Here is a 72,089-nt window from a genome sequence, read left to right as displayed (position 1 = left end):
TAAAAGGTGCATTTTTGTCTACAAAAAATACAATATATGTATGTTATAATTAACTCCAAAGTGCAGAAATCTTGTAAACAAAATTAGTAAGTATATACGATTGAATTGAATATTATTTTTATAAGTTGCTTTATTACATAACCTCGAATCATACACTGCATATAATCATATGCAGTGTATAATTCTTTATTTTTATTGTTCAGTAAGTAATATTTGTTAGCAGTCTGCCAATAAATTGCGGCGATAAATTCGATCAGAATAATGTGTATAAATTCATATAGACATCTCCTGCAGTGTCTATATATTTTTGGCTTATGTTCTGTCGATTATTATCTCTATTGAAAATTTCCTATATTCTTTTATATTTCTATACATTTTTTATAATTATGTTACATAATTTATTCATATATATATATTTTTTATTGCAGATTTATCAAAATTAGCCAAGCTGCACGAAAATTAAAAAGCAACACACTAGAGAATAAATAAAATAAAAAAGTAAATTCTATATGTTTTAAATTATAATTTACACAATGAAACGTCGAGTAAAACCATTCAATGAATTATCGAGATGGCAACAAAATAGACGTTTACGTCTAAATATAGACGAATCAGTTATTTTTGAAAATTATGTTGAAGAGAAGTCAAATATAGATATAGCCATCCCAAGTAACAAACAAATTATTGAAAATTATGAAATGGAAAATCTGTGTATTCAATCACATTCTGAATGCACAGATATTAGTGATATCCTGCAATATTCCGATTCAAATCATTCTAATAATGTAGATGTACAAGAAGAAATTAAATTAATCGGAAATATAGTGAATAATAATTATGAGGCAATTAACACAACAAATTTTGTAGAGCATAATAAAACATTTGCATCAGAATTACAATTCTGGGCTATTACAAATAATATTTCTAATTATGCTTTATCATAATTATTAAAATTATATAAAAAATATCATGATAATGAAGAGATTCCAAATGATGCTCGAGCGTTTCTAAATACACCGAGAAAATGTATCATTAAAACATGCGGTGATGGAGAATTTATCTATTTAGGTCTTCAAAAAGTTCTGCTCAAACATTTGAAGCGAAACACGTCTCATTTAATCAATAATTTAATAATAATTGACATAAATATTGATGGACTACCAATTTCTAAAAGTACAAACAGGCAATTATGGCCAATTCAAGGTAGATTCATCAATGTAGATAAGCCTTTTATTATTGGAATCTACCATGGCATGTCAAAACCTTCTTCTGTTGAAGAATTTTTGAATGAATTCGTTGATGAATACTGTATTTTGCGAGATGAAGGTTTTGAATGGGATAGTAAGCGTTATTTTGTCCGAATTCGAGCAGTAATATGTGACTCTCCTGCTCGTTCATTTGTGAAATGCATTAAATATTCTACTGGTTATAATGGATGTGAACGTTGTATAGTAAGAGGGGAATATGAGGATAAAGTAATATTTCTAGATTGTAATTGTGAACGAAGAACTGACCACAGTTTTAAAAATAAACTTGATCCTTATCATCATACTGGAATTTCCCCATTTGAAAGACTTGGAATTGGAATGGTCAGTGCTTTTCCACTCGATTACATGCACTTAGTCTTGCTTGGAGTAACGAAAAGGTTAATGTTATTGTGGACAAAAGGCGTCAAAAAATGTCGCATTAGCAGCCGTAATTATAGTTCTTAACGAGTGATTATGTTTAAATCAAAACGTACCCTTCGAAATATCGAGAAAACCGAGATCAGACTTTAATGAATTTCACAGATGGAAAGCTACGGAATTTCGTTTTTTTCTTTTATATTTAGCTCCTTTTATTTTGCTCTTCATTGCGCTATTAGAATTTTATGCGATCCTTTAAACTGCGTACGTAATAAAGAGTATGCTTCTAAATTATTACTGTGCTTTGTACAGAATGTTAAAAGTTTGTATGGTACAAAAAGTTGCGTATATAATATACACAATTTGATACATCTTGCTGATGATGTAGATACATTTCAAATGCCACTGGATAATTTTAGTTGTTTTCCATTCGAGAATGAAATGAAGAAGATAAAAAAATATCTACGTAAACATGATAAACCATTATCACAAATTTTTAAACGCATATCAGAGGAAACCTCACTTTCAAATGAGACTGTAGAAAAAACAATGTATCCAATATTAAAATATAAAAGTAAGACCAAATTGACTATTCCGTTTTGTCATGATAGCTCTTATGAAGAGTTAGTATTTGAAAAGTTTACTTTACGTACAACAACACCAAATAATATATGCTATTTACAAGACGGCAGTATATATAATGTAAAATATATTGCAACATTTAATTCAAACATCTTCTGCGTAGGATACAAAGTAACAGTTTCTGATGTACCCTTTTATCCACTAGAGTCTAATAAATTAGATGTACATTTGATAAAAAATGAAAATAAAATATTAGAGAGATTTACAGTTGATCACATCAAAAGAAAAGGTATAAAAATAACGTTACAAAATTCCGCATTTATATTGCCATTTTTACATTTTTAAACTTTGATTTTTTATTTGAATTAAACAAGCATTATATGTTATGTTGAATTAAAAGAATCTCTAAACGTATATTATTACTTATAACAATTATTTCTTATTATTTACTATTCTATTGTGGAAAGTTGTGTTGTGTCTTATTTTACACAATGTTTTTATACTGATTGTGAGAAGAAAGAGAATATGAATTTATATGAATGCAGAGTAAATTAGAAATTACGTATATAATATATTGCGCTTTTATATAATAATATATTTATACAAATTATATATATATATATATATATATATATATATATATATAATATATATGTGATAATCAGAATTGGAAAAATTATTTTGTAAGAGTTATAAATTACTGTTACTGTTCTTTAAAAAAAATAACTTGTTACAGTTAATACTGATAATGAATAAAATTCATTATATTTCCGTTATTTATTCTTTAATACTAACAAGATTAAATCTTAATAAATATACGAGATATTCAGATGTTTTTACTTACATTAGATATTTTATTTATTGTTTCATGTTTTTTTATTACTTTATAAGTGAAACTAAACTTGTAACAAAATAATTATTAAAGTATTTAGTAATAATGATATAAATAAAAATGTGAAATTTTCTCTTATATTATCCTGTTCTTCTACATATTTATTTTATCTACATAATATAAGGATATTATAAAATGTGCAAATGGTTATAGATGTTTTATGTCGTTCATGTTGAAACTTGGTTTCAAACGATCCCCCCAGAAAACTGGTTGGATAAAGAAAAAAAAATTGCCCATTGGCCTAATGAAAAGAATTCCGTAATCACAATGTGGATAAAAAAACAAATACCGCGCAAATCTGATTGGAAAGTATATAGTTATGATTGTTTGTTTGGACCATTTGGTGAGTAATAATTTAAAAGTTTTTTAACTCGAAGGTTTTATAAAATCTGCATTCTTCTCCATAATTTGTCTTATAAATTTTTCTAAATTATTATTTTTTTTAATTTTTGGTAGAAGATTATAATAATTGCAAAAATTTCGAAAAGCAGTGCACAGGATATTCTTCCCAGGATGAAATATTGTATGAGCAATACACAAAAAATAATTGTCCCAAAAACGACATCAAAAAAAAAATCCGAAATACGAGGAAACTACAGATAGTGATGAGCAATCTTCGGAATCTGAAGGTAATGTTATACAGGAATATATATACATATATATATATATATATAATATGTGTGTGTGTATGTGTGTGTGTATGTGTGTGTGTGTGTGTGTGTGTGTGTGTGTGTGTGTGTGTGTGTGTGTGTGTGTGTTTTTGTGCGTATATATCGACATTAGTTTTTTTATAATGAACATTTTAATTTAACAAATAAGATTATAAAAATAATATATAACTGTGTAAAACATAATATTCACAATTATAATGCATTAAATGCATGTGTATTTATTTAATTATTTAATAGTTTTATATCTTTATTAAAGTCTATTTTTATATATTACTTTTTATTAAATATGTATTTATAATACTTTTTTATCTTAATATTAATTAAATATTTTTATCAAATTGATTGACAAGTATTTAAAGTACAATAATTTTTTATCTACATTTGTAGTATTAAAACAATTTGTAACTATTTAAATATTGCTTATAATATCTTTTGTATCACAATGATTTTTATGTACGCTTAATTCACAGATGATATACCAATAAAAAAGATTAAATACACTAATAATACATCAAAACTACAATCATTACCATCGGAATCAGATTTTGTATGCATTGGTGAGAGAAGTAAACTATATAATAATTAAACTATATAATAACTATATAATAATATATTCTCTGTTTTAATATTGCCTTTTTATCATTTTTGATATGAAAAAATTTAATAGTAATTTAATAATATAATTATTTAGGTATTATTTAATATAATTATTATTGGTCGTTTAAGAAATATGTACCTTGATTATAATTATTTAGGACTACTTTTTCATTATTATATAAATTTTCTTATTCTAATTAACGTATTTTGTAGATCCGATAACAGAAAAAACTTCAAATATGACTGCTGTAACAAGATCAAAACAACTTACATCAACATCTGATAATGTCATCGATAACAAAACTTCGAAATGTATTAATAGTGTCACAAAAAAAGCTTGTAACAAAAATAACACAATTGATAAAGGTGCACATGCAATAATATTAATTTAAGATATTGAAAAAAATGATTATGCTGTATTATGTTTGTACATGTTCCATCATGTTTAAATCTTTGTAGATGACGATTTCTATTTGGAAAAACAAACAGTAGTGTTGCCTACATCTGATGTGCACACTAATGATCAGCCGGCGATATTTATTTCACTTACTGACCGAGGTAACACTGAAATGTTATATTGTGTAATTCAGATATAGGAACATATTATTACTTATAAAATATATTGCAAAATAAATACTCTTGACTTTGAAAATAAAATACAATAAGAGTTAATATTAGTAATTAAAACATATATTCTGATCCAATTTACACTTTGAAACATAAACTTTCTCAAATGTAAGCTCTCCCTAGTAAGTAAAATTATTTTCAGAATTTCTCATAGCAATTTTGTAGATTTCTTTTTCTGAACATTTCTGAAAAATGTGTCAATTCGTATAAAAATTCTAAAACTTTCTTAGAAAATTTTAAGATTTTTTCTATATAAATTGACACATGTTTCAGAAATGTTCAGAAAAAGAAATCTAAAAAATTGTTATGAAAAATTCTGAAAATAATTTTCACCGAAGCTTTTATTTATTTCAATCTATAAAATATTTTAAGGCAATTATACAATACATATACAAGATGTATGATTTTCACCGAAGCTTTTATTTATTTCAATCTATAAAATATTTTTATGCAATTATACAATACATATACAAGATGTAAAATGTATTAATTGAGTAAAATTTATATTTTAACGCTAAATTGTAATAATGAAATACTTATATCTGAATAGTAATATAACAATCTAAAAAATATGCTTATTACATTGAGCAAGAAAAAAAACAAAATAGAGTGTAATAAGATATCAATATTTTTCTAATTTTAGATATCTTAGATACGGGGAACATTACATTTGACATGAATAATGATGACAATAACAGAAATAACATTCCCAACGTTTGTGAAGCAGGCCCAAGTAATGCCAAATTATTTTAAATAAAGTATCCGCACAATTATTTGTATAATTAAATTCTTCTAAATAATGTATGCATTTCTTTAAAATGTTAATAATTATTATGATAATATTAAGTTATATTTATTTAAGGTACATCACGAAGAGTTATGGAAACATCAAATACTACAAAAACTGTTAATAACAAATTTAACGTATTAGGATGCATGAATAATTGTTGTTCTTGCATAGGTATATTTGTAAACACTTACACACGCTTTTATATTAAAATATTTTAGTAATATAAATATTTGTATATAATTGTAAAGACTCGCGTTGAAAACAATAATTAAAAATAAATATGGCTATATAAGAGACTCTTATATAGTTATATTTATTTTTAATTATAAATATTTGTATTCATGTTGATTTTCAACAAAAGATTATATTAATTTTAAAAGATAATATATAATCAGTTTTGGCAATTTTTAGGTAAGATAAATAGAAAATTAGATATGATATTACATATCTTGAAATCAACAGATATTAATAAACAAAATAATGCAAGACAAGAAAATATTGAATTTCTACAACTACAAACAAAAGAAGAATTAGAGGCACTAGAAAAATCACTTGTGGATGATGCAGAAAAACAAGAACAATTAGTAAGTATAAACACATAATAACATATTAACGACGATTAGATAGAACGACATATACCTATACAATATTAATATTATACATGTCATTAATGTAGGATATTTCTATTCTCGAATTATTTAATATCTTAATATTCGAATTTACCCGTCGTTTTTTTTTGTATATTATAATTGTTTTTCGTTCTGACTCTGACTTTATTATTCCGAACGAGGATCTTTGTTGATCGCGCGCGCTGTTTTATGTATACATTTTTAGTTGCCGAACGACGTCCGTTGTCTTTGACCGGGTATGTTTTTCGTTTGCGTCTGCGAGGCGAGACCGAATTTAATACGAACAAAAGTCGTTGTCGTTAAAAAGCCGTCGTGCGAGTAAGACCGATTAGCGAAACATTGCGCGAGAGTATTAGAGAGCGATTTCGACTTCGATCCGAGACCCTTTTCTTTTTTGTAAATTTAACAAGATCTCTAATAAATTTATTTTCTATAAAATAATAAATTATTTTAAACATCCTAATAAAAAATCCTACATTAATAATAATGTTCATCAATTAAGTATCAATCTGTATAATTAATACAATCCCAGCAAACACATATTATAACAATTATATAACATTTTGGAGTAAAAAATAAATATAACGCGTTATATCTTTATTATATAGTTGTTATATACCATCTCTTTACTATTGCTATATAATATATAGCAAACACATTATAACAATTATATAACATTGGAATAAAAAATTAAAATAACAGCTGTTATATCTTGATTTTATTACAATTATGTTCTTAATGTAACAAAAATATTACGTTATATAATTGTTATAATATTAAATATATTAAATATATAACAATTTTTTATATAACATTACTCCTTCTTTGAGTGGGAAATTACAAGGAATGAGAGTATTACATGTTACAATTTTGTTATGTTTTGTTACACTGAGTTATGTAACCGTTATAATATGATTATAAAATGTGTTTGCTGGGATGTTATTGAAAAACTATATTTTACGTTTTTCTCATTTAATTGTTTATTTAGAAAAGCCTAAATAAATTTTTTAATTATATAGAAAATTGTTATAAAACAAGAAGGCGGAAAAAATGCTGGGGACCACATAAGACGAGTAATGAAGAGGATAATGACAGACAATTTAGCTTTGCAATATTCTTGGAGTGGACAAAAAAATACTATTCGATTTAAAGATTTACTTATTTCAAAACTTATTTTAAGTAAGTCATATAAAAACTATAATATATTCATACAATTTAAATATGATTATATGTATACATATATGTATATGCGTGTGTGTATATATATATATATATATATATATATATATATATATATATATATGTACACTTTTTTGTCAATTTTGTATGTACGTACATAACACATTTTCCAAAATTAATAATTACTAATTATAATAATTAAAAATTTGTTATAGTGTTATTACTTCAACGCTTTTTTTCACGTACATTTTTTCCCTGCAAAATGATTTATTCTATGTAAAATAATATTTAATCTGTTAACAGATTCTGTTGCTTCTCTACATACATCTACGAATATGAAGATGATGGAAGATGCCATACAGTCGTGGCTGAATCACGCATCAGATCGTAAAAAGAAAGCAGAAAAAAAAGAGAATCATCGTGAGTTATTTATTAGAATTTTAATTACTTGATCGCTTATACGATTTTACCTCTATAAGTATATAAGTGATTCCAATTATGACGTTTCGAACATTTCAGTGCTATAAAAGTTGATTCGTATATGCCGCATTTATTGTACATTTGAAATAATTTAAATGCTATGATAAATGTAAAAATATAAAGAGGACATACCCTGGTGAAAATTATTTACAGAATTTTTTATAACAATTTTTTAAATTTCTTTTTCTGAACATTTCTGAAAGATATATGTGTCAACTTGTATCAAAAATCCTAAATTTTCTGAGAAAGTTTTAGAATTTTTATACGAATTGACACATTTTCTAGAAATGTTCAGAAAAAGAAATCTAAAAAATTGTTATGAGAAATTCTGAAAATATATAATTTTTTTACCAGGATATCATTTTTGGTATATAACATTATATGGAATTTATTCCAGATGCACAACTTTGATAAGAATTATTGAACTGCACGTAATAATATACTTAACCGTAGCCACCTAAGTCTTTCTTTTTTTAAACATTATTACATGGTACTGTAAACTGTAATTTTTATTAGTTTCCGCAGTGTTAATTTATTTTAAATTACAGTGTTCATTACATATTTACAGTTATTATTACAATGAATAATATTGCATATGAGGCATATTTTTTATTTTATAAATTTTATAATTCTGTAATAATAAAATAATATATAAAAATATATACAACTAAATTGAAGTAATACACTTTTGTATTTATTTTTCCTTTACACAATATCTTTCCTGATAAGGTAAAATTATAAACGTATTTTATTTGAAAGACGACAGTATTATAACAGTATGTATAGCTATATGTAAACTTTATGAATTAAAAAAAATAGTGTTTAGAGCAGATAAAGAAAATTACAAAGGGTACTTTATTCCAGCAAGGAACATAGATCAGTGTGTCACACTGTGCCGTCTGTGTTCCTTGCTGGAATAAATAAAAGCACCCTTTGTAATTTTCTTTATCTGTTCTAAACACTATTCTTCTTGAATTCATAAAGTTTACATCTGTTGAAATGGAAAATAATACTATATGAATATTTTAAGAATACTATATGAATATTTTAAGAATACTATATGTATATTTTAAGAAATTTTCAAGAACTCCAATTATGGTGCATGTAACTTCCTCAATAATTCTTATCGTATTCTTCTATGAATTCCTAAATAATTACAATTCAGAAAAGAAGAAAATTTTAAGAATACTTTGTGAATTCACTGTGCTATCTGGGATATATATATATTTTTTTTATAATTTGTAGGAACTCGGACGAAGTCGACGTAGTCGTGTTTATAGTTACAACATTTATTTTAAAGAAATATTAGATTTGAACTTTAATCCACGCAAAATAAGTAATTAATAATAAAACAAATAATAATATTCTATTTATAGGCTTTAATATACCAACTATTATCTGCTTTAAAGCAGAGAATAATTGCTTTAAAGCAGAGAATAATTAATATATTGAACAGTATATATAAACAATAAATTTAAATTTATGTTTCAGCCTCCGAGACATTTGCTTTATTGGTAGAATAAGTCTTCGGTGGATACATCTCCGCAATCGTACAGAAAAAACTATTCAAATTTTCTTCATATTTATGAACGCGTTTGAAGAGAAATTCTGCTAAATATCCCACTAAGTGTGAAGAGCGAGTCCCATATCGTGGGATATTAGCTCTTACTTCTCTCCAAACACGTTCAATATGTTGAGTGTGAGCCTGCATATATAAAACAAATAAAAATATAATATTACATTTAATATTGTTTAATTTGTAAGATTATATATTTAAATGTGTGTGTGTGTGTTTGTTTGTATTTACCGCTATCTGGGTCAACAAAGTTCATGGAGTGATTTACTTTCAGATGTTGGAAGCCTTCATTGCTTAAACAGTCATATGACTTCCAACAATCTGACATTATTGTTGTCCCAGGTAAGATCCATTCTTTTATTAAACCGAGAAGAGTCTTTTCTGTACGATCTGGAACTGGAACAAGAAAAACTTTATGTATGTTGCGCTCATATCCACCGAAGATCCAATTTCCTTTAACTATTCGGCCACGATTATATTTTCTTTTGCCGATTTTTGCTTCATCTATCTCGACAATACTATTGGGTCCACCAAGTTTTGTTGTATTTTTTTCAACCCTGTGTAGGCAAACCTATAAAATTTTTTTATATTATGAATTTTACAAATATTTATATTTAACGTATCATTTTAATAATAATATTAATATAATAACAGATATTTAATATATTAAATTATATACTTACCTCTCGGCAAAAGGAAACCCAATCAACAACCGAATGACAAGAAATTTTCAATTCTGTACATAAGAATTCTTGTCGAGGAGGCCTTAACATAATAAAATATGCAGTCATTCTGCATATTGTTTCCAAACTTAATTTAGATCTGCTAAACCAAGTATCAAATTTTGCACTTGCTTTAAAGTTACGTTGTTTTTTCACATATTTTTATGCGCATTTTTTTCACAAAATACATTTTGGCAGCGAAACAAAAGATTATTTCTATTTATTTTTAATTTATTATTGCATTTTGGACAATGTATTTCACTGCTTATAAGATTATTTTCTATTAAATAATTAATTAATTTCTCTCTATCGTGAGTAATTGCTAAAAACTTATGCAGCTGCATTTTGACTTGTAATAATGTACAATAAAATGTACAGTGGCTTATGATAAAACAAAAGAAAATCATTTCAAATTGTTATATTTTTGACTTACTTATTAAACTGCTGTCACGTGACCCATTTAATTGCACTCTTACACTACATTTCTAATTTCGCGCACTTTTACGTCACTGCGCATGCTCATATGTGTCTACATCATGTCGGTATGACAGATATCCTAACCACGCAACTGTCAACTTTAACCATGGACGTAAGAATACCTGGACGGAACGTAAAGTACCCTTTTAGACGCGGGGAGTAGTTCCTGAGGGGTGAGAGGTCTACGGTTGCGTCCATTTTAAATGCCTCAGATTTAGCGTCTATTTTCACGTCGCACGACGTTAATCGAGACACACAGATTTGTATAGACATCTGTGTTGAGACATTATACACATTCACAACGATAACATTCCGTGAAATTATCCGCCGCCGCCATCTTAGTCTCATATCCGTGTCAATAGACATTTCATTCCCTTCACCCTTTGTGCTTCACCCCCGCAGTATTGCGTTCCGTCTAGGTATTCTTATGTCTATGACTTTAACACTTAATAACTTTTTTCCTAATTGAGAGCGACAATTTTAACTTGCAGATTTGTGTTTTACGCACCAAAAATATACAAACTTACAAAGTTTCAACAAAATCGGTGAGGAAGCCTCTCTCCTTCATAATTACCAAAATATTAATATACATTCTACTAAAACAAACAGTTGTAGTCATTTGTGTTGGGCACGCTTATTCTAAAAAGCTAACATTGGTTATGGGCCCAGTATTAGCCCATTCGCGAGTGATTTACTTTCGTGCGTGCAAAAAATAAAAAAAAATAAAAATGACCGACGCGAGCACGAGTACGTTTCTTCCTATTGCGAAGTTAAGAGGCAGGGAGAACTATTCCACATGGAAGATAGCCATGGAAAATTGATTAAGTCTGGATGGTTTGTGGAAATCAGTTCTTGGAACTGAGGAAAATGTAGAAAAGATCGTAAGGGCAAAGGCGAAAATAGTTCTGAGCGTAGACGAGTCACTCTACATTCACGTGGCGAAAGCAGTTACGGCACAAGAAGCTTGGAAGAATCTCGAGACGGCATTTGAAGATAAAGGTCTTACTCGCAAGGTGGGTTTACTTCGAAAAATCACGACGACAAGGTTGGAAAATTGCGAATCTATGGAAAGATATGTAAACGAAATCATGTCTACTGCGCATCAGTTAACAGCCATTGGTTTTGAAATTAATCAAGAGTGGCTCGGAACAGTTTTACTAGCGGGATTACCCGAACAGTACCAACCAATGATAATGGTACTAGAGAGTTCCGGCATGAATATAACTGGTGACTCAGTAAAGACAAAATTACTGCAAGAATCAATCTGCTACGTTAAGTCAAAATCAACAAAGGATATCGATGCGGCCTATCACGTGAAACGACAAGGAAGAGGAACAAAACCGAAAGTGCGATCGAAGAACATAACCTGTTGGACATGTGGCAAAGTAGGTCATGTATCTAGTGAGTGCAACGAGAAAAAGAAAGACGATAAAGACAAGAAACGAATTGACAAGAAAAAGAGTGACGCAAGTGTTAAAGTAGCGTTCTTAGCACATAACCTTCAAACTATTAAAGACTCAAATTGGATAATAGATTCGGCAGCATCGGCACATATGTCACCGAATAGGAAATTATTCACCTTTTTGGAAACACTTAGTGCATCAAACGTGATTGTTGCGGACAACAAACGGTTGTGTGTGAAAGGTAAAGGCACAATAACGATATCGGGACTAGTGAATAATCAAATTCGTGATATTAATATACAGGACGTGCTATATGTTTCCGAACTTGGTGTGAATATGTTATCAGTCCGAAAAATAACTGAAAGAGGTTATGTCGTAAAATTTGACGAACATACTTGTGATATATTAAACGCTGACGGTGAAATGTTGGCAGTGGCTAAGCCAATAGACAATATATACAAATTAGCGCAACCACTTAATACCGCGTATAGTTGTAAAAGTGACAATACTTTAATATGGCATAGAAGACTTGGCCATTTAAATAGAATCAGCATGAAGATTTTGCGATATAAATACGCGTTTGGCATGAAATTTGAAGATCCGGATGATCGTCCATGTGAAGTTTGTGCAAAAGGTAAACAAATACGGCAGCCATTCTCCACAACAAGGAAGAATGAAAGAAGAGCATCGAAGCCTTTGGAGTTAGTCCACACGGATGTATGCGGCTCGATGGAGGAAACGTCTATCGGCGGTTCAAGATATTTTATACTATTCATTGATGACTATTCAAGAAGACTGAGCATTTATTTTTTGAAAAATAAAAGTGAAGCTTTCGAGGCTTTTAAGACTTATAAAGCATACGTGGAAAAGCACACCGGTTATAAGATCTTAGCATTACGGTCTGACAATGGACGTGAGTAAATGAATCATTTAAACAATTTCTTTGTGAAAAGGGGATTCAACATCAGTTAACAATCCCGTATACACCCCAACAAAATGGCCTGGCGGAGCGGAGCAACCGTACTGTGGTAGAAAAGGCACGCTGCTTACTAGTGGATGCTGGTTTTCCGAAGAAATTTTGGGCCGAGGCTTGTTCAACGGCGGTATATTTAATCAATCGTTCACTGGCAAAGCGGCTAATGGGTCAAACTCCTTACGAGGTTTGGTCGGGAAAAAGACCTGATTTGTCCCACTTAAAGATTTTTGGTTGCAGGGCCATGGCGCACATTCCGAAAGAACTTCGTCGTAAATGGGATGAAAAGGCAAGATCCTGTTTATTTTTAGGCTACTTGGAGCATACGAAAGAATATCGGTTGTATGATGAAGAGACAAACAAAATCTTTAGAAGTAGAGATGTAATTTTTTATGAGGATGCAGCATCAAATACAGAGAACGAAAAAATTCCATATATAGCCTCAACCACAGTCGACTCTGAAGATGAAGCAGATTCAGTGGAGGACAGCTCCAGTGCTACAAAAGAAAGTTTCAAGACGCCTGAAGGAAGAGAATCAGAATTAAATCCTGAGATAGAAGAGCAACAGGATACGGATGATGAAATTATAGAGCTGACTGATGATGATGATAGTTCAGAAAATAATTCTCAATCACAGGAGAGAGAAGAGTCAACACCGCGTCGTAGTAGTCGTCCTCCGAAACCGAAAAATTGGTCAGATTATATAACCTATAAGGTGTCAATCGAGCCCACAGGATCGGAACCTAGAAATGTACAGGAAGCATTAGAAGGTTATTATAGTCAAGAATGGAACTCGGCAATGAAAGAAGAGTTTGATGCACTAATCCAAAATAAAACTTGGGAGTTGTGCTCACCACCAAAAGGAAAGAAAATTCTTAAAACACGATGGGTTTTCAAAATAAAGCAGAATCCTCAAGACGGATCTCAAAGATTCAAAGCACGATTAGTAGTTAAAGGCTACGAACAAATACCGGAGGTGAATTATCACGAGACTTTCTGTCCGGTAGTCAGATTTAGTACATTGCGATGTTTGCCATAGCGGCTAAACGAGATTACGACATCGATCACCTGGATGTGATAACAGCTTTCCTCAACGGCGATCTCGAAGAGGAAGTATACATGGAGCAGCCTGAAGAATTTAAGAAGAAAGGATGCGAGAAACAAGTTTGCAGGCTCAAAAAGGCGTTATATGGCCAAGCAGGGCCCCTATGCTTGGAATAAAAAATTGGATCTGACACTACAAGAGCTGAAGTTTAAACGTTCAGAAGTGGATCGCAGTTTATACATAAGAAAAGAAGATAATGGAAGCATAATGTATATAACAACATATGTGGATGATCTGCTATTGTTTTCAAACAATAAAAGTCTAAAGCAATCAGTTATAGGAAAACTTGAGAAAAAGTTTAAAATGAGAAACTTAGGTCCTGTCTCAAGAATCCTTGGAATCAACGTACAACGAAGCAGAAGTAATAAAGAAATCATTCTTGATCAAAAGGACTACGTGGAAAACATCTTGAGAAGATTCAACATGGAAGAATGTAATCCAGTAAAGACCCTGTTAGATACAAATCAAAAATTAACAAAGGACATGGGGCCAACGACGGAATCAGAAGAAATCTCAATAAAAAATATTCCTTATAAAGAAGCGCTAGGCAGTCTGATGTATGCCTATTTAGCAACCCGACCAGATTTAGGTTGCGCGATTTCAACTTTAGGTTCGTTTGCTGAAAATCCGGGAAAAGCTCATTGGAATGCATTGAAACGCATATTACGCTATTTAAAAGGTACGAAAGATTATTAGCTAAAATTCGGTAGTTGTGAAATCGAAAAACTTGTCGGTTACTTCGATGCTAATTGGGCCGGTGATTTAGATAGTCGTCGCTCAACGAGTGGATATGTATTTTTATTAGGTAATAACACGGTATCTTGGTGTTCAAAGAAACAACAAACAGTTTCACTCTCGACAACGGAGTCAGAATACGTAGCGATAGCATTAGCTAGCCAGGAACTGTTGTAGTTAAAAGGACTTTTAAAGGACATTGAAAATAAATGTGTTAATAACCCAATGAGACTTTACTCATAGCGATAACCAAAGCGCTATTAAGTTGATGCGTTCAAATAACTATCATGCTAGATCCAAGCATATAGATACAAAGTATAATTTTGTAAAAGAACTCGTAGCGAATAATGTCATTGACTTATTGTACATTTCTAACGAAGAAATGATTGCTGACGATTTAACAAAGCCTGTAACTAACGACAAAAACAAATATTGTAATAGTGGCATAGGTTTGAGCGAATAACTTGTTTTATGTTTTTTTTTATTTTAATTTCTAGTTCGAGTGGAGGAATATTGGTATGCGATCTAGAAATTTCATGTAGTCTATGGTCGTGGCGCTGAATAAAACAGTCTTCGTAAAAGAGTGTCGTCTGTCTGTCGGTCTGTTTAGTCTGTCGCATGTAACAATTAAAATATTAATATACATTCTACTAAAACAAACAGTTGTAGTCATTTGTGTTGGGCACGCTTATTCTAAAAAGCTAACATTTTTAAACATTACAAATTATATGCCAAAATTATATGATAATTATATGATAATTATATACTTAAATTATATAACAAGTTTGTAACAGTTATAAAAAATAAAATTATATAACAAGTTATAAAAAAATTTATCAAATTTTTAAGTTTTAAGTAATTCAAATTATAATAAAATAAAAACACAATTATACCAAAAAGCTTGTTAAAGATGTACAAAAATATTAAAACACTCGAGATCAAGAAAAGTTGAACGAAATGGGAATATTCTAAAGTTATGAACAAAATATTAATAATCAATCAGAAATTATAGCTGTAGCTATTTGTAATAGTAACAAGCTTAATAATTAACAAAAAATTTATCTTTTTTATTATATAAATATTGTTGACCGTCAATAACCAATATTTCGAATGTTCCAGCATCATTTTCAGGATAACAAATATTTGAAGACATTGCTGATCAATCAATAGAATATTGTTATTATTGTAAAATTTCTCATTAATTATTGCAAAAAAGAGAGAAACAGACGCCATGCAGCTTGATATAACAACAAAACATTGAACAATGGCTGCAATGACCGTCGGTGCCAATACAAAAGTCACTTTTCGCGCGCAAACAACCGTCTTCTCTACGAGCTCGGTCTTCGAATCCAGAGCAAATCGAGGAGCTCGATTCGCTCCGAAACTGCTAATACCGAACGCAGATAAGATGACACTGTGCAAACAGATATGCATTGCCGAACGATTTGCGAGGTAAAGGAGCACTCCGACGCATCAGATTTGCATTGCCGAACGCAGCTATTTTCATGGTGGGGAGAGTTACATGATCGCGCATAATCAGAGAGTTCACGTGAAACTTTTCATTTTTCACGTTTCCACGCTAGGAGAAAAGTTACATGATCGCTACTCAGGGGTTCGATCATGTAATTTCATGTGAAACTTTTTTACTTTTCATTTTTCACTTTTCACTTTTGATTATTCATTCAACCAGATTTTACGTGAAACTTTTCACGCATAGCGATTATGTATGTATATAGTTTGGATGCGCGGACAATGAAATCACTGAATATGACTTCTAAACTTTATTATAGCTATAGACTATAGAGAGATTATTATTATTAGTAATATTTTTTCTATTTTAATATATTATTTATTAATATTTATTAATTAATATTTAATATAATACATTTATTTATTTATATTAAATATTTTATTATTTATTTATGATTTATTTTATGATTTTATATATTTTATGATATTTATTATATTAAATATTTATATAATAAATTTATTTATTAATATAATAATATTAATAATAATATATTATTACTATTATAATTTTATTAAACAAAAGAATTATCCAGTAGAATAGATGGCAAAAATCATTTCGATATAAACCATATATACTTATAAAATAATATTTTATACATGAATAATAAAAGCAAACACAGTAACAAAACAAAAGATATATATATATACACACACTGGTCAAAATAATTATTGCAACACTTAATTAATATCAAAATTTTGCATAAATTAAAACCTCCGAAATAAATTTTTTTCGCAAATATCATCATAACTATCGTAAAATATGGACTTTTCTCTACAATTTAAAAAAAAAATTGAATACCGTACGATTTTTTTTCGCGAAGTTACAGCATATCAAAGTTACCTATGCATTTTTGCCTATGTATGCAATTACCGCCAACATTAGCATTATCCGATGGGCACTACGGGGAAGTTGCTGGTCGGATTTTGCCCATCGTGTGTGTGTGTGTGTGTGTGTGTGTGTGTGTGTGTGTGTGTGTGTGTGTGTGTGTGTTGGGGCAGGGATATATGTTCGTATTTAAAATTGTGTATTTCTGCCTCGTCTTCGGATGACCTTTTATGGGAAGATATGGCTGCATGATTTTGAAAGACTACCTACCAATTTCCAGCAATTGGAAGCAGCCCTACATCGAATATGTTTCGAAATTCTGCAAGCCACAATTAGAGCCTGCATTAAATGCGTGAGCGCCTGCAAGAGGTCATCCGAAGACGAGGCAGAAATATACAATTTTAAATACGAACACATATATCCCTGCCCCAACACACACACACACACGCGCGCGCGCGCACACACGATAGGCAAAATTCGACCAGCAACCTCCCCGCAGTGCCCATCGGGTAATGCTAATGTTGGCGGTAATTAAATATATAGGCAAAAATGCATAGGTAACTTTGATATGCTGTAACTTCGCGAAAAAAAATCGTACGGTATTCAATTTTTTTTTAAATTTGTAGAGAAAAGTCCATATTTTACGATAGTTATGATGATATTTGCGAAAAAAATTTAGTACACTCCGTAGAGTTCGTCAAACTATGCAATTTTTTGAAAAAAAAACACGTCCCTTCTTTTAAAGGGGTGGATAAAAGGAGAGAGAATAAAATCAAAATCGAACGAAAGTTCCTTAAAGTAGAGACTTTACCCTTTAAAACAAAAAAAAAATTTTTGAAATACGACAATTTTTCGCGGAGATACGCTTATTTGAATTTATGCTAAATTTTGATATTAATTACGTGTTGCGATAATTTTTTTGACGAGTGTATATATATATATATATATATATATATGTGTGTGTCAGCAAACACACATATAACTGATACTTCCTGTTATATAACCAGAAAGTATCTGGAAAGTATCATTGATATGTAACTAATTTATGTATATGACACATAAATGTGTTTCTGCTTAATACATTTCATATATGTAAAAATAGCATATAAAAGATACATAATTATACTACTATCTGATACGTATCATTATCTGTGAAACGATATATATTGTATTTGTAGCTGATATATATAAGTGATATCTAAATTGGACGTGATAGAACGAATTGTGCGTTTGCGCAGTCGCAGTGTGTGTCGCATGTGTGTTAAAAGTTATTCGCAAGTATCACGCACCTGATTGCAAAATATATCAGAGGAGATCTTTCACTAATAACAGTAATTAAAAGTAAGTACTTATACACTTGCTTCTTCAATCGATTTCAAATATATTTTATTTGTGTGAATGTTATTGTTTTTTTATTTGTACAAATATTTTCAGATGTAGTATTGTTGACACCTTACAATTTTCAAGAAATGCATTTTTAAAAGGCGGCGAGTGAATGGTTCCGTCTCAGTAAATGAAGGCTTTCAAGAGAACAAAAATATAGACATATGAAGCAGACGCAGGTGATAACAAAGAAAATTGAAATAAATCATGAAAATTGATTTTCTACTTTTCTTAATATAATTATATTATAATATTTAATAACAATGAGAATTAAAAGGCTGTAAAAAATGTGCAATGTAAAAAAAGTGCAAATACACATGCAACATGCTGTGCAAATTTGTACAAATGTAGTACAAAACAAATCAAATCTTACATATACACATACACATACACATTTTACACATTAAGTGTACACAGTAACTTGAGTAATTTTTGACATTGTCATAGAATATATAAAAACTATTACTTTATTTTATATATATATATATATATATATACATATATACACAGGGTGTCCCATTTTAATCTCCCCAGGCAAATATCTCGAAAAATATGGAAGATACGGAAAAATGTTTCAGACAAAAGTTGTAGGACTTGAAAGGGGACAGATGATGAAAATATGGACTTGACCTTGAATGACCTATTGAAGGTCAGGTCAAAGTCATCGATGTTTTCTTAAATGGAACCCCCTACTTTCTATTGCATATTCTTGTAGCCCTCGTCGAGACGTTTTCAAAATATTACCTATTGATGTCTCTTACTCAAGCCGTTCCCAAAATATGAAGCTTTAAAATTGACATGCCGCCGGCATTTGCATTGCCCGATGTACACCGCGGGGAGGTTGTTCAGTCGAATTTGTATATCAAATGGCTCTAAAAAGAACAGACTCTGTGTGTGTGCATGCGTGCGTGCGTGTGTGTGTGTGTGTGTGTGAATGTGTGTGTGTGTGTGTGTGTGCTTCTTTAGTAAAACTTTTATCTCTCTTTCTCTATTATTATCTTATCCTTTCTCTTACTTTAAAATAACCAGAAAAAAAATAATTGGAGAAAAGTTTTACTAAAGAAGCATACACATACACCCACACACACATACACACATACACACATATACACATACACACATACACACACAAAGTCTGTCCTTTTTAGGGCCACTTGATGTACAAATTTGACTGAACAACCTCCCCGCGGTGTACATTGGATAATGCGAATGCCGATGATATGTCAACTTTGAAGTATCTTGGGAACCGCTTGCGTAAGAGACATCAATAGGTAGTGTTTTGAAAACGTCTCGATGAGGGCTACAAGAATATGCAATAAAAAATAGGAGGTTCCATTTAAGAAAACATCGACGACCTTGACCTGACCTTCAATAGGTCATTCAAGGTCAAGTCCATATTTTCATCATCTGTCCCCTTTCAAGTCCTACAACTTTTGTCTGAAACATTTTTCCGTATCTTCCATATTTTTCGAGATATTTGCCTGGGGAGATTAAAATGGGACACCCTGTTTATATATATACAGGGTGTCCGGTAATTCGCGCCCCACCCGTCAGATACAGGTAGAGCAGGTTAAATCTAGTAGAAAAGTTCTCTACCATTTTGCAATATTCGCAATAATTATTGAGAAATTAATTAAAAAAGATCGGCCAATTCGCGCGCCTACAAGCACGTGGCGAGAAGAGACAGCCCACTCGGGGTTCCAGCATTATCCGCTGCTCATACATGCTATTGTCTTTTGAAGATCGTTCCTCTCCGCGCCTAGCAACCGCGTAACATTATACTGTTTCTTTTCGCCGCGTACTTAGTAACCATGTAAGACTGGGCTGTCTCTTCTCACCGCGCGCTTGTAGGGCGCGCGAATTGGCCGATCTTTTTAAATTAATTTCGTATAAATTATTGGGAAAATCGCAAAATTAGAGGACTTTTCTACTAGGTTTAACCTGCTCTATCTGTATCTGACGGGTGGGGCGCGAATTACCGGACACCCTGTATATATGCAAGAGTGCATATTTAAAAAAAATTTAATAGTACGTAAATAATAAATTTTGTTTTTTTAGCAAATAAGTGTTGCTGAAATATATATACAGGGTGACCCCGAACGTTCCAGCCAGACTTTGAGATCTTATAGGAAATTTAATTCTGAACAAAAAATTTCCTATAAACATGGGTCGAAAAATGCTTTCTTACGAAGTTATCGCTCAAAAACCTCTGAAATCGTGATTATTTTACACATTTTTCCATTTAGATTTTTACTTGTGGGGAAGAGTGAAAAATGAAGTTACTCAACGCCAATCGAGTCTCGTGAACATCTGATCCAACAAATAAATACGACTTTTGATCGATTGAGGTTGAATCAGGAGGAAATCCGTAAAGCGACTAGATCGGTCATTACTCGATGCCGAAAGTGTATTGGAGCTAGGGGGGGGACATTTTGAGAACAGTTAGTTTTTTCACGTCTTTATTCATTTTCTACTATTACGTGCTATTTTAGTTTAAAAAAAATTTATTTTATTTTCATAAAAGAAAAAGATTTTTATTTTCTATTTTTATCGTTTTTTTCAAGAAATTTATTAAGTTTTATTTTCTTTTCACCTTTTGCTCTTCCTTTTAAGTTTCATTTTCTTTTTATTTCATTTTCTTTTCACCTTTTGCTCTTCCTTTTAAGTTTCATTTTCTTTTTATTTCATTTTCTTTTCACCTTTTGCTCTTCCTTTTAAGTTTCATTTTCTTTTTATTTCATTTTCTTTTCACCTTTTGCTCTTCCTTTATCAGAGGTTTTTGAGCGATAACTTCTTAAGGAAGCATTTTTCGACCCATGTTTATAGGAAATTTTTTGTTCAGAATTAAATTTCCTATAAGATCTCAAAGTCTGGCTGGAACGTTCGGGGCCACCCTGTATATGGTCTAACAATAAGTTAAGTTTCATGACACTCCAGACTGTATTTTGTATTGTGTATTTTGATATTCAACATGACTGTATTATTATCATTTATATTTGAAATTTTATCCTTTTTTTTTTAAGTGTATGTTAAATAGCTATAAAGGAGAAATCTATACTAATTGTTATAACATTAATATAAAATTTTAATAAATCTTTTAAGTATTTATGTAATTTCTGTTATATTATATCTGACAAAAATAAAAATAAAAAATGACTGAAGAATTTAATAACATTAGAATAAGATTAATCCTCTAAACATTATACTTATTAATTTCTAATAAACACACAATATGGATATACATTAGGTAACATATATATTTTAAACGCATAACATACATTTTACTCATATGTAAGGCGCACAATAGAGAAAATATTAGGAATAAATATTAAATATTACAAGTAAAAAACTCGAAAAAACTCTGATATAAAAATACAAATTCGGATATAAAGAACTAATAAACTAATAAGGGCTAATAAACTAGTAAGAGCCTTTTATACTCGAATTTGTATTTGTATATCAGAGTTTTTTCGTGTTTTTTTACTTGTAATATTTAATATTTATTCCTAATATTTTCTCTCATATAAGTAAAATGTATGTTACACATTTTATACATTGTTATGCATTTAAAATGTATATGTTATATCTAATGTTCCGTATCTAAAATATATTTGTTATGTGATATAGTGGCATGATTATGTAACATAAATATAATATTTAAAATATATAGTAATATATATATCTTTGATATATCAGAGAAGTACTTATATTGTTGCTGACATTTAGCAGTACATGTAACATACATATGTACGTACATTACTTTTACTATGTAACTATGTTACTTGTGATACTTAATGTTATAACTCTGAGATATATATGTATATATTACATCTCTGTGTTTGCTGGGATGTATATCTATATTTATGTAATATTATTATTTTTCTTGTATATTTTTTTTGTTATTTATAGTAAATTCAGACTTATCTTTTTTCATTTTTATCAGGTTTTTCAATAGATGCTGATAATTCAACAAAATAGAAGATTTTGACATTGCTATTTTGGCTCCACCAACTGCGTAAAAATTTTTTATGTATATATGACACATTAAAATGTATATGATATATTAATACTCAATTAATTATTATAACATAATTGTAAGTATATCATCAGAATAATCTCCTAATATTTTAATTAATATACTAAAACTATATATATTATATATTGTGTAATTTTGTTGTATATTGCTAATAAGATATATATTTACTTTATTGTATCATAAAGTATTAATTTTAAAATTTTAATAATTGCCATATATAAATAAAATATAGCAAAATATTCTTAAATTTTATTTTTTTAAATTCAAATAATAAAATATCTGATGGTCACTGATATAAATTGCTTTCAAGATAAGCTTTATATAATTTATAGATTAAATTTATTTATATATCTTCTAAGTAAATGTTATTCGCCAGTGAGAATTTAAGAAAATAACAGGTAGACAATTATTTCGACCAAAAAACTGGCATCAGTATCTTTATTAATTAAATTAAAACACTACATTTCGACTATAAATTTTAGTCCTTTTCAAGTGCTATAAATAAAATAATAGAAAAATAAAAGAAAAAGAGAAATCGCCGAAATGTTTTTCATAAAAAAACAAAAATAAAATTAACCTACAAATAGACACAGATAACCTTAGCCCTATTTATGATAATGTTATCCTGTCATGTGTGACATTAATGTTAGGAGGCTACCATACACTAAAAAAACTAATAGAATTTCTAAAGTAAAAACTAATTGGAACAGCTACGTAGACATTTTAGAATAACAAGAAGAAAAAATATTTAATCAAGACTTTGAACACATGGATGAGCATGATAAATACGTAAGAATTACAACTACTATGAAAGAGGCAATACAAATAGCAACATATGGACATCCCATTAAGGAAGGACCTAATATAACAACATCTAGGAATAAACCGAAAAAAACGAGAAATCCGGTTGAATGGTGGGACAATGAATGCGATATAGCAATAGAAGATAGGAAAAAATCGCTAAAGGAATACATTAGGAATCAAGACCTCAACAGTTTCATAGAATATAAAAGGACAAGAGCACTTGCCAGAAAAGTGATCAAGCAGAAAAAAAGAGAAAATTTCCGAAATTTTACTAGCAGTTTAAATAAAAATATAAATATAAAATACGTATGGAACAAAATGAGAGTTATTAAAAACAGTATGAACACTATAGAATGGAATAAATGGCAAGTAAAAGATAGAGAGGAAGAAATTAAAAAAAATATAGACAAGATTTCCCCTCCGTGGGTGGAAATGGACAAGGAAAAAAATGAGATTCGAATCACAAACGAGACCAATCAAGATTTGAATAACCCATTTATTATAGAAGAATTAGAGAGAGCTATGAATAGTGTGAGGGAAAAATCATCGCCTGGAAGAGACCAAATTGATTACAAAATGATTAAGAATCTGACGCAGAAATATAAGGAAGAATTATTAACATTGTGTAACCATTGTTACTTAAACGAACAGCTATTTGAAAAATGGAAAGAGTATCAGATCATCTTTATCGACAAAGGTAATAAGGAGAAAGTTAGACCAATTGCATTGTCATCGTGTATGAGTAAAGTATTAGAAAGAATGGTAAATGATAGATTAGTTTGGTGGGCCGAGCATAATGACAAACTAGATAAAAATCAAAATGGATTTAGAAAAGGGAGATCATGCATAGACAATATAGTGAGACTCAACGTTCAAGCGGAGACAGGAATGTTACAAGATCATCACACACTAGCAGCTTTCCTGGACGTGACATCCGCATATGACAATGTGAGAAGAAATATATTAATAGAAAAATTAATAAAGGAAGGATGCCCAAACAAGATTGCTAATTATGTCAACGAATGGATGCTTGATAGAAAAACGAAATTCATAGTGAGTAAAGACGAAGAAGTGTATAGAACAGTGAATAAAGGTCTACCACAGGGAGGAGTAATAAGTCCAATCCTTTACGCCTTGTATACTAAAGACATCACAGAGGGTATTAAATATAACGTTAAAGTAATTCAATTTGCAGACGACATAGCGGTCTATGTGACAGGAAGCAAGGTAGTGGAGCTAGCAGAACAACTAAAAGAGGCGATAGCGACTATAAACGACAATTTAAATAACTTAGGTTTAGAACTTGAACCTGAAAAGACACAAATTATCGATTTTAACAGATCAGGCAAAATTGATAAAAGGATCCGAATCCAGATAAAAGATAGCTACATAAGTTGCGTTAAAAATGCTAAATTTCTAGGGATCTTATTTGATAACGAATTAAAATTTGATAAACAAGCAGATATGATTAAAGATAAAGCAAATAGAGCATGTAATATACTAAAATTCTTAAATGGAGTCTTTTGGGGTATGGAGACCAACACAGCTCTATTAATATACAAGAGTTATATTAGGTCGGTCATTGATTATGGTCTGTTCGTCTATTTTCCTAAAGACTGGAGAGGAAAAGAAAAAATTGAAAAACTGCAGTATAAAGGAGTAAGAATAGCATTAGGCTATAGAAACAGCACACCCACTAACATAATGCTTACAGAGGCTAAAGTAATGAGAATGGAAGAACGAGCGGGTGTACTAGCAAGGAACTTCTGGATAAAGTTATATCAATATGGTAATAAGGAGTTAGTTGGACAAATGAATAGGCTAGAAATAATGGAATGTAGACATAGGCTTACTAATCCAAGAGGAAAAATTAATGTATTTACAGATTCATGGCGGAACTTTAGAAAATACTTACCGGAGTTAGATAGAGTAGGTAAATTCGAAATATATAATGACAATTATTGGCCATTAACTGAACAAGTGACGGTAAATACGGATATTGGTAAAGAAAGAAAGAAAAGTAAATTTAGCGATGCAGAATTATTGGATAGATTCAAGGAAAGATATAATTTAAGCAAGGATCATATGACTATATTTACTGACGGGTCTAAACAAAAAAATAAAAAAAGTACTGGGATTGGTATAGCGATAGAAAATAGCGAAATAGCGTATAAAATTAGTATTAGTAATAGATGCTCTAACTATACTGCAGAAGTTTTAGCCTTAGAAAAAGCGGTAGGTTACTTACTGGATAATAATATTAAAAAAGACGTATTAATATTAACGGATTCTTTGAGTGCATGTAAGTCATTGCAGAATAACAAGTTAAACGTATATCAGAATAAATATGTATACAAAATGAAAGAAAAAATATATCTTTTAAAAAAAAATAACTTAAGTGAAGATGATAAGAAAATTAAAGTAGTAATAGGTTGGATTCCGAGCCATATAGGCATCTTAGGGAATGAGGTAGCAGATAAATTAGCTAAAGAAGCTACAGAGGAGGAAAGTGATAGCAGAATTAAAATACCAGTTAAAGATTGGATAGCAACGTTTAAAGAAGAAATGTTTAATAAAACCAAAAAAAGACTAGAACGAGAAGGCGAATTCAAAGGAATTAAGTTTTTCAATGAATATTATAATAAAGAAGCAAGTCAAGTTTGGTTTAGGAGTATAAATGAACCACGTGGCCTAATCACCATGATTAATCGGTTAAGGGCTAATCATTACAACTTAAAAGAATCTCTAGCCAGGAAAACATATATAGAAGATGCAATGTGTGAATGTGAAAGAGAACCGCAAGATATATATCACTTCGTATTTCGATGTGATACACTAGAAGAGGAAAGAAACACATTATATAGGACTTTAGAAAAACTAGAGGTTAAATATCCGTATAATATAGATGAATGGTTAAGGAACATTAATATAGAGCCATTAAAAGCCGTATGGATTTTCTTGAAAAAAAGCGGGAAAATAATCTAAGATGTTAAATAGGTGGGGGAAAAAAAAGGACTGGTTATAATTAATAAGACACTTACAAGAAATTAGAGATAACAGACAAGGAATAGAAAGAAACAAGTTTTGTGTCAATATAACCATAGACTGCTTCGGTTGAAGACACGTTAAACTCAACAAAAAAAAAAAAAAAAAAAAAAAATGATAATGTTATTAATATCGTTTAAAAATATCTGTTGTCGTCGTCCTCTCAACAGTAATTGACAGAATGTCATAATGACATGTAATGTACTCGTTCTCTTGATTTCTATTCGATTTATATTAACAAATATGTATCTTACATTTTTATTTTTTATTCTTGTGAAGTCATTATTGCGATGTTAATCAATGATGGTTGTATTATTATTTATAGCACTTGAAAAGGACTAAAATTTATAGTCGAAACATAGTGTTTTAATTTAATTAATAAAGATACTGATGCCAGTTTTTTGGTCGAAATAATTGTCTACCTGTTATTTATATATGTTTCTCTATATATAATTATATAGTATATAGCAAAGAAAGAGGTCTGCATAATTTTTAAGCTCTTTCACAAAAGTTGAAAAAGACTCTCTTTGTGAATTGATAGGGCATAAATATCAGTATCTATTTCTCTTTTATGTTTTTGTCTTCTTTAATATAAATAAGATTCCTATTTATTGAAAAATTAAACATGATAAAAAATAATGTTGTTCTAGGACACTAGAGATTTTTTTATACTCTGGTACTTAATTAACAATGTCTAAATCTATATTGTTTAAATGGATTTATAAACTAAAATATAAATATTTCTGATTATATATAATATATTTCTGATCTATTTCTTGTTATGGTTGCACGAAACAAAATAATTTCTATATTTATATTTCATATATTTTATTTGTATTCATTGTGCGTTACATTTAATCGCTATATCTATATATTTCTATATAAAAAAATCCTATTCCGAATAATTAACATTTATTCCTATTCTAAATATTTTCTTTATTGTGCTTTGAAATTGGGAGCTTCTCCCACGAGAAAAACAAAATAGACAACGCGATGCGATTGGCTATCGAATAGGGAATTTTTAAAGTCCCTAGAGATTGTTCTATCCAATAACCAATCGCGTGCAACATCGCGCTTTTTCTTTGGGCATGTTCCGATATACACTGCCAGGGACTTGATTCTTGAATTCATTCGCAAGAGAAACGTATACGCAAATTCGGCTCTTACAGAAAAGTTGCAAGTTGATTGGCTATCGCATGGCTTTTAGCCAATCAACTTGCAACTTTTCTGTAAGAGCCGAATTTGCGTATACGTTTCTCTTGCGAATGAATTCAAGAATCGAGTCCCAGTACTGAAAAGCTATAGTTTACGTTACGTATATTATATATTTTCAGTAATATCGGAACATGGGGTTTGTTGTTCACTCGTATACTCATATTGAAAGAAGATAGAATGATACTCTGTGTCGCACTGTGTCGTTGCTGGCAAGCTCCCTATATGCGTTTCCCATCTCGCCATATAAAATATCGCGGGGACGTCGATCGATATTTTTTCCACCTTACCGACCGAGCGGACGACAGGTGTGACGTCACGCCTCGGCCGTCGCGCGATGCATCTCGGGAAATACGCGATTCGCCATCTTGGATATGGTATGGCTCGGTACTGCTGCTATTCGGCTACATAGTGTTCGCGGCGAGCGAAGGAAGACATGCGAGTTTTCGAGCGGACAACGCATTATTACGCTGCGTTAAGCCCGGCGTGAGATACATCTCGACGACGACCAACAGCAGCGCGACGACTCTTCCTTCTCTCTCTCTCTCTCTCTCTCACCTCGCGAGATGGAGGCGGTGAAGGCGTTCAATGCGGAGGTAAGCGATACCCCTGGAGGAGCATCTCTCCACACTCGGAGGCGACCTTCGTAAGGGCAGTTCTCTCTTTCTTCGAGGAAGAGCTTCGTCCTCAACCCGAGTCTCCTTCCAGTTTCGCGCGAATAAGGACACGTCGTCTCCAAGCTCGCTCTCTTTCTCTCTCTCTCTCTCTCTCTCTCTCTCTCTCTCTCTCTCTCTCTCTCTCTCTCTCTCTCTCTCTCTCTCTCTCTCTCTCTCTCTCTCTCTCTCTCTCTCGCGCGCGCGCGCGCGCGCGTTTTTAGTTATATACTTACTATATTATAGTCGCTATACTATACTTGTGTTATATTCAAAATTCTCTTTTTTCTTGAACGCATTTAATGTAGTTTCAATATAGCACAAACGCGATGATACGATATATTTATTCTCTGTTGGAATATACATGTGCACTCTTTATATCACAGTTATTGTGAGAAAACAAATTATTGGATGCAAAATACTTAGCTAACTATAAGAGCGAAAAGATACAATGGATTGCTATGATCTAGATGTTGTCAAGGACTGTAATAGCACCATTCATTACTACTACTATGATAAAATTATGATTAATTGCAATTTGATTACAGCTGTCCGCTCTTTACGAAGTTAAACCACCTATTTCGAAAGCCAAGATGAATTCACTTACACGGGGAGCCATTAAAGCAATAAAATTCTATAAACATGTTGTACAAAGTGTGGAAAAATTTATTCAAAAGGTAAGTGTATTCATTTAAATTTTTTTTCTAATATTGTATCTGAATATCTCCTAATTTTGTTATATTTTTTCTTTTTTTAGTGCAAGGCGGAATACAAAGTACCAGGATTATATGTAATAGATTCAATCGTCAGACAATCTCGACATCAGTTTGGGATGGAAAAAGATGTGTTTGCCCCACGATTTGCAAAAAATATGCAGACCACTTTTCTCAATCTTTTAAAGTGTCCGCAAGAAGATAAAAGCAAAGTTATACGTGTATTGAATCTTTGGCAAAAGAATGCGGTTTTCCCACCAGAAGTTATTCAACCACTCTTTGATCTGGCTGATCCAAATCATCCGATACATAAGGAGCAGCCAGTAAATAGCAATGGTAAATAAAAAAATACATTTGTATAAAAAATATTCTTTATAATATAGATGCAAATGGAAAATGTATGTTTTAAAATCTTAGATAAATAACAGATGCATTTCTATACTTCTCTGTTTATTTAGCATCAATTTACTTCTCTTTATTGCATTTTTATTGAGTGTAATGTAACTTTTATATCTTAATTTTATTAATGCACTGATAAAAGTCCAAAAAAGGGACCAAAATTTATCTCTTTTTGATTAGTATTGTTAATTTATAATAAATTTATTTGTGCTCCATATACTGCACTTACTCCTATTACTTTTTCTTTAATGTTTTTATGAATTATTGGAGCCTTGTGTGAATTCAAAGTCTTAATTTATATTAATAAATCTAATTAATATCTTAATATTTGCTAGGTACATTAAACACATCATCTGGAAATAATATAAGTAACGTAAATGCAGTCACTAAGACTCCACCATCTGCTATTAAAAATGCTGTAAAGGATTCAAAACTATTTTTAACTGGAAAAACAATCGATCCGATATGGCTTGCACAAACAAAAGTAGAAGCAGCGAATATAGCCAATGCCAAACTACTGGTAATATTAATACTGTTCTGTTCACATTATAGGTTTGATCAACATTCATTGATTTAATTGTTTTTTTCTTTTTTTTTTTTTTATACAGAGTCAATCTAACTCCGGTCAAATGGACTCTTCTATTTTCGATCAGTTACAATGTTTACAACAGTTACTTTTGAAAAAGCAAGATGTTGTAAATGAACCAAAGAGTTCAGTCAAATTTGATAAGAAATTGCTAGATTTTGATTATGGTGAAGAGGAGGATGATGATGTCGTTATTGCTAATTCTCCAAACACAGCTGCATCGATTAACACTCAACACAATGCGGTTTCAGCAAACAGTAGTCTAGAGAGCCTGGGGCTGTTGCTTGCAAATCCAGAGGTACTTATCAAATATAAAAAAAATATGAAACTTTTTTTAATAACATATATTGCATATATTGTGTTATTTGAAGGTTCTGAGACAGTTGCAAACTTTACAACAATTACAAAACAACGCTTCTTCTTCGCAATACGAAATGGAAGAGAAGATGCGCAAGTTGCAACAAATGAAACAGCAGGAAGAAGAATTTGATAAACATTTAGCACAAACTGTTCCTGTAAGTTGTTCAAGTAATTTTATTTTCTTAAATCTTTCATCTAAGATATATATAGAAGGAAAATATGATTTATATTATCATTATATTTATATTATCATTATTTATTATAAATTATTTATTTATTAATTAATTTATTATTTATTTATTTATTATAAATATATTATAAATTGTATATTATAAATATTATATCATAAATTATATATTTATTATAAATAATTATTTATATCAAATCTTTTCTTCTTTTGTAGAATCTTCCATTTGCATCTGAATGTGAATTGAAGCCTTCTGATATTTTAAAACCAAATACCCAAAGTTACGCATCAAATGTTAACAGCAATGTGTTACAAGATATGAGTCAACCACCGCCTGGCTATCCGCCAGCTCTGCCATATACGTCGCAATCTTTACCAAACATTCGACAAATCAATCAATCTGCACATCAGAATCAAAAAAGCCCGTTGCTCGACGAACGTCCAGAAATGCAAGACTATTCTGGGTAAATAATCATATAATCAAATTCAAATAATTTCAGTTCTCTTTAAATGAGCATCTTACTTGCAGAAACAATGCCAGACGTGATAGTAGCAGTGTAGAAATTGTAAATTGCGAAAATACAAGCTCGCAAAGTAGATCGCCAGACCGGTATCGACATCACAGTCGGTCTCGGTCCCCACGTCATAGAGACAGAGATCGAGACAGAGATAGAAAATCTCGTTCTAGAAGTAGATCGCGACGAAGAAGGTAATTTAAAATAATTTAATATTAATTATTTAAAATTAGAATTAAGTCAAATTAATTGTATTTATAATTAAAACTTGAGAAATATTAAGTTGATAATATGAAAAAAGACAAATCTATATATTTATTGTTATATTATTATTATTATTATTATTATATATATATATATATATTGTATATATATACCTATATATTACATTATTTTATATTATTATTTATATTATTTTATATTATTTATTACATATATGTTATTTTATATTTATAAATTATATATATATATATATATATATATATTTATTTATTATATATTATATTTTATATTTATTTATATTTTATATACATAAATATATAATTTTTTTTATAGATCTCGTTCAAGAGACAGAGGACGCGATAGAAAACGCGATGATAGCCGAGAAAAGTTGACGGAAGAAGAGCGGGAGAAAGAAAGAGAGCGACGAAAACGCGGTTTACCACCGATAGTTAGGGATAAATTAAGTGGTATGTATTCTAAGATAATATTTCTAAGATTTTTATTTTTATACATCTCGTCTAAATAAAAAAAGACAATAACAAATGCGATTTTCAGTTTGCAGTACAACACTTTGGGTGGGACATTTATCAAAGCTTGTGCATCAAGAAGAATTATCTGACACTTTCGGGGAACTTGGCGATATTGTTAGTATTGACTTAATCTCACCGAGAGGTTGTGCTTTTATATGTATGAATCGAAGGCAGGATGCATATCGAGCACTTACAAAATTGAAGAATCACAAAATGCAAGGCAAAGCTATTACGGTAAATAATTGTTTGCAGCATAACTTGAATAGTATAAAAAAAATTCATATCACATATTTATTTATTTCAATTACAGTTAGCATGGGCGCCTGGTAAAGGCGTGAAAGGCAAGGAATGGAAAGACTATTGGGAAGTAGAACTGGGTGTCAGCTATATCCCCTGGAATAAATTGATCAACATTACTGATCAAGACCTGGAATTGTTGGAAGAAGGCGGGATGATAGACGAAGATACATTACCTCCTCATTTGAAAGGTGTGTCTTCTATTGAGTTGTCTGTATGTAGAAAGAGAAAAAGAGAGAGAAAAAGAAAGACGATTTATGTGACATATATTGCATATAAAATAAGCAACTCAGTTGAAAAAGTGGTCTGCGGGATAAAAAACACTCATGTTAGCAATTTAGATTTACTTCGTGTTTACAATTTACTATTACTATTTTTCTGTGAATCCATTATAAATGAGTTCTCTATAAAAAAAAAGTTGCAAGTTTTAATTTAGTTACATATATAATACAAAATAAAGTAATGTAATTTGAACCAACTTGCGAGATTAAAATCAGATCAAACCAATTAAAACTATGAAATCGTGTAATTTAGATTGGTCATAAGTCAAGTCTGAAACAAATTTTATTTTAATGAAAATATTGTCAATTTTATATATTTCTAAAATAAGAGTAGCTAAAATTTGGGAAAAAATAAAATACATTTTGTGTATTATACAGGCTGTCTCTAAAGTCTGACTCTTTATCTCGGAAACGGCTTTAGATATGGAAAAATGTTTTAGACAAAAGTTGTAGGACTTGAAGGGGGACAGATGATGAAAATATGGACTTGACCTTGAATGACCTATTGAAGGTCAGGTGAAGGTCATCGATGTTTTCTTAAATGGTACCCCCTATTTTTTATTGCATATTATAACCCTTGTCGAGGCATTTTCAAAACACTACATATGTGGGTCTTTTGCGCAAGCCGTTCCCAAGATGCGAAACTTCAAAGTTGACATATTATCGGCATTCGCATTATCCGATGTACACCGCGGGGAGGTTGTTCAGTCGAATTTGTACATCAAGTGGCTCTAAAAAAAGCAGACTGTGTGTGTGTGTGTGTGTGTGTGTGTGTGTGTGTGTGTGTGTGTGTGTGCGCGCGCGCGCGCTTTTTTAGTAAAATTTTTCTCCTACCATTTTCTACTCCTTTCCCTTATATTAAAATAACTAGAAGAAAAATAATTAGAGAAAAGTTTTACTAAAGAAGCACACACACACTCACACAAAGTCTACCCTTTTTAGAGCCACTTGATGTACAAATTTGACTGAACAACCTCTCCGCGGTGTACATCGGATAATGCGAATGCCGATGATATGTCAACTTTAAAGCTTCGTATTTTAGGAACGGCTTGCGCAAAGGACCCACATAGGTAGTGTTTTGAAAATGTCTCGACAAGGGTTACAAGAATATGCAATAAAAAATAGAGAGTTCCATTTAAGAAAACACCGATGACCTTCACCTAACTTTCAATAAATCACCGAAGGTCAAGTCCATATTTTCATCATCTGTCCCCCTTCAAGTCCTACAACTTTTGTCTGAAACATTTTTCCATATCTAAAGCCGTTTCCGAGATAAAGAGCCTGGGTCAGACTTTAGAGACACCCTGTATATTTATTACATTATTTTTTACACTCAATATATTGTAATATGTAATAGATCCTAAAACTGTATTCTCTTTCATAGGAAAACTAAAGCACGCTGGCACGAGCGCTGATATTCTACAACAACAGCTGCAACTGCAACACCAAGCACTTGCTGCTGCCACTGGTGCGCCTATTCCCACGTTAACAGACGGTATTGTAAACGTTATACAGTCGTCGGCTAATTCGCAGCAACAGCAATTGGTCGACACCAGCCAACCGCCACCAATCAGACCGCCAACATCGGCTGCGCTACTGCCACCTCCGAACACGCAGCTGCAGATGATGCCTCCGGCCTTTACGATGCCCGGAGTACCACGTAAGTTTACTATTATTTATTATTGCGACATTTCCCAAGCACCAGTCTTCTACTTATTTCTTTATAAATTATACACGCGCACGCCCACAATAAAAAAAATTAAGACTCCTGGCTCCTCGCCGACCATGTTGGAATTGTGACGTCAGAGGCGAGAAAACACACTAAAAATTCTTAGATGCCATTTTGAAATAAAAAGATATTTCGATGAGACAGCACTTCAGATAGCTTTAGCACACTTAAAATATTTCGAAAACTATCCTTTTCCCTTTATAATCAATCAACAGCTGCAAAATGACTGTAATATGAGGTCCAGTCCGTCTGGTCTTTGCACATGTGCAGTCAGTCCGCATGGCAAAGTCTGATATCACGATCATTTTACAGATATTGATTGACTGTCAAGGGAAAAAATAGTTTTCGAGGTATTTTAAAAGTGTGCTAAAGCTATCTGAAGTAGTGTTTCATCGAAATATCTTTTCATTTATAAATGTCATCTAATTCTAAGAATTTTCAGAGTATGCTTTCTCGCCTCTCACAATCTAACATGGCCGTAGCGAGGACCTAGGAGTCTTAATTAATGTACAAGATGTCCCATTTTAATTAATATGTATATATATATAGTCGAATATTGCTAAAATTATGTGAAACTATATACGAGAAAATACTTCAAAGTTAAAAGGTTTTAAGGGGGAAAAAAGTTAATAACTTTGAATTTTAATTAAATTCATTTTTCAAGATCTTTTGAAGGTCAACCTAGTTTTTTTAATGAAATCACTTAAATTTTTTTATATAAATAGATTTTTCGCAATATTCGACATAATTATAAGAGTAGAATAATTTAAAATTGAATAATTTGAGATATATTTTATAATTTAATTTAACAATTTTATATAAACTATAAAATGTTTTGTAAAATATTCATTTTTCGATAATCTTACCTCAATACTTTTATAAACACAAAATTAAGGTGAGAAAAATTAATTGGTGTAACGAAAGTACATGGTTATTTTCAAGAAAAAGTATATAATTTGCTATTGTACATATTTTTATTACAGGAATATGTACAATCTTTCTCTATCATTGACAACTTTTGACAAGCTTTTATTTATTATACAAACAGATTTGCAAGGAATTACATATAACAATATGTAATGAAAAAACATTGAGCAAACTTATAAGCACTTAAATAATATTTCAATATATGCGAATACAAACACAGAGTAAAATGGTAGGTAGAAGCCCCTTTCCTCACCCTCTATTACCTCTTATGATTTTTAGATTACGGGACAATATAATTCTTATGTGTCACGAATCTTACAGGAATGATTAGTCACATGGGCCTACAAATGACGCATGGATTAATGCCCAATGTCCCGATCGGAGTTCCGCCACCCAATATGCAGAGTTTGCTGGGACCACCAGGGATGATGCAGACCATGTTGACACCATCAGTTAATTCGCCATTTGGAGCAGGTGTTGGCGTAAGTTTATTGACGCAAATTCCGATGCCCGCACCTGCTGCAGCGCCTTCGGATAAGCCAAACTCCACCGGTATGTACACAATAAGCGTGATATTGTTGATAAAACGTCAATATTTATTCACGTTTTATCTTATGACTATTTAGTCACCACATTGCTTTACAATATATTATTTTCTACAATTATATATATATATATATATATATATATATATATATATGCAGGATGTTTATGAAATACTTACTTAGACAAACTTCTAGGGCGTATTATTTACGTCAAAATAAGGAAAAAAGCATATATATATATATACAATATGTACCCATAGACAAAAATTTGAGTGGTTGCAAAGTTATAGTAAAACAAATTTTATATTAATGTTATTATTAAATTACGGCACACGGTACGTGTTTTCCTGTTAAATCGCATGCGAGCGACCATGCTAGCTAACATGCTAGCTATGAAGCTAGAAATTTTGTACGCTGCGTGCTGTCATGCGTATTAGCATGCTAGATTTCAAAGATAGAACCGGTGCTATTTTTGATGCGTGATTTGTGAAATAAATTAAATATCATGGCATGTCAATTAGCAATGCACGACAGTAAACATATATTATTATTATTATTATTATATATATACACACAATATTATTATTATATATAATATTTCGAATATTAATTTAATAATCGTATGAAGCGAAAACTAACAACACTGCCATCTTAACAGCACGCAACGCAGCCCACAGAATAGCGCGCAACGAATCTATCAGCAAAACTAGCAAGAAAACACGCACCGTGTGCCGTAGGCTTAAATCAGAGCTGTCCACGTTTTGCACTTTTCGGCCGATTTCCGAGGCTCACCGCCTAGCGGCCCCCACTTACGCTCGAGACCTTAGCAACTACGGTTATCGGGCCACGCGTTGCTAAGGTCTCGAGCGTAAGTAGGGGCCGCTAGGCGGTGAGCCTCGGAAATCGGCCGAAAAGTGCAAAACGTGGACAGCTCTGGCTTAAATAATCATAAGTAAGTACTTAACTCATAAGAAATGCTCAAAATGACCGTCATTTAATTGAAGATAGCCATTGATATAGTGAACGATTGTCGAATTATTTCAAAGGTTCCTGGATGATTTTGTATAATGTCACAAGCATTAATAATGCATTGGAATAAGGTTTTTTTGTTATCAATAAGTTGCGAATACTAGATGTTTTAAATATCCTCATAGGTAAAAATCTGTAAAATTCAATTAAATGGCGACCATTTTAAACATTTCTTATATGTAAGTGCTTACTTATGATTATTTAATAATAACGTTGGCACAAATTTTGTTTTATAACTTCGTAACCACTCATATTTTATTATGGATATCAATTTTTTTCTTTATTTTGACATGAGAAATAAAGTTTGTCTAAGTATTTTGTAAACATTCTCTATATCTATATGAAGTATTTTACATTTGTTGCAAGATTGTATATCAATATTACAAGCTATTTTTATTAATTTTCTTTTTGTTAAATTTGAAACTATAATACCTATAAAAATTAAAACTATAATACAAATTTGAAACTAGTATAATATTAAATTATAAACTATAATACGTAATAATATATAAATAAATGTATAAGAGAAATGAAAGATTGCGCTAAAGTTTCGATTTCTTTTAACACAAAAATTATATAGATATTGTTACTATAAACTTTTAGTTTTGGTTCATATCTTTTGTTGTATTTTTTATGAAACAATTGTAAAATATAAAACAATGATAATATTTTCTTATCTTGGCCGAGATTTAAAAAATATACTAATATATAATACTAATATTAATATAAGATAACTAATACTAATATAAGATAAAAATTAAAAAAGAGAAGATCGATAATCAGAATTATCGATCTTCAGCACTAACTGTTAATGCAGTCATATTATTCTCAGGTTCAACTCTTAATTAAATCCACGATGAAAATAATTTAATTACACAGTCAAATAGGACACAAAAAATGCTTTCCAGCAATGGAACACAGTCGTACATGGTTATAGCTGGAATGCTTCTTAGCTTTTTTACTTTATTTATCGCCAGAGAGCAGGGCAATCATTTTACATAGCTTTTTCAAAGTTTCAAATTTTTTTAAAGGCTCCTGGTTTCTCACCAACCATGTTGGAATTGTGACGTCAGAGGCGAGAAAACACGCTAAAAATTCTTAGATGCCATTTCGAAATAAAAAGATATTTTGATGAAACAGCACTTCAGATCACTTTAGCACACTCTTAAAATATCTCAAAAACTATCCTTTTCCCTTTATAATCAATCAACAGTTGTAAAATGACTGTAATATGAGATCCAGTCCGTTTGGTCTTTGCACATGCGTAATCATTCCGCATGACAAAGTCTGATATCACGATTATTTTACAGTTGTTGATTGACTATCAAGAGAAAAGAATAGTTTTCGAGGTATTGTAAAAGTGTGCTAAAGCCATCTGAAATATAGTGTTTCATCGAAATATATTTTCATTTAAAAATGGCTTTTAAGAATTTTACGCATGTGCTTTCTCGCCTCTGACGTCACAATCTAACATGGCCGCGGCGAGGACTTAGGAGCCTTAAGTTTTTTAAAAGTTCATTGGAATACCACTCTGTATAGAAAAAAATGATACCAAATGTAAAAATGTTAGTATCCATGAAGTGACAGAAAACAGTATTTCAGCTGTGTATGGTTGTACACGCTTGTGTACGTTATTGAAAAGCACTCAAAGAGATCCTGAAATATTGCAGGTATGCCGCACAACGTTCCACCTATCGGAGTACCGCCACCCACCACAGAGACAAGTATGCCGAATTTGCCGATGCTTCGACAGCCGTACGGAGTCGGTCCTGCGCCGATGCAGATGCAACTGCCTCAACAGCAGCATCACTCGGATGACATGGACGTGGAGATGGAGGATGCGATGCCGCAGAGCCTGAGTAGCAACGTACTCAAGGATAAACAACCAAATCTCAGCGATCAGCTGATCGCGGCAATGAATATGGGCAGCAACGTGAACGACGGTCGTCTAGAGAGCGATCAGGTGCGCGAATACAAAGAACGGGAACGCGATCGGGAGAACAGGGAGAGGAGAGATCGGAGCGATCGGGATCGCGGGGATCGTATGGATGTGAACGAGTGCAGGATGGATCGTAGTAGGGACAGAGGACGAGGACGGGATCGCGGTCGTGATAGACGAAGAGATAATCGCGAGGGTCGTGACAGGGAGAGAGATGATAGACGCGACAGGGAGAATCGGGAGGCCCGAGAGAGTCGGGAGAGCGTCAGACATTCGGAGGGACTGAGCACACAGAATCAAAACGTCCAGGAGGGCGAGGGCATGGCGAAGAAGGAAGGCAAGCCTAGTCTGGCTGATCGATTGCGACAATTGGCGGATGGTACATTGCCGTTGGACGATCGAATGGATAGAAATTTACGTGGCAACCGAACAGTCGAGCGCAACAACGAGCGAAATGACAGGGGTTTCGAAGAAACTCCCGGAGGAGGAAGTGGTGGTGGTGCTACTGCTGCTGTTGCTGCTGTTGTTGCTGCTGCTGCTGCTGCTGCTGCTGCTGGTAGTGGTGGTGCTGGTGCTGGTGCTGGTGCTGGTGCTGGTGCTGGTGCTGGTGCTGGTGCTGGTACTGGTGCTGGTGCTGGTGCTGGTGCTGGTGCTAGTGCTGGTGCTGGTGCTGGCGCTGGTGCTGTTGCTGGTGCTGGTGCTGGTGCTGGTGGGCGGCGACCACTCAACGACATGCCGATCTCTTTGATGGATTTACCGAAATTCAGCGGAGTCCTGCCACCAGACCGGACAGATTTTCCGCGAGGACCGGACTTTCGAGGTGGACCGCAGGACGCGCGGGAGTTTCCGCAGCGCGGCCTAACCGACCGGTCTGACCGGCAAAATTTTCCACCTCGGGGTGGTCCAAGGAGCTCGCAGATGGACGACTTCCTGGATCCCAGAATGCAGCCTGGCCTGTTCCCGGAGGACTACGAGGGCAGATTGGGTCACAACGGGCCGCGGCCTGACGACTTTCCGCCGGCCAGGCTGGGCCCGGCTCGAGAGGAGTTCGAGCGACCGGAAGTGCGCGCTCGTAGACCACCTGTGGACGAATACGAGCGCGAGCGTTTCGAATATGAGATGAGGCGCGACGGATTCGATCCGCGGATGCAGGATAGCTTTGATCCTAGGAGTCACAACGAACGGCCGGATTTCGATCCCCGCAGAAGGGAGTTTTTCGGTGGTCCGATGGAGCCTGTGTTCGGAATGCCGCCACTGATGGGTCCAAAGGGGCCGAGGGGACCGGTCGGTCCCGATGGATTTGGACCGCGAGGATCCAGAGGACCAGGTAAGACAGAACTTTTTCTATTTGCGATTGCTTGGTATTTTTTTTCTATTAACAAGAATTGCGCATTGCTTATTACATATTACATATAAAAAAGTACATATAAGTTACATATTACATATATTACATAAAAATTTATACATATACGGATATACATATGCGATTTTAATATTATTGGCATGTGTGTAGGTAGAGGAACAAAATAATTATTTTTATCAAAATTATTCTTATTAGAACATTGAAATGTCTATATATCTTAACAGAATAATCAATTTTTATTATTACATTAGTTTCTATATACCATCTGAAAAATGGAAACATCAAAATACTTTTGATTTATAGATAAATGCTTACATATAATGATAGAAAAATATTTATATACAGAGGGATACATTTTAAATTTAACAGACAAATATCTGGAAATCACGGAATTTTAGAAAAGAAAATACAGGATTGGGAAAGTTACTTTTTAAAAGTAACTCGTTATTGTTATCGTTATTTTTTCTAAAAAATAACTCGTTACCGTTACTCATTAATAATTTTAAAAAGTAACTCGTTACTTAAAACGTAACGAGTCGTTACAATTTTCGTTACTTTTTTTTATAATTTGGATGAATATTAGATTGTTCCATATAAAATGTCCGATTTTGCAGTGTAACTTTTTGAAGCTTTTTTGTCAATAAAAATCTTTATATATTTGTACATTTTTTATATATTATTTTGAAATTCAAAGTTTGCCTTTTTATATCTAATTTTGTTCGATTTAATTGGTTTTGAATGTATTTTTTTCAACATTCTTTTTAATATAAATAAACGTGATTTTTTATTAATGCTGCATTCGGCGAGAACTGTCCATTAACGCACCAGTATAAAAAATTTAAATTTGAAGATAAAAGCCTTATAATTAACGATCGTGGACCTGAGACCTTCGTTGACAATGTTCTCATGCAGCATTAATATTTTGAGCGGCTGCTGTAACATGGCCTTTTCTACTCATATCAAAAAAGCACGCAAAAATCACGTTTATTCAAATTGAAATAAATGTTGAAAAAATACATTCGAAATCAATTTAAATAAAGGAATAAAATCAGATATAAAAAGGCAAATTTTGAACTTTAAAGTGATATATAAAACATGTATAAATATATATAAAGATTTTTATTGACAAAGAAAGCTTTAAAAAGACATTACAAAATTAGACATTTCATATGGAACAACCTAATACTATATGCGAATTAACATACATAATGCAATAAATGTAATAATAGTCAAATAGGACGCTTTCTACTTTTATCAATATGTTCCTTTATATGAAAATTATACCGAGTAAATCCGGAAAAAGTAACGACAAAAGTAACGGTTAAATTCGTTACTCATTACGAAAAATGTAACGAAGTTACTTTTTTCGTTAAAATAAAATTTGTAACGTTGTTACCGTTACAGTTCCCGAAAACAAGTAACTGTAACGGTAACGGCGTTACAAGTAACGCGTTATTTCCCAACCCTGAGAAAAAATATCAGACAAAGATTGTAAACGGTTGTAAAGTATATATTTCGAGGGAGACTTAATATATCGTGAGCTAAAATTGCTCTTGGGTGGCGTCTTGTAAAGTCATTTAAAAGTTCTAATTTTTTAAATAAAATCATCTTATTTATTTATTTTTTTTTTAGCTAAATAAATTTCTCGCAATATTTGGCATATAAAATTATAAAAATAGAATGACCAAAAATTGAATAATTTACGTGATATTTTAATTTAAAATTTTATACTTTAATTTGACAATTTTATACTTTCATTTAAAGCTTTTGGGTACTCACCGCGGCCATGTTGGATTGTGACGTCAGAGGCGAGGAAATACACGCTGAAAACTCTTGCGTGCATCTTTAGATAAAAATATATTTTGATGAAACACAATTTCAGATGGCTGTAGCACACTTTTAAAATAGTCCGAAAATTATTTTTGGCAATTAATCAACAATCGTAAAATGATCGTGATATTTGTCATGCGGAATGACTGCGCATGTGTAAAGACCAGACAGGCTGGGTCATATTACAGCTGTTATTGACTGTCAAAGGGAAAGAATAGTTTTCGGACTATTTTGAAAGTATGCTAAAGCCATCTGAAGTTGAGTTTCATCAAAATATCTTTGTATCTAAAAATGGCACGCAAGAATTTTCAGCGTGTATTTTTTGGCCTCCGACAATTTAACATAGCCACGGCGAGGATCCAGGAGCCTTAATTGTTATAAAAAAAAAACACAATTACTTTTAAGAAAAAATATGTAGCTGCTGCAAATTACATGCTTTATATTTTTAACATTTTTTACTTATTATATTTTTTTCTGAAACCTCAGTGATTTCTAGATATTTGCCCGTTAAGATTAAAATTAATCTTTCTATATAGTATCTTTATTAAAGTATTCAAATCGTATTTTGTAATAGTAATCACTTGAGTTACATATACAGAGTGTCCTAGAATTCGCGAACATGAAAGTCACCGCGTGATTGTCCGTGCCAGAAAAAGCAATTTTTTTCTCTGGTAAAATATTGTCTCTGAATAGTACTTTTTAAATGAGGCAACTTTAAATTAACGAACAATAAGAATTTAAGACTCATATTTAATATTTATTAAATTAACGATTAATTATTTAAATTAACGAATTACCAATTTTAAATTATGAATGAGCACTTTAGGTTACGCATAAATCAGGGGTGGCGTGCGCACGGTACGCATGCGTGACACGTGAGTGTGTGCCGCCCTTGATATACTCCGTTTAACAAGAGAACGTGCATCGGTCTCATATATAGTACTCCTATATTGCTTGCTTAATAAGAGGAGTCAGCGAAAACATTACGGTGCAGACAATACTTTCTCTCTCACTTAGTGTACTTTGGCATGTTTGCACATGCGTTGTTATGCCTGTATCACACTAGCGATTGCGATTCGTCAAATGGACCAATCAGGAAGCAGCCGGCCAGCGATTACTGTTTAGCGGAGTTTAGCCCTTCGGCTATTTGTCGAGTCGCAATCGCAGATGCAATCATCAATCGCTAGTGTGATACGGGCATTAGGTGGCAACGACGGCAATTGGACGGCAATTTCCAACACATGCGTAAACGTGCAAAAGTACACTAACATAAAGGTCTTTCTACAATGGACGTTTTAGCGCAATAGCAGTAGATCGTAAGAATAGATCGTAGCAGTAATTGTAGCGAAAATAAACCAAATCCATTTTCTACGGCTTACGGCGTACATTCTACGGTGAACGCGCATGCACAGTCACGAAAGAATGCGGCGTTTGTGAAAATGGATTTGGTTTATTTTCGCTACGACTATATTCTTACGACCTATTGCTACTGCGCTAAAATCTCCATTGTAGAAAGACCTTAAGTGTGCGAGAGAGAAGGTATTGTCTGCATCGTAATGTTTTCGTTCGCTCCTCTTACTATGCTAGCAATATAGGAGTACTATATATATATATATATATATATATATATATATATATGATCAGTCTGTGCATAGAGAGAGATGAGCAAAATAGGAAGAGATACCGGCGGTCCAATGCTTCGGGGGCCTGGTGCCATTCATTGCAAGCACTGACAAATTAAATAAGCAGTGAAGAGGGAGATAATGGGTAAAAACCTGTTTGAAACAGAACGAATTTTCGTCCTATCCGATTCACGTTCTCTCATTGAACGCTTATTCGTTCATTTAAAGTTGCTCCCATTTAAAAAGTACTGTTCAGATTCAACTTTGCCAGAGAGAAAAAAGTTGTTTCTTCTGCCATAATATTCATTTTCCGATGATCTTACCTCAATATTTTTATGCACAAAATAATGAGAGAAATCAATTGGTGCAAAGAAAACATATACCTGTTTTCAAGAAAAAGTAAATTGCAACTAGCAGCTACATTTTCTTAAGCTACTTTTTCTTAAAAACAACTGTGTCTTCTTTACAATTGATTTCTCATTTTGTGCATAATAAAAGTATTGAAGTAAGATTATCAGAAAATGAATATTATGAATATTATGAATTTTATGAATATATTGTGCAAGAAATTTTATAATTCATGTAAGATTACGTCAAACTAAAGTATAAAATATCTCGTAAATTAATTCACTTTTTGGCCATCCTACTCTTATAATTTTTATGTTGAATATTGCGAAGATGTAAAACAATAGGATGGTTCTATTTTTAAAAAACTGTGTTGACCTCTAAATAACTTTGAAAAACGCCACCCAAAGACAATTCTAGGTCACGATATTATGTCCTCCTCGAAACCCTACAACTTTTATAGGGAACATTTTTTTCGAAAATGTTTTTTTTTAAGATAATTGATCATATCACTTAAAATGGGACACTCTGTATAAAAAAACATGGTACATATAATAATTATTGTTTTTATTAAACAGTCTAGAGGTAGAGATTGAGGAAATAGAGAAAGAAATAAAAACTGAAAAATAATAAATTATTTCAGTACAGAAACTTCGTATTATACAAAATATACATAACATCTGTAAAAATATAAAATATTCTTTGCACGCTAAATATCCTGCGCAAACGCACATATAAACATACAACACATGCATACACATCGCGTATATTTCATAAATTTCTTATTGCGCATGTGCATCTACTCTTACATATACAGGGTGATTCACGTAACGGCCGCCACGATTTTTGGGACATTTCCGCCAGTTTAAAAAAAAGTTTATACAGTGAAAATCAATCTGCTTTACGCAAGCTTTAACATGCAATAAAAAATTTTATAAACAAATTGTCACCTTGAATTTTTTAAATGGAACCATCATATTTTTTTTATATAAATTGATTCCTCACAATATTCTGGATAAAAAATTATAAGGGTAGGATGGTCAAAAAGTGAATAATTTACGAGATATTTTATATTTTAATCTTATAAAGGTGGTTCTCGTAACGATCGCCACGATTTTTGGGGTACTTACAATAATCTGACAAAAAATGTCATTAATCAGGAATTTACCAATTTGTAACCGTCAACAAATTTAACAATAATTTAATGATTGCATACAATTTTACTTTATGTAACATTTTAATTCAAAATTAACGATTTTAAAGCTTCTACAGCGTAATTCTTTGCTATCGAGGAAGTTCACTATAAATAGTAAATAAAAAATAAATAGTAAATAAAATAAAAATAAATAGTAAATAGTAAATAAAAATAATAACAAACTAAAATTTCCTGATCAGATTTAATAGCTAAGCTACATGGTAACATAAGGTCAAAGTCAAGTCTGTTTACTATTTAAGTTTTTAGTGAACTTCCTCGATAGCAAAGAATTACGCTGTAGAAGCTTTAAAATCGTTAATTTTGAATTAAAATGTTACATAAAGTAAAATTGTATGCAATCATTAAATTATTGTTAAATTTGTTGACGGTTACAAATTGGTAAATTTCTGATTAATGACATTTTTTGTCAGATTATTGTAAGTATCCCAAAAATCGTGGCGATCGTTACGAGAACCACCTTTATAAGATTAAAATATAAAATATCTCGTAAACTATTCACTTTTTGACCATTCTACCCTTATAATTTTTTATCCAGAATATTGTGAGGAATCAATTTATATAAAAAGAATATGATGGTTCCATTTAAAAAATTCAAGGTGACATTAATTTGTTTATAAAAAAAAATTTTTTTTATAAAATTTTTTATTGCATGTTAAAGCTTGAGTAAAGCAGATTGATTTTCACTGTATAAACTTTTTTTTAAACTGGCGGAAATGTCCCAAAAATCGTGGCGACCGTTACGTGAATCACCCTGATCTTATATGAATTTTTGGATATTAGAATTTTTGTTCACTCAATCCCTTTGTTCCGCCTGTAATATAAAAACAAAAAACACGTCTATAATATTACAAATACATACGAAATATAAAGTATACATGGAGCATTCCATGTCAAGCCATCTTTAAACCGAGTGGCTCACTTGACATGGAATGCTCCACATATAAAATATGAGTATTTTGTGCTCTCCAGCAACGAAACAATCATACACTGCGTGACACATTGTTAACAGGTTGATTTGTAGCTGGAACGTTGTTTAATTTTCTTATTTCATCGTTAGATGGCAGTTACTTTATATGATGGTTTTTTTTAAGTTTACCTTCTACCGAAATATCACTCTGTAGACAAAAATGATATATAAATGTAAAAATGTACACTGCGTTAAATAGTGTTGTTGGCTGTTATCAGCTGTTGTTGGAAAGCATTAGGGATATACATAGCGCGTGCAAACGAAGACATATTTTATGAATTGAATGGGTGAGTGGAAAAAGAATAATATTCCAGATATTCGAGTTTTTGGGAAAATAAAAAAAAACAGTTTACTGATGAAATATACATATAAGTTTAATTGAAAAAATACTAATAGCTTAATTGTAGATCAATAAGTATTCAATTCCAAAATATCAAAGTAAAATACTCATTAGTTTATCATTATTAATTTATTATCATTATTAATAGTTATTGTTAATTAATATTATTATTATATTATTGATATTATTGATTATATTATTGATATTTATATTATTGATTATATTATTGATATTATTATTATTATTATTATTATTAATCTTAATTATTATTAACGATCGCTAGTCAGAAAAATAGGAGTAGTGGAAATGATCGACCAAAACTAGCAAATAATAAATTTATTTAAATTTCACGACGTTTCGACCATATGATTGTGGTCCTTTTCAAGTGAAACACTGAAACAAAATTTTTTACAATCGACATTGGTCTGAGCATAAACATGATTTCGATTGGAATAAATATAATGTTTTACATACTGAAAAACATGTAAGGAAGAGAGAGATAGCTGAAATGTTTTACATTAAAAAACTTGATAATAACATTAACTCACAGAAGGATACAGAGAGTTTAAATGATGTCTATAACAAAATAATTAAGGTCGTGTAAGTAAGCTTACTTGAATTCTATTATTCTGTGACGATCCTTCGGGAGGATATGTTGTCTGCTGTCTCGCACTTTCAATTTATTTGACTTTTTAATAAAAAATGCTGTACAATGACAATCGTGTATAATTGAGATGTAATTGTAACTAATTTTATCTGTAAGTATGGGTATCTCTTGTAAATTGGGCTTGGTTATACTAAAAGTGTTTTGTGTCACCGACGATATGTAAAAAATTTTGTTTCAGTGTTTCACTTGAAAAGGACCACAATCATATGGTCGAAACGTCGTGAAATTTAAATAAATTTATTATTTGCTAGTTTTGGTCGATCATTTCCACTACTCCTATTATTATTATTATTAATAAGAAACCGGAATGTTTTCCTTTTTTTCATTCAATGCTTTGACAGGATTTTTCTTATGACAAGTACAATTTGAATCAATTGTTTTAGCCTCTACTAATAAACTTTTATATGAAACAAACTATTTGCTCCTTTGTCTGACTAGTTTTTCCATTTAGAGTGTAACTGTTAGGGTGGAGTCTCATAGACTGATATTTTCCGCGTAATGCGTACTGCGTAACCAATCGGAGCCATTTCGCATTTTCTTTACGCGGAATTGAATGTTCTGATTGGTTACGCGATACGCGTTACGCGAAAAATTTGTGCCATGAGACTCCACCCTTAGAGTGTTTTTTAATAAATCTTACCTTTTTTCCGTCTAGACTCGTACTCTTCCTCCAAGGACGGATATTTTCACAGAATATAAAAAATATAGAAATCACAAAGTTCAATATTTCAAAGCACGAATGTAAAATCCCGAATAAAACATTAAAAGTCACTAAATTATTTCAATATTATTATTAGTACTATTATTATTATTATTTATATCGTTATTATTTAATGACAAAAGTTTACTAATGAGACTGCTGCTAAGACAGCTGCTGCGCAGTCTATGATCTAAAAAGTGTAAACATTTCCAAAATGTTATTCTTCCTTCACGAAAAGGACTTTGCAATCCTTATGGAAATTGGATTTCGGTGGAATTGGCTGGTTTTTTCATATGTAGCTTATGATCTACTAAACAAAAGATGTGTCAGGAGCAGATCATAAGCTACATGAAGACCAGCTGATTTTATCGGGATTCAATTTCATCTAGGATTACATATAAATTCAAAAACCCTGCACTAATCCTATATAAAATTGAATCTTGATTGTTGAAGTTATGTTGAAGCTTCTGCTAAACAAAAAAATGTAATAGGTTTAAAACTAAATAATAGATAGTTACTGATTTATAGCTAGTCAAACACGAAAAATTTGGGCTTTGTGAGTTGTTTGACTGGCTGTAACTCAGTAACTGTCCATTATTTAGTTTTGAAGCTGTTACATCTTTTGTTCAGCAGGTCACAAGCTACAATACATGAAAAAAACTAGCCAATTCCACCGAAATTCAGTTTCCATAAAGATTGTGCGGGCTTCTTTCAAGACCGATTCTTACAATGAAGCAAGGTTTACCCTTAATGGAAAGCTTATACTCTATAAAATTGCTCTATATACAGTTTATTTTTCATAATTTTGTTCATAATTGGAATGGTTATTCTTCTTTCACTCATGATCAATGATGACGATTACGAAAATGTCCGTAATTGCGCGCGTTTATTGGTGCCTCGTGCGTGTGTATCATCTTGCCGCGATCTTTTGCAGGTCCGCTAATGTTCCATCCGCGGGGAATGGGCCCGAGAGGTATGAGACCCGGGATGAGGCCGTTCGCGCCCCGAGGTCCTCCGTTTGATCCCAGAGAAGCGGAGTCCTTCTTCCGGCCGTTCGACGATATGCGCAGTCGTCCTGGGCCTCATATCCGGCCGCCATTCGGCCCGATGGGCCCACCAGCCATGCACGGCCCAGACGGACCGTGGAGAAGTCAGGAGGGGGGAAGCGGCGGCGGACCACCCACATCATGGTCTGGGCAGGAACCTGACGGACATGGACAGCGAGAGAATCATTTGCCGCGGGACAAGCAAAAGCTTATAGGGAAGCATCAGGACTATAAGAACATATCCGAGAATCGCAATCGGAACCGTAAGTCCAGATGGGGTAACGTCAGTCCACCACTGATGGACGATGAGATACCACCACCACCACCGCCGCCGCCGCCACCGCCGTCATCGGAGGAGGACGGTGATAAGAAGACGAAGAAAGCATCTGAAGACGGTGGAGGGCAGTTGATGGAGGCGAAGGATAACTTTGACACTTCGTCCTCCGTCGTCCTCTGCCAACACGATCTCCTGATGCAGAGGGAGCAAGAGTTGACAGCTCGTCGCGAACAAGACGTGATGTGCGGTGATGATGGTGAGAACGAGCTGGCGAGTATATCGAATGACGAGGACGGCAATCGCGAGACGAGCTACAGAAATGACGAGAGTCGGACAACCGGCAATCTCTACGAAATTGACGCGGACCATTTCCCTAACGATGATTTGGCGCTAAAGCAGCGGGAGGAGGAGCAGTGTCAATACGAAGCACCCATTCCAGCTGAGAATTCAGCGCAACAAAGTGCGGTACAACCGATCGAACAAATAGGCCACGTCAGTGAGAACCATAGTGATCAATCAGTGGAACAGCAAGTGGATTCCTTATAGACAGGAGGGGAAGTAGAATGTGAGAATGATAAGGAAATGCGAAAAGCGAAGGAAATATTGATATCGAAGAAAGATTACCAAAGTAAAGCATACAAGATCTTCAGGCAGATTCGTGTAAAATATCGTTTAAATCGATTCAATGTACATAGAGTGCAAAAGAGCGATTAAAAGAGAGCGAGAGAGAGAGAGAGAGAGAGAGAGAGAGAGAGAGAGAGAGAGAGAGAGAGAGAGAGAGAGAGCGCGAACGAGTGAACGAGCGAGAGAGAAAGAGTGAAACAATACGATATTATGGAAAATTATCGCACACTGGAGTGGTGGGGGAGCCGTTGGGTGCTAGTGAGTGGGTTTTTGAATCTTTCAATCATCAGAGTATTCTCAATTGTTGACCCTCGTGTAAGTCTCGATCAAGATTCTTTTTTCAATTGAAATTTGCTGCCTAGATTAATTGCTGTGATAGTGAACACAGGACCTATTTATTCATATGTAGAGGTGTATATATACATATATACGTATATATATATACACATATATATATATAAAATATATATGTATATACACAGATATTTTCTTAATTGAAATTCTTTCATCACGGTCTATCTACTTTTTTTTCTTTTGTCTTTTATCTCAAACGAACGCGGTTTCGCAGTGTAGAACTTTATATATATATATATATGCATATATGTATAGAAACAAAGAGAGAGAGAGAGAGAGAGAGAGAAAGACACATGTATGTATATATAAACAATTCTGAAAGAATTCCATCATTGCCATCTATATTGAGATGCCAGTTGATCTTTTTGTAATCTTATTAAGGACTATAGCTAATTTTTCGAAATCATCTATCGGGTATTGTACAGCGCGACGAATATACCTCCCTAGATGAAGATTAATTTATTGAATTGTACATACTTTTATATTTTCGTAGCTGAACAAATGAATATAATAATGTGCTAATTGCCGTTGCTCAATCAAAGAGAAAAAGAGAAGGAAAATAAAAATATTTTGTATATAATGTCTTTGATAACAAAAGAAATATGGCCTTGTTATTCCGATTTACGCGGGCGTTAACCCGTCATCAAATCATGAAAACAGAATGAAAAAACTGAGACTAAAAACTGAGAATCTACATGTGTAATAATATATTAATGATTATATTTCAATAAGCATCCACAGAGACATTCATACATATATATAACATAATTTAGAATATTTATTTATCTTTTTATTCTGCATTTTTCTGAATATTTCTGAATTTACACAACCGAATGATTCGAGCGATCTGGCATAGCTTCATTTTTCTTCCATTCATAAGGAAAGTTTAAGGCTCCTGGGTCCTCGCCGCGGCCATGTTAGATTGTGACGTCAAAGGCGAGAAAGAACACGCTGAAAATTCTTAGATTTTTAAATGAAAAGATATTTCGATAAAACACTTCCAGATGGCCTTAGCACATTTTTGAAGTACCTCGAAAACTATTCTTTTCCCTTGACAGTCAATCAACAATCATAGAATGATCGTGATATCAGACTTTGTCATACGGAACGATTGCGCATGTGCAAAGACCAGACAGACTGGGGTTCATATTACAGTCATTTTACAGCTGTTGATTGATTATAAAGGGAAAAGGATAGTTTTTAAAGTATTTTAAGTGTGCTAAAGCCATCTGAAACTGTTTCATCGAAATATCTTTTTATTTCGAAATGATATCTAAGAATTTTTAGCATGTGTTTTCTCGCCTCTGACGTCACAATTCCAACATGATCGGCGAAGAGCCTTAAAATAATCCGAATAGAAGAGTGAAAAAAAATACAGGCGTATTCTGTCGCGCTTCCATTAGCTTACACAGACACACATACACTCGGCACATGCGTACAATTTGACAACTTGGTTCCTGTGTTCACGTCCGCACGTATGCACGGCGCAGCGATGGAAGACACGTGCTTGCACTCAAACTGAGTGACAAGTGCAAGGTACTGTTCACAATTACTTTCACACAAATTATGTTAATATCGAGAGATGTAATGGGGAGATGATGATCTTGAAGAGAGTCATTGGCTCCGGCCCGCACCACTCCAGGATGAGACCCCCCTCTCCCCCGTCGATGCATATACTCATTCGATTAATTGTGTATCTTTAACGATTAGAATAATAATTGCTTAACAACTAAGAATGAAAGATTGTATTAACGAAACGACTTCCAAAGTCTTGAAAGAGACGTCAGATTGTGCTCCAATTCCCGTATAATTGGACTCTCGTCGATTGAATAGACTTTTTTTTTCTTTTTATTATTATTCTTAAACGTAATATTCAGACGTTCACTTTGCGCCTTTAATGATAAAAAAAATTTTTTTAAATTGGATGTTAAGAAAGATGATAATCGCGACGAATTTTCTATAACGAGTTAAAATGAGAGAGAAGGAGCATTCTTTTTTCTCGACGCGATGTTTCATATTATGTACGCGCCCTCCCTAATATTCTTTACTTTACGAACTTCGTCATAAGTTGCGTTTTATGATCGTATATAAATATACGAGTTCTATGAATAAAAAAAATTGTATTTAAGAGCGTATACTTAATGGACATAAATATAAGTTGAGACAAAACATTGTTTTTTTTTTTTAATTAATAGTTTGTACTTATTCTTCGTAACACGCATATATTGTTAAAACGCGTAGAGGTCACATCACATTTTTTTTGTAAAATTATTTTAGCAGAAAATTCTAATGTACTGGCATTTGATATTTATTTTCTCGATTAATTTCTTTATTCTAAATTCACAACAGTTGAAGTAAATTATGAAAAAAAGAACGATTCGAAATTGACAAGTAAAGAGGCATTTTTTTAAGAATAAATTAAAAATTGTTATTACTTATTCAATAGCTTACAATTTGCTTCCGATGCATATGAAACGTGCATTAATTATAATTTTCACAAAGATGTAAGGAACGAGTAAACCTGGAGTGGTGCGCGCACTACGTTCTAGGATTTTATACTGTATATTAGAATGGGATAATATTTTTTGTAAATCTGACGGTGATATGTAAGATTTATTTTTGTTTTTCAAAATTACATTTCCTCATTTGCGTTCGATATTTTTTTTTAGAATTCCAACAATTGCATAATATTTTAATACTTTAAGAAGAGAATGCTACATGTTTTTTCTGCCATTTCTTTCTTTCCTTTTTTGGTTTAGTTAGTATTTAGAGAATTTTTATTCTTTTTTTTCTTATATATATATACACTATATACAGGGTGTCATTCCGCATAAAGTGTTGCAAACTATTTTCTCCGCTATTGCTAGAGATATTAACTTCAATTTTTTTTAAATTAAAAGGAATAGAATGTCAATATTTGAGGGATACAAAAAATGTTGGGGGGGGGGGACTTTTAAGGGGCAAAATGGGAGGCACCTTTTTTTTAATGGAATCACTATTTTTTTTATATAAATCGATTCCTTGCAGTATTTGGCATAAAAAGTTATAAAAGGATAGGATGATAAATGAATAGTTTACGATATATTTTGTACTTAAATGTGACATCATTTTACATAAACTATAAAATATCTCGTAAAATATTCACTTTTTGATCATTCAATTCTTATACTTTTTATGCGAAATATTGCAAGAAATCTATTTATATAAAAAAAAAATTATAAGTGGTTCCAGTTTAAAAAATGGACCCAGTTTTTCCCAAAGACCTCCCAACATTTTTTTCATCCCTTAAATGTTCAGGCATCCTATCCCATTTAATTAAAAAAAAGTTGAAGTTAATATTTCTTGCAATAACGGAGAAAATAACTTGTAACTATGTGCAAGACACCTTGTATGTGTCTGTGTGTGTGTATGTGTACATATATATGTACACATATGTCTATATATGTCTATATTTAAAACAAGTTGACAAGGAATTATCATGTATATTGAGACAATGTGATTACTAACATTGTTATATATCCAGGGTTTTTAATATAATGACATATAGAAAGAGAGTATATATGTACAAAAAAATATTTGCAATAAGAAATTCCTTATTTACTTCAAAGGGAATATGGAACGAATATACGGGATGTGTTTCGTAACATGACGTACAAAATGAAGGTATAATGTTTATAGGACATTTTTACTTAAAATGATACTACCATAAACATGTTCCTTCAGTTTGTGTATATTACGTCATAAGATACCCTGTATATCAGAATGTTGAATTGTTAAATGCTTCAAAAATTTCACGAATGCAAATTCTTTAAAAATTTACCGTTGCATTACACACATACATATATAAGCATATTATATATAATACGGTTAAAAGATTGTGTATTCTATTCAGCTACATTTTCGTTCAATTTATATACATATGCGGAGAAAATCCCGTAAATTATAGAATTAATAAACAAAATTTAATATTTCCTTTGTTGTTTTCAAATCATACTTCGTGAAAAACTGAAAATAATCGATATTTTTCAATTTTTGTGGTTTGATAATTATTTTAATCCAATTTAAAGAAAATAATTTATTTGAACATTTTAAGAAAATTAAATTTGAAATACACACACATTAATTTGAATAAAATAATAGCTTGAATTAGATAAAAATTTACTAAAATAGACTAATTCACAATTCTCATTATGTTTTTTTATTTGATAAAGATATAAGAGGAACAGAGTTGAGATAAATATGAAGTGGAATAATATATTAATTAATTATAAAATTGTTTTACTGCATATATAGAGCTTCGCGATTTATTTAATATATACGTTATAAAATTATATGTTAACATTTACTGTAGATGCTTAAATATCTAGAAAATAATAAACCACTTGTTTAATTGAGTAAAATATGTGTGTGCATATAAAAGAAATATTTAAATAAGATAAGTGCAGAGTGAGTCAGAAAAACTTAAGAATAAAGTAATAATCTTTGATGAATTATCACAATTCTTTTTAGTTAAAATTTAGTAAGAGACCCGATATCGTACATTTATAATATTAAATGTATATTTTTGTTCTCTATTTTTTCTCTCCCTTTCCCTCTCTTTCCTCACTCTTCGTTTCTTTTTTTTATGCTCGCGCGAAATCATGATATACTTTATATATGTATATATATAAACGACATTATAGATATGGACTGGCAATACAGAAAGCAGACCTTGTCCGGAGGAGGTTAGAGAAAGAAACATAGGGAGCTTTCCAACAAGGACACAGTCTGATACAGTGTATCATTCTATCTTCTTTCAAATACCAGTAAACAACAAAGATAGAATGATACTCTGTGTCACACTGTCTTCTTGTTGGAAAGCTCCCATATCCTACTTTTCTTTTGCACCAATGGTATTTCCGGACACTCGGAGAGAGAGAAAGTACTATCTCTCTCTACAAGTGTCCGGAAATACCATTGGTGCAAAAGAGAAAGTAGTATGTTTCTCTGTCTCTCCTTCGGACGCTGCTGCTTACAGAAACTATATATACAGGGTGTCCGATAACTCGCGAACCACCTTTCGGGCAGGTAGAGCATGTTAAACTGAATAGAAAAGTCATCTATCATTTTGCGATTTTCGCAATAATTAATGAGAAATAAATTAAGGCTCCTGCATACTCACTGCAGCCATCTTGAATTGATGACGTCAGAAACGAGAAATATATCATGAAAATTCTTGCGACATACGCTAAAATAAAAATATTTTTCAATAAAATAGCGTTTTTGTAATCGATAGAACCGACTTGTAAAATATACCGAAAACTCATTTTGTTTGGGTAATCAATAAATAACATATATATGTCGAATTGAATTGAGCCTAACTAAGGACGAAAACCCACTGTTTGACAGGTATCGAAATGAAATAAATATTTGCTTTTACATATTAAATTATAACAAAATGAGAGTCTTTGGTATATTTTAACACTATAACAATTATTTTAAAAATAGAAACACTGCACTAAAATAATAAATGACGCTGTAAGTCGCAAGAATAATTTATGTCATTTTTATGCTTTATAGTTTATTGTTTTGCCAAATGTGGCGCTGTCGTACAAATTTTACGGACTTGGCAATTGAGTATGCAGGAGTCGTAAAGAAAATCAGCGATGATAAGAGCGTAGTGAGAAGAAACAGCCCACTCGGAGGTCTAGCATTAGCGCCACTCGTATGTAGTTTTGTCTTTTGTAAAGCGCTCCTCCCCGCTTCATTGCGTGCCTAGCAACCATGTAACATTATACTGTTTCTTTTCGCCGCATGCTTAGTAACGACAGAAAACTGGGCTGTCTTTTCTCGCCGCTTCCTTATCGTCGCGCGAATTGGCTGATCTTTAATTTATTTCTCATTAATTATTGCGAAAATCGCAAAATGGTAGAGGACTTTTCTATTCAGTTTAACAGGGTGTACTTCCGAAAAGCCCATACCTCCGATTGTTTTGAAATTTTGTATACTATTGTATTTTAACGCGCTGATTACAAATATGACAATGAAAATTGGCGACAAGGTCATCTTCAAGGTCAAAATGAAGGAAAAATGGCTTTTTTGTACATTTTATTTCATTACCTTAATAAATATTGATTCTAGTAGAAAAAGTTTCAAATAAAAGTTGTACTTCTATTAAAAACGCAACTCTTTAGCAATTAGCGCGTCAAAATACGATAGTATACGAAATTTCAAAACAATCGAAGGTATGGGCTTTTCGGAAGTTTATCCGAGACAGCCCAGTCTTACATGCGGTTACTAAAAGTACGTGTCGAAAAGAAACAGTCTAATGTTACGCGGTTGCTAAGCGCGGAGAGGAGCGATCTACAAAAGACAATAACATGTATGAGCAGCGGATAACGCTGGACCAGTGATGCCAATTTTAGGTCCCGGCATCGAGCCGTGGCGGTGTGGGGGGAGAGGCGTGGTGGGGTGGCTAGGGGGGTGCGCGCGCCGCGCGCCCACGTGACTCATGGTCACGTGGCTGGGGCGAGTAGGGGGGAGAGGTGCACGCGCCGCGCACCCACGTGGTCATGGCCACGTTGGGGGTGGAGAGGTGCGCACGCCAATGTGCCGCGGCTCCACGCGCGAGCTCCGCGAACTTTGACTTCTAAAAATTTTTTTTTTTTTTTTTTTTTTAAGAATCGAATATGATTGGTTAATTTCTTACCAATGACAAAATACATAATTATGTATGCATAGACTATAGACCATAGACTATATTGTATAATTATAAAACATGATATGTCATTGTAAAAACATAAATAAATTTATGCACACACACATACACATACAAACACAATAAAAGTACAATGAATTATTCAATCTTTAATAATAATCTGAACTGTCAGTTTCTGAGAATAAAAACTATCTGTCGAAAATAAAAGTCAAATAGAGAAAAATATATATATTCTTGTGATCAAATGCTTGACTCTTTCAAAAATAAGCTTCATAATAAAGAGTAGCTAGGTTATGGTCTAGACATATCATGTTTTATAATTGTACAATATAGTCTATGCATACATAATTATGTATTTAGTATTTCTGTTTCCTGTTATTAGCGATACAAATGTTAGATGAACAATTAACGTTGTAATGAGGCAACAAGTGATAACTACTGCAATAGTATTTTAAAGTTTTGTGCTCGCAATAGCTTAAAATGTATAGATCCTTTATTATTAGCTCTTACGGCATTCTTTTTGGCATCAAAAGTAGGAGAATTTGGAGTAATTTCTAATATTAGATTGATAACGACAATGGGAACTATAGGTAAGTTTTGTGAATATATCTTCTATTATAATTTATTGATGATTAATATGCTAATTAAATTTTATTGTTCCTTTTTTTCAGTTGAAAACAATTATGCATACACAAGAATTTCCATATCGTTTTAGAGTGTGAATAATTTTATCTTTTGGAACACTCAGATTATTGTTGTTTAATAGTATATCAACCATACCGTCCCTTATTAACATTAATATAGGATGTGGGACCAGATGATAAATTACTCTTGCATGGCGTATAATTAATGATAATTTAAGAACAGATGTATGTTTATTATATTCTTCTTATCAAATAGCTATTGGTAAGCAGTATTATTTTTACAATCTAGTGTGTATTAAAAAGAAATTTTATATTTAACAATGTCTTATTTTTTTTTTTACAGGTCTGCAAATAGCTTGTCTGCTAAATCGTGGTTCACAGAAATAGTCTTCAAAAACATTCGAGAAATAGCACGGTATATAATTAATCTATGTGAATTGTGGAAGAGATATGATGAAAAGAATGAGATTCAAGGTTTACTGGCTAAAATGCCAAAGCAAAAAGCAGCACCACAACATTAATATTAAGAAGCTTGTTTGCCAAATGTTTGGGATTTGCTACAGCGAATTAAAAATGTCTCTCATATATATCTATAAATATCGCTCAGAGACGCATAGAGTTGACAACAAATATTGTTCTGCATTTATATCTGTAGAAAACACATTTTTATTTTATTAAAATAATTAAACATACATTTACAGTACTAACATTCAATATTGTAGATAATGAAATTAGACATGCAATTAAGGCTGCTTTCCTTTTAGGGAACACAATCGACATTTTTGACACAAATCAACACACGTCGCTTTCCATTTAGAATTTCATTCAAACTCAATCAACACTCTTCGACTCTGCTCGGGAGGAAAGTTGGAGTGTGTTTTTTGACTAGTGATGTTAAAAATGAGTCCCGGTAGCATGCGCACACAAGCGTAAACAGTATATGTATACGTTTGAGAAGTTTTTTTGTTACGATAAATCTTACGATAAATCTGTTTGAGAAGTTTAGGATAAATCTAAGGTTAGGTATTAAAAGTTCGTTCACATACTGTGCATAGCGCGTTCCATTTATACTGTAACAACAGTGCTCGAGTGCGTTAACCTGTGTCGACGTGTGTCTCCTAAAAGGAAAGCAGCCTATTATTATAAAGTGCAAACTGATAATCCATTATATATATATATTAGATATTCAAGAAAATTTAATTAAATTCAATCATAATTAGTTAAAATGTAATGTTTCGTAACTTTTGACTATGTTATATTGAGCATTATTGAAAATAAAATATAAGAATATTAAGTAATGCAATATTATTTGTTACATAATTTAAAACAGTTTTATGTAAGAATAAAAATGTGTTTTCTACAGATATAAATGCAGAACAATATTTGTTGTCAACTCTATGCGTCTCTGAGCGATATACAGGGTGACTCAAAACAACCTGATGTCCTTGAAATGTCATTATCTTGAATGTATCCTGAGACGATTTTTCCTTTTGCAAAATTTTGTCCGAAGCTTAGTTTTTGAGTTATAATTGAAAAAAGTTAGCGAATTATGAGTCCGATCAACTGGCAGGCAGGGACGGCGCAACGCGTCGCGAGACTAATATAGCCCCACACTTTCCTAGACAGTCATTCAATATTATTGACACAATATTTGATATTAATTTTTTGAAGTTTATTGAATTATTATTATTGCAGTTTCTAAACAATATTTTACAATATTATTCATTATCTAGGAGAGCTATAACGTAACGCTTGAGACTAAAATATTCAAACGCGAGTTTTACATTAAGTAGCAAATAAATTAGAAATAGACGAATGAAAAACGAAGTAGTAATCGTAATTTGATTAAATATTCTTATCTTTAAAAAAAATGGACGCATTTGTATTACGTGATGAATGATCTCCATAAAGGAATAAAAATGTGTCGATTTTCTTAAAGATAAGAATATTTAATCAAATTACGATTACTACTTTGTTTTTCATTCGTCTATTTCTAGTTTATTTGCCACTTAATGTAAAACTCGCGTTTGAATATTTTAGTCTGAAGCGTTACGTTATAGCTCTCCTAGATGATAAATAATATTGTAAAATATCGTGAAATATTGTTTAGAAACTGCAATAATAATTCAATAAACTTCAATAAATCAATATCAAATATTGTGTCAATAATATTGACTGTCTAGGGAAGTGTGAGGCCATATTAGTCTCGCGACGCGTTGCGCCGTCCCTGCCTGTCCGTTATATCGGACTCGTAATTCGCTAACTTTTTTCAATTATAACTCAAAAACTAAGCTTCGGACAAAATTTTGCAAAGGAAAAATCGTCTCAGGATACGTTCAAGAATATGACATTTCAAGGACATCAGATTGTTTTGAATCACCCTGTATATAGTGTTACGTTCACGCGACAGTTTCGCGATAGCTCGAAGCGCACAACGCAACGTCACACTCTCACACACACTCGCGCCGGGAAATGAACCAGACGATATATAAAAGAACTCGATAACTTTAATGGAATTAGAATACAAGAGCACGTTAAATAAACGTAACAAGAGACCGCGCGACCGATCAGTTTGACAGCTGTCACTCAAGTCCAAATCATGGCGTCCAGAAACAATCTCGTGTCGGTTGTTAATAAATAATCTCCTTGACGATGTTATCTTGGAAACGCATAGGGGATGTAATCCAGGGACGTAACACTACCCCCCTTCTTCAAGATTGTCGTCCCGACAATCAACAATGGGGAGTCTCTTCTTCGCTGAATCTTTTCTTGTGCTCCAATGTCAACTCCAGGGCACCGACGAATTTCGCTGCTCTACCCTGGACTCCTGCCCAGGTTACCGAGCAATCCGCCAAACTGGTCCCAATTGACGAACACTTCCAAACGTCGACTCCAGGGCTCCGACGAATCTTCCTGCTCTACCCTGAGCTCCTGCCCAGGTTACCGAACGCCATCCTGAACCCAATCAACTTTCAGCGACTTTCTCTTGACACGTCCTGGCATCCTTTGGCTGCGACTTTCGGCATCCTAGGGGTCTTCGAACAAGGGTGGGGTAATTTTTCCGTGGACCCATGCCCAAGTTCCTGCCTCGGCATTTGCCCTACGACCCACGGGAAAACCACGGTCAAAAACCGTGGATGAGACAGTCTTCTTATAATTTTCCCTTTTCCTTTTCGTTCAAATCATTCCTCCTCCAGTCTTCCTTTCCTTTTCGTCCAAAACTTCATAAATTAATAACTTTCCTTCGTCTTCTTTTTCAAATCCCTTGAAATTACAACAAAGATAAACGAGTAAACTAATAATATTCAATTACACTAAATTACACATAAAATTAAATAATAAACAAAATTGGATTTTGGATGCATTATTCATCCTCATTTTTATATTTCTCGTTAAAATCTCCCTGTCCTTCATAATTATTTTCTTGAATGACTTTAATTGTCATCACTCTTTGTACGGCCACTTTCAAGGAAGTGATAGCCTCTAATTGAAGAGTCCTTCTCACAAGTCTATTCGAGATTGCAGAGATATATTGCGCACAAGCGATCTTATCGCGGATATGATGCGAACATTCGGGATACGCTAATTTTACCAATCTTTCAATTTCCGAACCCAAAGTAGCCTCATCCTCTCCCGGTTTTTGTTTTCTATTTGTAAACAAGGAATAATAAGATTGGGAAAGATGTCCCTCCCCAAATCTCAATTCTAATTTAGATTTTAATTCGTCGTAATTGAGGTTTTCAGTATCATCTATGCACTCTAATACCGCGCGCGCTTTCCCTCTTAAGTATGAAATTAATGCCACATTCTTAGTTTCGTCATCCCAACGATTTGCTCGCGCAATCAACTCGAATTGTGAAAAGAATTCTCTTAAAGGGACTGTTCCGTCGAAGGTGTCAGGTTTTAATTTAAATCCTAAATTTCCCGTAATAATTGTCACGCACGAATTGCTGCGATTTGGAACCATATCACGATCGCTTGCGCTCGCGGAAACCGGAATATTATTGGAACGACTTAACTGATTTATTTGGACAATTTCCTATTCCAAACGTTGTAATATGTCGTCCCTTTTCTGCAGCTCTGTCTGCATCAACTGTCGCTCCGTTCTCTACTCCTGTCGAAGCTGACTAAGCTCCTGAAGGATAGTTCGCAGAGTCTCGGCTTGCAGAGTCTCCGTCGACGTTTGATCCGTCGACTCCTCGCTCGCAGTCGCTCGAGATGAAGCCTGCGATCGGGTAGCTCTCGGTGCGTGCGTCGTCGTCATAATGATTTCCTCGATGTCGTACAATCCCGATGTCGGACGAGCCCCCAAAATGTTACGTTCGCGCGACAGTTTCGCGATAGCTCGAAGCGCGCAACGCAACGTCACACTCTCACACACACTCGCGCCGGGAAATGAACCAGACGATAAAAGAACTCGATAACTTTAATGGAATTAGAATACAAGAGCACGTTAAATAAACGTAACAAGAGACCGCGCGACCGATCAGTTTGACAGCTGTCACTCAAGTCCAAATCATGGCGTCCAGAAACAATCTCGTGTCGGTTGTTAATAAATAATCTCCTTGACGATGTTATCTTGGAAACGCATAGGTACAATAGATACATATGGGAGACATTTTTAATTCGCTGTAGCAAATCCCAAACATTTGGCAAACAAGGTTCTTGATGTTAATGTTGTGGTGCTGCTTTTCGCTTTGGCATTTTAGCCAGTAAACCTTGAATCTCATTCTTTTCATCATATCTCTTCCACAATTCACATAGATTAATTATATACCGTGCTATTTCTCGAATCTTTTTGAAAACTATTTATTTCTGTGAACCACGATTTAGCAGACAAGCTATTTGCAGACAACCTGTAAAAAAAAATAGACATTGTTAAATATAAAATTTCTTTTTAATACACACTAGATTGTAAAAATAATACTGCTTACAAATAGCTATTTGATAAGAAGGATATAATAAACATACATCTGTTCTTAAACTATCATTAATTATACGCCATGCAAGAGTAATTTATCATCTGGTCCCACATCCTGAATTAATGTTAATAAGGGACGGTATGGTTGATATACTATTAAACAACAATAATCTGAGTGTTCCAAAAGATAAAATTATTCACACTCTAAAATATGATTTGTACAATATGGAAATTCTTGTGTATGCATAATTGTTTTCAACTGAAAAAAAGGAACAATAAAATTTAATTAGCATATTAATCATCAATAAATTATAATAGAAGATATATTCACAAAACTTACCTACAGTTCCCATTGTCGTTATCAATCTAATATTAGAAATTACTCCAAATTCTCCTACTTTTGATGCCAAAAAGAATGCCGTAAGACCTAATAATATAGGATCTATACATTTTAAGCTATTGCGAGCATAAAACTTTAAAATACTATTGCAGTAGCTACTCACTTGTTGCCTCATCACAACGTTAATTGTTCATCTAACATTTGTATCGCTAATAACAGAAAACAGAAATACTAAATACATAATTATGTATGCATAGACTATATTGTACAATTATAAAACATGATATGTCTAGACCGTAACCTAGCTACTCTTTATTATGAAGCTTATTTTTGAAAGAGTTAACCATTTGACTAACAAGAATATATATATTCTTCTCTATTTTACTTTTATTTTCGACAGATAGTTTTTATTCTTAGAAACTGATAGTTCAGATTATTATTAAAGATTGAATAATTCACTGTACTTTTATTGTGTTTGTATGCGTATGTGCGCATAAATATACTGCATTTTATTTATGTTTTTACAATGACATATATCATGTTTTATAATGTATGTATTTTGTCATTGGTAAGAAATTAACCAATCATATTCGATTACTTAAAAAAAAAAAAAAATTTTAAGTCAAAAAGTTCCTGGAGCTCGCGCGCGGAGCCGCGGCACATCGGCGCGCGCACCCTCAGCCACGTGACCATGAGTCACGTGGGCGCGCGGCGCGCGCACCCCCCTAGCCACCTAGTCCCTCCACCACGCCTTTCCCCCCACCCCGCCGAGGCTCGATGCCGGGACCTAAAATTGACATCACTGCGCTGGACCCCCGAGTGGGCTGTCTTTTTTCGCGCGTGCTTGTAGGCGCGCGAATTGGCCGATCTTTTTTAATTAATATCTTATTAATTATTGCGAATTTCACAAAATGATACAGGACTTTTCTATTCTGTTTAATCCACTCTACCTGTCCACGACAGGTGAAACGCAAACCACCAAACACCCGTATATATAGGCAATTGCCGGTTCATATTTATAAGGTCTATGTATAAATTGTATACACAGGTAGTATAAAATATAGATCTGTGTGTAATAGGTAAGTATTAGTAACATGTAATTTTGTTTTTATTTTAAGGCTTCTTGGTACTCGCCGCGACCATGTTAGATTGTGACGTCAGAGGCGAGAAAATACACGCTGAAAATTTTTGCGTACCATGTTTAAATAGAAAGATATTTTGATGAAACACAATTTCAGATGGTTCAGCACACTTTTAAAATACTCCGAAAACTATTTTTTTCCTTGAGAAATAGTCAATCAACACATTCATAAAATAAAATTGTGACATCAGACTTTATCATGCGAAATGACTGCGCATGTGCAAGACTATAATGCGGATCAGGGCTTATATTACAGTCATTTTACAGCTGTTGATTGATTATAAAGGAAAAGAGATAGTTGTCGAGGTATTTTAAGAGTGTGCTAAAGTCATCTGAAGTACTGATTGAAGTGTCTTTTTATTTCGAAATGCCATCTATTAAGAATATCTCAAGTGCGAAGTCGTGGCAAATCCGTTCCAGGACAACAAAAGTTGTTCGCGATCTATATCGAAAAATTATTAGACGTAGGATGTAGTTAATGACAAGTCGTCCTCCTGTCGAAGATCATAATCCTAAAGAAAAATGCAGAAAAATATATAATCAAATTCATAAAATAATAATATTCAATATATTTAATAAAAAAAATAATTTTTTTAATTTGTATGCTAAGCGCTTGAATATAAAAAAATAAGAATAATCAATTATCGTTTTTATTTGTGGTGAAAATAGTTGCTGATGCTGCTACTAATTTGCCAATAGTTATATGTCCTGTCGAAGATCATGATTCAGAATCTCCATGCTATATACGTTGTAATAGCATTGCCAATAGTTTCGTCCATTGCTATAGATAAAATTATTTTATTGCTGTTATTGTTTATTAAATTATATAATTAAATATATTTAATATATTAATTTATTATTACCATAAAATATTTCCTTTGAAGCAGAATAAATTAAGTGAAACATATTTTGGTTTTCAATTATCGAAATATGTACGAATTATCTGCTCGCGAACATTATTTTTATTTTCCATGTTTCTTTTCATTTCTTATTGGAATTTTCTGGTCTATTTTATCTTAATGCAGTTCTGGTGTTGGAAGTCGCCAATGGAACAGCGATATTGTGGAAAACACATGCAGCATTAACTATCCGAGCTGAAAATAACTTATGTTAATTTAATCGATATTCATAGTCGGTTCTTCTATTAAGATCGTCCTAAATACAATCTTAAGATTATAAATCAATCACAGAGTAGTAGCATTTTAGGCCGGGTCTACATTGGTCGTAGAATCGTAGATCGTAAGAAAATTGACCAACCACAGTCGATTATTTCAAAAATAATCAACTGTGGTTGGTCAATTTTCTTACGATCTACGATTCTACGACCAATGTAGATCCGGCCTTAAGATAATACTTAATTAAGACGGTCTTGAAATTAGAAATGGATATTATGAATATTGACTTATATGTGTAATATAATATAAATATATACATCTGCATGTGTATATATTCAATTTATATTTTACCCGCAACTTCTGGAGCATAATGCAAAGCTCTTTCTTTTCTGGGACATCGCCATCTCCCTTTCAAAACACCTGCATCGCTTAACAGAGCACCGAGCCCGAACATGATGTTGATATCTTGCGGAGGATTGCGGAGTGTTCCCTCTAGTTCATGGAGCTTAGGTGTCATCAGATATGGCAGCAAAGGATATGTACTATTACCTAGAAAAAGCATATACTGTTTAAAATATGCTACTTATAAATACATTATCAAAACTGAAGCAATTAAAATTAATCAAATTATCAACTAAAAGTATAGTTATCTAAAAGCCAGGCATCTCTTCGTCCTGTAGCGTACATCTCTTCCAAATGATTACATACGAGAGCTCTCCAAACTCTTACATTATGTGTTCTTTCACCATGAGCACTATTCACTGTTACAATTCTGCCTTCGTAATAGGATATCCGTAGATTGACAAATTTGTTAATAATGAGGAATTTATTTTTTATTACATAAATTGAGTGAGAATATACAGGGTGTCCCATTTTAATCTCCCCAAGCAAATATCTCGAAAAATATGGAAGATACGGAAAAATGTTTTAGACAAAAGTTGTAGGACTTGAAGGGGGACAGATGATAAAAATATGGACTTGACCTTGAGTGACCTATTGAAGGTCAGGTCAATGTCATCGATGTTTTCTTAAATGGAACCCCCTATTTTTTATTGCATATTCTTGTAGCCCTTGTCGAGATGTTTTCAAAACACTATCTATTGATGTCTCTTACGCAAGCCGTTCCTAAGATATGAAGCTTTAAAATTGACATACCGCCGGCATTTGCCCGATATATGAGGCATTACAATTATTACAATTAATTTTGTATACAACATTAGTTCTATCATTGTTGGGCAATGTATCTTTGCCTCGTTTTATTAATGTGTCCAATTTATTGGCTATTTTATAGACGACATTAGCGCCGGCATTTTTTAGCGAACGACCAATGCTCTCACTCACATCTTTGACATACGGCAATGAAATGTAAGGAGAAATGTTTGAACACCCATCATACGCTTCAAATGTACTGTTATCATCAGTACGATTTTTTAGAAAACTAATTCTTCTATCTGTATGTTTTTTGATGATGCGCATTGGAAAGCAATTATTCAGTAAAATTTCCTGCACTGTATCAATATTTTTACTATGGAATTTTTTGTCTGATAATAGAATAGCGTGATCTATGAGGTTGTAAATAGTATTGATTTTGTATTTCAACGGATGGTTAGAAAGAAAGTTTAAATACCTTCCAGACCATGTCGGTTTTTTATACCAATCAGTAATAAGTATATTATTGCTCCGTATGACGCTCGTATTCAAAAAATTAATCGAAGAGTTAATTTCAACTTCGTATGTGAATTTTAACCGTTGATGATAGTTGTTAAATGTCGATAGCATCTCATCAATTTTTTCATGTGGCAAAATGACAAAAATGTCATCAACGTATCTATAATAAACCGGTACGTCAAAATTAAGCAAACTCAAGCAATGCGTCTCTAAATCCTCCATAACAATGTCCGCCAAAATCGGTGATACAATCTCTCTCTCTCGCAGAATTTTGCCAAAGCGAGCAGTTGGCCAGACTCTGATTATAAGGACTCTACTTATAGATATGGACTGGCAATATGTACATAAAGCAGACCTTGTCCGAAATGGGTTAGAGAGAGAAATCTACGCCATCTTACTTTAACTTAATGCATGCGTTAAGTTAGAGTAAGATGGCGTATATTTCTCTCTCTCTCTCGCAGAATTTTGCCAAGACTAGCAATTGGCCAGACTCTGATCCCACACAGAAAATAATATCTATTAGATATCTATTGGATATCCACAATAGGCATTAAGGATATCCACGAATATATAGAAAACATCTATTAGACATACTTTAGATATCCAATGTCCACCATTCAACATCTTATAAATATCCATAGGATATCTACATAAATATCCACTAGATATTCATATAATATCCAGTGAATATTTCTGTAGATATTCATTGTATATATACTGGATATTCATTAGATTTTTGCGTGGATATTCATTCCATGTTCCATAAATATTCACAAAATATGTAGATCAATATCCATTGGACATCTATATCAATATCTGTTATATGTATATTAGATATTCATTAGAGCTCTCATAAATAGTGTTGCGCCCCCTCGGATCTGCATCCTCATCCTCGGGATCACCCCGTATATGTTTCCGGAGGATCGTCGTCAAGGGGGTTGTTGATAAACAACCTCCGAATTTCGTTTGTTTTCCGGCTCCATCTTGAGTCTTGGTCTAGCTGTCAAACCGATTTGACGTGTTACGAGACCTCAGACTATTTTCCCGATTTATTGTATTTCTTCTTCTGCATCTCAAAAGGTCGTCACTTCATTAAATAACATTCTGTGCTTAACCGTGTCTTGATTTATTTCGCGCGCGAGTGAGAGTGCTTGTGCGAGTGAGATATCTCTTGAGATATCGCAAGAGGCGTCTGGGGGACGCAACATTTTGGGGGCTCGTCCGGGATACTCCGAAGAATCCCAACGACAAAATGGCAGCACAGAATTCTCCAAAAGCGACACGATCTCGAGCGGCTGTGAAAGACACCGAGACGGATGTTCTACAAGCCGTACTTCGAGAGCTCCGAGAGATGCGCGACGAGCGAGACCGACAACAAGCTCACTTCGAGACTTTTCTTCGAGAGAAGGACGAATAGCTGCGTCAACTCGAACAAAGAATTTCTTCACAGTAAAACCAGCTAAGTCCTTCTAGTAATAGAGCTTGCGGGGACACGCAAAATTATTTGAGAGCTTGCGCGAGTACCGCGAGAGCCGCGACAAACGCGAGTGCCGCGACGAACGCGAGTGATATGACCGGCGACTTTCGTGCGAAAACGGGCTTAAAATTGAAGCCCGATACTTACGACGGAAAGGTTCCGCTGCGGGAGTTCCTCTCCCAATTTCTTTTGATCGCGATCGCGAACAATTGGGACGACAAGACAAAAACCATCTCTCTTGCCGCGAACCTTAGAGGAAGAGCGCGTATTGTTTTAGAAAACGTAGAAAATTTTGAAGAATTGACTTTCGCGGAGTTAAAGTCGAAATTAGAATTGCTTTTCGGGGATGGGAGTTCAACACAAAACTATTATTCTCTTTTTTCAAACAGAAAGCAAAAATACGGGGAAGATTTTGCTTTATTTGGAGCTGAACTAGAGAGACTTTCGCGATTAGCTTACCCCGAATGTCCTTTCATAGTCCGCGATAAAATTGCATGCGCGCAATTCGTTTCCGCGTTATCAGACAATTTTGTAAGAAGAACCCTCCAATTGGAAGGGATAACTTCTCTGAATTTAGCAATTGAAAGGGGAAAAGCCATAAAAATTATTCAGGATGAAAATTTTGAAAGAAAGAGAGATTTCGGGAATAATGAAAATAAGAAAGATTTCGGGAATAATGGAGATAACGGGAGATTTAATAAGAATTTTGGAAAACAAAATTTTCAAAAGGGAGAGAGGAGCGACGCGCGAACTAATTCCGAGAAAAAGAAGGAATATTTTAAAGATTCGAAAGGGAAAGCGCAAGCGAACATTTTTTCCTCTAAAGACAAAGAATGCTGGTCTTGCGGAAAGACCGGACATTTGCGGTTTCAGTGCCCTGACGCAAAGGGAAACTAGAATTAGTTGAACTTTTCGGGGAAAGTTCGACTTTCTCAAATAACACCCCGATTTCCGATTTTGTTGAATGTAGTGTTAGAAGGATTCAAAAGAAAGATTATTTTTCGTATTTCGTTAAAGATCTTCAAAAAAGAGGTTTGCCTGAGTTTTCGGTACAAGAAGGTTCTCCAAGAAAGTTCCTGTGGCCGAGACTCATCAAAAACAGCTGACACCTTCCAGAAAGAGACTTCCCATTCGTTTTGTTCTAAGGGTCGTTTGAATCTTCAATTAAGAAGACCGTCTCATCTTCAGCTGGATAGTCATTTTATTCTTCAATTAAGAAGACTGTCTCGCCCACGGTTTTTTTGATCCGTGGTTTTTCCCATGGGACGTAGGGCAAATGCCGAGGCAGGGACTTGGGGAGTCCTCGAGGGATGATGGGTCCACGGATGTTACCCCCTCCCCTTGTCTGAAGATTCGTTTCTTCTTCGATGTTTCTCCGAAAGACAGTTCAGCGGGAACAGTAAAACAACAACGAGGATGGCAGAGATTTTCATTTATCTCGGCGGGTGTGGGGAAAAGTTTGGCCAACTTTTCTCAGAAGACGCCGTTCGAGTACGGAGAAGAAGAGGGCGAAGCCCGGTAACCTGTAGCAGCAGCTCAGGGAGGGCAGGATTCGTCCGGACAAAGAAGACGCAAGAATTGGGACCAGGCGTTTCGCTCGACCACCCATAGCAGCAGCTTGGGAAGAGCAGGAGAATCGTCGGTGCCCTGGAATTAGCGTCAGTGTCCTGGGTCTTCAGCAATCTCCGTGTTGGATTGTCGGGACGACAATCTTGGAGAAGGGGGGCAGTGTTGCGCCTCCTCGGATCTGCATCCTCATCCTCGGGATCACTCCGTATACGTTTCCGGAGGATCGTCGTCAAAGGGGTTGTTGATAAACAACCTCCGACTTTCGTTTGTTTTCCGGCTCCATCTTGAGTCTTGGTCTAGCTGTCAAACCGATTTGACGTGTTACGAGACCTCAGACTATTTTCCCGATTTATTGTATTTCTTCTTCTGCATCTCAAAGGGTCGTCACTTCATTAAATAACATTCTGTGCTTAACCGTGTCTTGATTTATTTCGCGCGCGAGTGAGAGTGCTTGTGCGAATGAGATATCTCTTGAGATATCGCAAGAGGCGTCTGGGGGACGCAACAATATCTATAGAATATCTACATAAATATCTAGTAGATATTTATACAATATTCAGTGGATATTTCTGTAGATATCCATTGCATGTATAGTGGATATTTATTAGATTTTTACGTAAATATCCATTCAATGTTCCATAAATATTCATAGAATATGTCCGTCAATATTCATTGGACATCTACATTAATATTCAGACAATATTTATATAGATATATCTACTGTATGTATAATTGATATTTATTAGATTTCTGCATGGATATCCATACAATGTTCTATATATATTCCTTAAAAGGATCAATATTGAAATAATCGACCAAACTAGCACAAATTTTTTACTTTATTAAAAGTTACGACGTTTCGACCATATGGTTGTGGTCCTTTTCAAGTACACTAAAATAATACAATTGAAAATTAAACTTATAAATCTAAACGGCTTAAAGATAGTAATCTGCATAGAAAAAGAGTACATACGTTATAAATGTGAATAATAGATAAGCATGTTCAAAAGATTCGCTCACAAATGTTGTCAATATTAAAGGCGAGAATGTTAAGTCAGTAAGAAACCTTGTCAATAACTAACAATATTAGAAAACTTATTACACGACCTTTATTATTTTATCATAAATATTATTTAAGCTCTCAGTGTCCTTTTGAAGATTAATTGTATTCTTAAATTTTTTGATGTAGAACATTTCAGCAATTTCTCTTTTACGCACATGTTTCTCATTATGTAATATATTGAGTTTAGTCCAATCAAATTCATGTCCATATTTTATTTTGTGTTTACTTATAACAGAGTGATTTGTTTCATGTAATTTAATATTTTTAAAATGTTCATTCGTACGAGTCCTTAAATGTCTTTTAGTTTGTCCAATATATGATGCATTACAATCTTTACAGTCTAATTTGTATACCACATTCGTTCGGTCATCTTTATGTAAATTGTCTTTGCCGCGTTTTATTAACATATTTAATTTTTTATTAATTTTATAAACGACGTTCAAACCAACTCCACGTAAAACTCGACATAAATCTTGACTCGTATCTTTAACATATGGGAGTGACAAAAAGGACGTCCTATCGAATTTCCCTTGGTTCAAATCTATATCGTTATTGTGATTGCGATTTTTTAAAAAATGAATTCTTTTTTGTATGTGTCGTTTAATAATGTGTTTAGGGAAACAATTGTTAAGTAAAATATCGTACACTAAATCAATATTACTACGGTGGAATCTATCATGTGATAATAAAATTGCATGATCTACAAGATTATAAATAGTATTGATCTTATATTTTAGAGGATGGTTAGAGAAAAAGTTAATATATCTTCCAGACGAAGTAGGTTTCCTGTACCAATTAGTAATAAGTATATCAGAGCTGTCCACGTTTTGCACTTTTCGGCCGATTTCCGAGGCTCACCGCCTAGCGGCCCCCACTTACACTCGAGACCTTAGCAACTACGGTTATCGGGCCACGCGTTGCTAAGGTCTCGAGCGTAAGTGGGGGCCGCTAGGCGGTGAGCCTCGGAAATCGGCCGAAAAGTGCAAAACGTGGACAGCTCTGAAGTATATTATCCACGCGAGTGATCGTTGTATTTAGAAAATTAATAGACGAATCAACCTCAATTTCATACGTGAACTTCAGGCGTTGGTGGTAATTATTGAAAGTCACTAATATCTCACTCAATTTTTTACGCGGTATAATGGCGAATATATCGTCTACATATCTATAATATATAGGTACCGTGAAACTTAACGACTCTAAACATTGTGTCTCAAGATCATCCATTACCATATCAGCGAAGATAGGTGATAGGGGGGAACCCATAAAAATTAACATTTCGTTTCATAGCA

At 33.0% G+C, this 72,089-nt stretch overlaps 2 protein-coding genes, 1 long non-coding RNA gene and 3 pseudogenes across 4 annotated transcripts in view; 4 read left to right on the top strand and 2 right to left on the bottom strand.

Moving 5' to 3' along the window:
* LOC145940734 (uncharacterized) overlaps positions 1-8,575 on the top strand; it is an 8,783-nt pseudogene extending 208 nt beyond the window's left edge. Inside the window, exons 1-13 of the transcript XR_014426066.1 lie at positions 1-86; positions 429-498; positions 3,253-3,442; positions 3,556-3,728; positions 4,241-4,327; positions 4,581-4,733; positions 4,827-4,925; positions 5,638-5,727; positions 5,857-5,955; positions 6,196-6,368; positions 7,433-7,592; positions 7,896-8,012; positions 8,470-8,575. The exon at positions 1-86 is cut by the window's left edge and continues 208 nt beyond it. The product of XR_014426066.1 is annotated as an uncharacterized LOC145940734 (transcript). The remainder of the gene's footprint in view (positions 87-428; positions 499-3,252; positions 3,443-3,555; positions 3,729-4,240; positions 4,328-4,580; positions 4,734-4,826; positions 4,926-5,637; positions 5,728-5,856; positions 5,956-6,195; positions 6,369-7,432; positions 7,593-7,895; positions 8,013-8,469) is intronic.
* A 15,031-nt stretch (positions 8,576-23,606) lies between these two features.
* Positions 23,607-26,627, top strand: LOC145941134 (uncharacterized). Its single transcript, XM_083047021.1, has 2 exons — positions 23,607-25,944; positions 26,047-26,627. The coding sequence occupies exons 1-2, from the start codon at positions 23,607-23,609 to the stop codon at positions 26,625-26,627; spliced, it is 2,919 nt and encodes a 972-aa protein (XP_082903147.1).
* Positions 26,628-28,244: 1,617 nt separating this feature from the next.
* Isha (Insulator su(Hw) mRNA adaptor) lies at positions 28,245-53,103 on the top strand. The gene is made up of 15 exons (XM_083045207.1): positions 28,245-28,495; positions 29,101-29,229; positions 29,310-29,601; positions 30,000-30,184; positions 30,273-30,548; positions 30,622-30,765; positions 31,014-31,261; positions 31,327-31,506; positions 31,868-32,001; positions 32,090-32,298; positions 32,375-32,552; positions 34,027-34,302; positions 35,620-35,850; positions 38,543-40,138; positions 48,796-53,103. The coding sequence occupies exons 1-15, from the start codon at positions 28,466-28,468 to the stop codon at positions 49,728-49,730; spliced, it is 5,043 nt and encodes a 1,680-aa protein (XP_082901333.1). The 5' UTR covers positions 28,245-28,465; the 3' UTR covers positions 49,731-53,103.
* A 3,081-nt stretch (positions 53,104-56,184) lies between these two features.
* LOC145941133 (cyclin-C-like) lies at positions 56,185-58,024 on the top strand (annotated as a pseudogene).
* A 4,150-nt stretch (positions 58,025-62,174) lies between these two features.
* Positions 62,175-62,939, bottom strand: LOC145941129 (cyclin-C-like; annotated as a pseudogene).
* A 1,617-nt stretch (positions 62,940-64,556) lies between these two features.
* Positions 64,557-65,514, bottom strand: LOC145940900 (uncharacterized). Its single transcript, XR_014426086.1, has 3 exons — positions 65,372-65,514; positions 64,769-64,999; positions 64,557-64,686 (listed from the first exon to the last, which is right to left on the bottom strand). It is a non-coding gene; the product is annotated as an uncharacterized LOC145940900 (long non-coding RNA).
* Positions 65,515-72,089: the final 6,575 nt, after the last annotated feature.

The sequence above is a fragment of the Prenolepis imparis genome, unplaced genomic scaffold (assembly GCF_030444845.1).
Source record: "Prenolepis imparis isolate NDT839.2.m4 unplaced genomic scaffold, iyPreImpa1.0 SCAF_9, whole genome shotgun sequence".
Lineage (NCBI taxonomy): Eukaryota > Metazoa > Arthropoda > Insecta > Hymenoptera > Formicidae > Prenolepis > Prenolepis imparis.
The sequence above is the reverse complement of the archived record's forward strand: the minus strand, read 5'-3'. Positions and strand labels throughout refer to the sequence as shown.

Bases quoted from the DNA above. Each gene is read 5' to 3' on its own strand.
- LOC145941134 (XM_083047021.1), top strand. From the start codon at position 23,607: ATGGATGAGCATGATAAATACGTAAGAATTACAACTACTATGAAAGAG. The intron at 25,945-26,046 runs GTAAGTCATTGC...ACTTAAGTGAAG, and splicing joins AACGGATTCTTTGAGTGCAT to ATGATAAGAAAATTAAAGTA.
- Isha (XM_083045207.1), top strand. From the start codon at position 28,466: ATGGAGGCGGTGAAGGCGTTCAATGCGGAG. The intron at 32,553-34,026 runs GTGTGTCTTCTA...TCTCTTTCATAG, and splicing joins ATTACCTCCTCATTTGAAAG to GAAAACTAAAGCACGCTGGC. The intron at 35,851-38,542 runs GTATGTACACAA...GAAATATTGCAG, and splicing joins GGATAAGCCAAACTCCACCG to GTATGCCGCACAACGTTCCA.